This window comes from Dioscorea cayenensis, chromosome 20, assembly GCF_009730915.1.
Source record: "Dioscorea cayenensis subsp. rotundata cultivar TDr96_F1 chromosome 20, TDr96_F1_v2_PseudoChromosome.rev07_lg8_w22 25.fasta, whole genome shotgun sequence".
Taxonomy (NCBI): Eukaryota; Viridiplantae; Streptophyta; class Magnoliopsida; order Dioscoreales; family Dioscoreaceae; genus Dioscorea; species Dioscorea cayenensis.
Genome location: NC_052490.1, coordinates 17,209,197 through 17,281,285, shown reverse-complemented (window position 1 = coordinate 17,281,285; position 72,089 = coordinate 17,209,197). Strand labels below are relative to the sequence as shown.

The 72,089-nt window shown below is 35.7% G+C and overlaps 1 protein-coding gene, 1 long non-coding RNA gene and 2 pseudogenes across 3 annotated transcripts in view; all 4 read right to left on the bottom strand.

Moving 5' to 3' along the window:
- Nucleotides 1-5,655: 5,655 nt before the first annotated feature.
- On the bottom strand, nucleotides 5,656-6,232 carry LOC120251935 (annotated as a pseudogene).
- A 15,425-nt stretch (nucleotides 6,233-21,657) lies between these two features.
- On the bottom strand, nucleotides 21,658-22,618 carry LOC120251936 (annotated as a pseudogene).
- A 20,081-nt stretch (nucleotides 22,619-42,699) lies between these two features.
- Nucleotides 42,700-49,141, bottom strand: LOC120251903 (uncharacterized protein OsI_027940). The gene is made up of 6 exons (XM_039260552.1): nucleotides 49,050-49,141; nucleotides 45,871-46,057; nucleotides 45,629-45,779; nucleotides 44,993-45,030; nucleotides 44,744-44,909; nucleotides 42,700-43,072 (listed from the first exon to the last, which is right to left on the bottom strand). Exons 1-6 carry the CDS (start codon nucleotides 49,052-49,054, stop codon nucleotides 42,984-42,986), a joined length of 636 nt encoding a protein of 211 aa, XP_039116486.1. The 5' UTR covers nucleotides 49,055-49,141; the 3' UTR covers nucleotides 42,700-42,983.
- A 22,738-nt stretch (nucleotides 49,142-71,879) lies between these two features.
- LOC120251875 overlaps nucleotides 71,880-72,089 on the bottom strand; it is a 2,174-nt gene continuing 1,964 nt past the window's right edge. For both annotated transcript variants that reach the window (XR_005533513.1, XR_005533512.1), the window contains exon 4: nucleotides 71,880-72,089. This exon is cut by the window's right edge and continues 51 nt beyond it. This is a non-coding gene — a long non-coding RNA (uncharacterized LOC120251875).

Sequence of the window (72,089 nt, the reverse complement as noted above, 5' to 3'; positions counted from 1 at the left end):
ATGAAAGAAAACCCCCTTCTAATGTGAGCCAATATCATTGCCAAGGATCGTCATTCTGGCGACTCTCTCGGCCTCCCTCTTCTTCTTTATCCTCACACCAACACCCTAGCTGTCATTCTATTCCAAGAGATCTCCTAAATTCAACATCCTTTTCTCCTTTTTCAGCTTTCCTTTTACATCCCCAAAAATCAAGTACACAGGCAACTACATGAGCGTGTACTTTGCCCATGTACTTCTTTGGAAGCTTCAAATCATCAACTTTGGAGTTACACAGGTGTATAAAATGGCAACTTTTGGTGTACTTCTCTAGAAAATTTCACTATTCAACTTTGTGAGTCACACGGGTAAGTACATGGGCGTGTACTTTGCCATAATAGTTTTCTAAAATCTTATTGTGCTTGAACTAGGAAGGTTTACATGATCAAGTACATGGCCATGTACTTTGCCAGTGTATTTCTTTAGAAATTCCACATTGCCAATACTTGGGAGATACATGGGTGAGTACATGGGTGTGTACTTGGCTACGGATGCAACCCTCACCATTAAAGAAAAAGAAGGGGAACCACTTGCTGGCAAAGAAGCCACGGATGCAACCCTCATAGTTTAATGCAAAAGAATGAATCCCACCGGCCTGAGCCCAAGAAACCAATGCATTTGGACTACCAAGGAGAGAGGAGGAGCCTTCAGATTACGGCTAGAGAGATACCCTAGTCTGGATATACTGGTCGGGCTGGGGACAAGGTGAAGAAGAGTGTGCTAAGCTGGAGATGATGAGGTGATGACATGTCCACTAATTAAGTTGAAGATGTGCTAGATTTCCACGTAAGATATGGATCCGAATTTAATATTTTGAGCTAGTAGCCACTTCAGCACTATCACCGAAAACAACCCAAAAAAAGGCCCTTGGGCCTCTCCTGTGTCCAGAACAAATTTTTGTGGCTGCCAGGTTATAAAAAAAAGACTTGTGCCATTGTGTTATAACTTAAAAACATTTGTGGCCACCAATGTAACTATCCCATCAAATCCCTGCCTAGGAATATGAAACATTGAGTAAGAGGACATGCATAATGCCTAGTGAAAGTTAGTATAAAAATTATCCAACCTTAGCTAGGCTCTAGCATAGTTAAGCTAATTGGTGCAAAATATAAATAAAGGGTAATGCAAATTTAGTTCATTACCACACCATAAGAAATAAAATATCAAAAGATTCTTGAATGAGGAAAGTAATTAGTAGCAAGAATAGCCTCACCTCCATCTAAGGGTAGAGCAATGCTAAAATTACCTAATACTAGCCATAGATTATTAAAAGCAAATAAAAATTAAAATTTAAACCAAGTTTTCTACATAAGTTGGATGATTAGTTGTTGTTCTTAACAAAGAGTATAAAAGGTCTCTTGTATCAAGAGAAGATCAGGAGATGAAGGACACAATTCAATTTCATAGTAGTAATGAGAAACCACTCCAATATTCTTCTTTAGTAAGACAATCATGCCACTAGATAATATTACTGAAGAGATAATTTCTCACTCCTTATAAATATGTATTTTCTTACATAAACCAAAAAAAAATATCATATTTATGATGTTACACAAGGTTAAAAGTTCTAGTTATAATATCTTAATTGGAAAGATCCCTATAATTCTAGTTTATGATATTTAGAATAAATATAAAAAATCTTATGCGTAAAACAAATTTGATATTTTATGGAAAAACAAGGTAAATTAAAGATGCAGCATAATAATTGGCCTTTTCCTTTTAAATATGATTAAGATAGTCAAGTGTTGAATTTATAGTATATTTGTTTTCTTGAGCTTCACCACAACAAAACACATTTTCATTATGGTAATAAAATAATCATATTTAACCTTTCCATAGGAGTGAACACCATATCTAAAATAAACTTATGCTCCAAGGAGTTGGAGGGAAGCTTTGTTAATTTCTGAGATTAGAACCATAGTTAAAGACTACAAAGAACACTATTGGGAAGAAGGTTGAATTATGTGTAAAAATTTAAAATTTTTTTAACAATACATATTGGGGAGGGAACTTAATCGTTGAAAGGTGGTGTAATGTTGATAATGGAAACTAAAATCCCATTAATGCTAGAAAACAAATAATTAATCATGGGAGGACCTAGTGTGTTGATGAGAAACAAGAGTCATGAGGATCATGCTCGATGTATCATAAAAATCATAAAGATCATGAAGGAGTCCAAGTAGAGATGAGATAGCATAATCACCTCAACCAAATCCCTCGCCAATTCCCTGCTGATGTTGGACACATTTCCTAATAGAGTGTGGGATAACCGTATGTCCCATCCATTTTTGAACAAGTTGCATGACCATATCCCAAGCTAGGTTGAGCTAGTATTGGGTCACTATGGATATTCAAGTCCAACTTTAGTTACTAAGATGTAAACAGTGGTAATTATCATGAAGGGTAAGCCCAGGGCATGATGGTTTCAATGCAAAGTTCTATCACTTTTTTTGGAAAGATTGTGGAATCTAGAATACCCGCCCTAGCGTTGTGTCAGTAAAGAGACACCATGCGATATATCAAATCACAAATATTATTTATTTTATTTTTGTAGACTCTTCCATTCCTAATGGAGGCAAGCCTCTATTATTAATTACCCTAGATTAAAATCTTGGGAACCTCCGATTAAGGGCTCGTGTACAAGTAAAGATAAGGAAATTGCAAATTATAAAATTTAATTATTTGTTTATTATATATATATATATATATATATTCTTTTTACATCATTTACATGTGAACATATAATTTATATATATATATATATATATATGTTGCTGCCACTGTCTGTGCCTTGTTATCATGCTGCCTGCCTCATTGTGTTATTGCTTTGAAATTTGCCATTGTCTGTACCTTATCACCGCATTGCTTTCCTCATTACCATTTTGAAATATCTATCCCATTAACACCTGACACACCCCTTGCGTGTGTGTACCGTAAGTGCACAGGTTATCAAAGTAATAAAGTACCCCGATGAGTGGGTAGTCGTATCCACAAGGATTAGTTGTTAAGAAGCAAGTAGTAATGCTATTTAGCTATAGAGTGAACCGATTTGTGATTTGAGTGAACAATATCAATGCAAATAAAAATAAACAAAAAAGAAAAAAAAGCAACAGAAATAAGGAGAGGTAATCGATGGAAAGATGGGATACCTGGACATTACTCACCCTAGGACTATTGTTTCAAGTGCAAGACTAATAATTATGCCTCCTAATTGAAGTTTAATGGGTCGTGGAAATCCAAAGACACGCTATCCCGAACCTAAGGTCAACCATGACTAATACTTACACTATGCCCTGGTGGAAAGAAATACTCTCGACGCTTCACACTGCGTAGGGTTGCTTGAAGCTCTAGGGATTCCAAGTAATAAACCCTATTTCCTAATATAGATCTAACCCTTTGGTCTAGGCAAAAGACCCATAGTCATGATTAAGCCCCAGCACTAAGGATTACTTCAACACTTCACTCTGTTGCTCGCGCAACTAAGCCCCAGTGGAGTTTGTCTCTTAGCACTTCACTCTATCGTGACCGCAAAAAACTTTTGGAATGTGGAGGTAGGATAAATCACATCGGAAGGGATATGGGATGTTTCGCTACCTCTCGACTCACCCTCTTGACCCTCTCCAACCTTGCTTTATCTAATCCTAATAGAGTGTCACCTATCCTCAAGGATGACCAAGATAGATTCTCAACCCCAGTGTTACTCTAAGAGAAAATCAATTCAACATGCATTCAAGGTTGAAACTCAATTAAAACATCAATTGAAGAAGCATAATAAGAGTCAATGAAACAAAATCGTCCTAGTGTTTACAAGTCCAAGCACTCACTAGGGTTTTATCTCTTTATCGAGCAATACAAAAGCAAATATGAAATCAAAGATAAGTGCAAGCAGTCCATACATAAAACCTCCTTGTGGTCCGTATGATTGTCTTGTGGAGCCGCCTCATCTTCTCCAAAGGTTTCCTTGTCAAACCTAAGGCACACTTCGCCGAATCGATGCCGATGAAAGCTTCCCCAATAGTTCTCCTCCAAAGGAACTCGATGTCGAATGATGTAGAACCACTCCAAAAACCTAACAAAAGCCTTTCCAAACCTTAGCCGCCTCTCCCTAGAAGATGGGCAAAAGATAGGAAGAAGATCCCCAAATAAAACTCTCAAAACGGTATTTATAGGGCTGGAATCAGGCATCCACATGGCTGTGTGGATTTCCAGAACTTCTTTTCCCGCGTGCTATGAATTGTAGCTATTATAGTGATTTTGCTACATTATTTTTGCTACAGTAATTGCTACTGTACTTCGCCAAAATACTCTCGAATTCATTCTTTTCATCAAGGCTGTATGAATGAGCACACTTCCATGTTGTAGATCACATCGCATCTTCAATGAAACTGCATTGATGAAGCTCTTGACAATATCACACAAGTCGGAACATATGAGTGTGACTGCCTTTGTGCCTCTCCGCTATGTGTATTCACTTGAGCACAACGGAGGTTGGCACACACCCAAATGTCTTTGAGCACAACTTGTGTTTTCACGTTTGTTCAATCCAAGAACTTCATCACCAATCGCGTCCACGATCTACTTTTGCTTCCTTTCTTCAAAACTTGTCTCCACAACCCTAATTGCACAAAAGAATACAAATTCACACGAATGAGTGATAAAATCTGATAAAAGTAATGCTTAATGTAAGAAAAGTATACTTTGCATTACTTATACACAAGCTTTTATCACCGCCTTGTTAAAAATCTACTTTTTGTCACCATCTCGAGATGAACACAATTTTTTTTTGTATGCCATGGCTACTTCTTGATTCTGTTGATGTTTGAGAAAAGGAAAATAGTTGAAGTTGAGAGTCTAAGTGCATTCAGTTATTCTGTGAAGCCTATTTAAATGTTTTAGGTGTAGTCAATTTGTCTAGTGTTGCAAATATAATAAAGGGGTAAGAATGTAATATAGCGTGGTTTGTACTTAAAGAGGAAGAATTGATGGATGGTGGATATGACTAGCATCTGTGTGATTGATTTAAATTTGAGGTAATATGGTGAATGGTTTAGATCAGGAGATAGGATTGGATGGCTATGATTTCATCATCAATCAGAAATATTTTAAGTTCAAGGCAATATAAGATGAATGGTTCTGATTTGATCATCAAGAGATCGAATTGGAGGACCATGCTTTCATCATCATGCAGAAATAACTTAAATTTGAGGCAACATGAATGATTCAGATTTGATCATCAGAAGATAGGTATTTGTATGATTGGAAGGCTGTGATTCCATCATCAAGCAAAAAGGGCAAGGCAATTTAAGATGGATGGTTTAGATTTGATTGGAGGGTTGAAATTTCATCATCAAGCAACAATGTCTTAAGTTAGAGGCAAGGTGAATAATTCAGATTTTATTAAAGGGCTGAAATTTCATCATCAAGCAACATTGTCTTAAGTTGGAGGCAAGGTGAATAATTCATATTTTATTGAAGAGCTGAGATTTCATCATCAATCAACATTGTCTTAAGTTTGGGGAAAGGTGAATGGCGATGATTTTAATGGATCGGAGAACAGATTTTCTTGCATGTGGAGGTTTGGATGAACAACAAAAATTAAGAACCAATTCAAGTTGGAGTTTATGCATCAATAAAAAGGATGTCGAAAGTGTTGGGATGAATCTATCACGGATTCAGTGCAACATATTTTCTAAGCACTCTTTCAGCTGAGCTTCACTATGACTATTTCTGGAGATCCAATTGAGTGCATGTTTCTAGTTGATATCCAATTTGTTTGTTCTTATTGCTTCAACTCGCAAAAGTTGACATTTAAACCAAATCTCTAGCGATCATTTGAGTACAATGAGAACTTTGACATCTGCATTAGACATAGGGCCTCATCAACATCACTTTGATGAATTGTTTCTGAAAACTATAGCCTTGATAATGCTATGGAGATCTGAAGAATACTAAGAAGAGTTCTCACAATTGTATAAGAGTGTGGTAGACTTGATTTGGCTTCATCTTGGCAAATTCTTGAGTACGCAGTGGAAACATACTCTTCAAGTTCCCTTGGTATAGAGGGACTTATTCTTTGAGTAGTAGAAATGTATGCACGAAGAATAGATGCCTCAATTGTTTAGAATCCAAGGGAAGGAGACTCAAGATGTTGGTGCACATGTACAACATGTCTTGCCATTTCAAGGTCACTATCCATGGTAAATTTCAAAGCCACATTCTTCACATGTATAAATAGCAACCTCCATTAAGGGTTTGACATTTGAGCATCATATTACTATGCTCGAAACCTTCACAAGCTGGGCAATATTGGATGCTTTAACCTATCTCAAGGTGAGTGGTGTTCCCTTTGAGAAAGCCTTAATGTAGAACTCAAATAATCCCTTGATCTTAGAAGGCATTCCATGGCGAGGGCCATTGTTATCTGTTCCTTCTGTCCTCTCTTCCACTCACTATGTCATCAGGATATCATGATCATCATCCACAATAATCGCCTCAGTAGGCTCTGGCAGTACAGGATTATAAGCAATAATATAATTCATAACATTGGATAGCACGAATCTGGCTTCAACATCAAGCATCAGCTTCTCCTTGGACTATCCCCGAACTAAGATTCACCTGGAGGAACCATCTGAATTTTTTACAGACACATGGCTTGAATTTTTTTTTATTTAATCATTGGAAATATGTGTTAGTCTTAATCATGGTGCATTACTTTAGTTCAGTTCATGTTCTTTTATTTTTTCTGCATGAGTTTGTGTGTGCATGAGTTTGTGTGCATACAAGTCAGGGGAGAAAGTTTGAATGAGTCAGTCTAAACCACGTTCGGTTGGTCATGGTATAGTGTGGCCAAAGCAAGACGCGGCACAAATGTAGGGCACGTTATTAGCCATGTAACTACTGATAGTTAATATATATAAATGAAGAAGAAAACCAAAAAAAACTATGAGTTTTGCAGCACAAAATATTATATTGTCTCTCACGTTGCTAATAATCAGAAGAACACTGAAAATTGGTTCCTACAAGTGGTATCAGAGCTAGGGTTTATATTTGACCCTAGTGAGATGTTAGAGCAGGGGCAAGATCTTCTTCAAGGTCTCCACCAGCACCTAAGATCCGCGGCCAAGATGATGGCAGTTGCGAAAGTGGTAGTGACCACCGTAACATTGTGGTGCAGCGGGTGGTAAAGGAGATGAGAGGCATAGTGGTTTATCCCATATTGACATGCACAAACTATGGTGACTGGACCCTCTTGATGAGGGTTAATTTACAAGCGTAGGGACTCTAGGTGCGATTGAGCCTAGGAATGCTGACTACCAGGATAACTGAATGGCATTATCTACCATCCTTCAGGTTGTGCCGTCCGAGATGCTAGCGACTCTTGCTATTAAGGACACGGCCAAACAATCATGTGACACTATAAAGACCATATGGATGGGTGTCGAGCGCGCACGAGATGCAAAAGCATAGGCATTGCGTTCAGAATTCAAATCCATCATGTTTGAGGATTGTGAGAAGGTCAATGACTTTTCCATGTGGTTAATTCGCATTGTTCGTCCGAGGTACACACAAATCGTGATCTCTATCGAGATACCCATCGATCTCAAGATGCTCATGGTGGAGGAACTCACAGGATGGCTCAAGGCTATTGAGGAGCGCTACGAGCTCAATAACGACACTGGTGGCATAAATAGTAAACTACTTTTCACTGAGGATGCGTACATAAAAATAAGAGAAAACTCGGCGAGGGCTCTTCTAGTGGCGAGAAAAAGAGCAACAATGGTGGTGACAACCGTTACTGTGGCAAGCAGTGTGGCCGTGTCCAGGGCACAATAGCAGGCAATTACAACATGACAAAGGTTAAGTGTTTCAATTGCAACATCTACAGGTACTAATCGAAGAAGTGTCACAAACCACGTCGTGAATGGAAGGAGGCAATAAACCTTACGCAAGTGCAGGACAATGCTCCGGCGCTGTTGTTAGCTGAACACTATGAGCTCAACCAGGTGGCTGTGAATGTGCCACAAACAGTGTTCCTTCATGAGGAGAAAGTATTCCTGGTTGATGATAGTAGTAATGTATAATATTTTGACACGGGTGCAAGCAACCATATGGCCGGAGTCAAGGAAATATTCACATCGCTAGATAACTCAGTTAAAGGCACGGTGAAGTTCGGAGATGGTTCGATTATGGAGATCTACGAAAAGGGCCCTGTTATTTTCCGGTGCCAAAATAAGGAACACAAGGTGCTTCCTGAAGTGTATTTTGTACCTCGGCTCTGTAACAACATCATCAGTTTGGGCCAACTCGATGAGAGCGGATGTAAGGTCATCATCGAGCATGGGGAGATGTCGATCTATGATCACGAGCGATAGTTACTTGCATGAGTGATATGTTCAAAGAATAGGTTGTACACCTTGTCTTTGAACCTAGCTGCACCTGTGTGCTTGTTGACAAAAGTAAACGACATGGCATGGCTTTGGCATGCATGCTATGATCATCTTAATTTTTGCGTGTTGCGTAACCTGGTGATAAGGGTATGTGTATAAGTAATACGAAGTATTCTTTTCTCACATTGAGCATTTTTTTTTCTCAAATTTTATCATTTATTCTTGTGTATATGTGTTCGTTTGTGCATTTAGGCTTATGGAGATAATTGTGGAAGAAAGGAACCAAAAGTAGATCGTGGTTGCCATTTTTGATGAAGTTCTTAGATTGAACAAATGTGAAGGCACAAGTTGTGCTCAAAGAAATTTGGGTGTGTGCCAACCTCCATTCTATTCAATGTGATACTCATGTATACTGACTTGTGCAATACTAGTAAGATCTTCATCAATGTGATTTCATTGAAGAATTAACATGATCTACCGCATGGATGAGTGCCCATTCATGTGGCCTCGATGAAAAGTGTGGATTCGGGAGTATTTTGGTGAAATATTATAGCAGTTTACCGCAGTAAATCAGCATAGAAAAGTACTGTAGCAGATACTGTTCACAGCTCGCAGTAAATCAACTTCTAGAAATTCACACAGGCGTGTGGAAATTCCACATGCCCGTGTGGATGCCCGATTCCAACCCTTATAAAAGCCACAATTTCAGGCGTTTTAAGGGATCTTTTTCTCATATTTTCCCCATCTTTGGAGGCGGTCACGGTTAGGGTTTGGAGAGGATTTAGCTAGGTCTTTGGAGTGGTTCTACGGACTTCGACAACGCATTACTTTGGAAGGTAGTTATTAGGGGAGCTTTCGTCAGCATCAATTCGGCGAGGTGTGCCCTAGGCTTGACGAGGGAACCCTTGGAGAAGACGAGGTAACTCCACAAGACCATCGATACACACTACGAGGGGGTTTTACTTATGGATTGTATGCTTTTAAATTTAATTTATTTATTGATTGTATCTTGCTCCATGGAGAACTAAACCCCTAGTGGGTGCTTGGACTTGTAAACCCTAGGATGATTTTGTTTTATTGATCTTTCATTATATTCCTTTAATTGATGATTTTAATTGAGTTCCAACCTTGAATGCTTGTTGAATTGATTTCCCCTTAGAGTGACACCAGGCTTGAGAATCTATCTTGGTAATCCTTGTGGATGAGTGATACACCATGAGGGTTAGACAAAGATAGGTTGGAGAGGATCGAGAGGGTGAGTCGAGAGGTAGCCGAACGCCCCTTTTTTCTTTCGATATGATTTATCTTACCTCTACATTCCAAGAGTTTTTTGCGGTGACAATAGAGTGAAGTGCTAAGAGATAAACTCCACTGGGGCTAGTTGCGCGAGCAACAGAGTGAAGTGTTGAAGTAATCCTTAGTGCTAGGGATTAATTGTGACTAGGGATGTTTTGCTTGGAGCAAAAGGTTAGATCTATATTAGGGAATAGGGTTTATCACTTGGAATCCCCAAATCTTCATGCGACTCCACACAGTGTGAGGCGTTGAGAGTATCCTTTTCCACTGGGGCATAGTGTGAGGGTTAGTCACGGTTGACCTTAGGTTTGGGACATTGTGTCTTAGGATTTCCACAATTCATTTGACATCAGTTAGGAGACATAATTATTGGTCCTACACTTGAAACAATAGTTCTAGGGTGAGCAATGTCCGGGTGGCCCATTTTCTATCGATTGCCTCTCCTGTTATTCTATTGCGTCTCTTTCTTCTTTACTTTATTTCTATTTATATTGATATTGTTCACACCACTCTTAAATCATCTTCACTATAGCTAAATAGCACTACTTTTGTTTCTGAGCACTATTCTCTATGGATATGACTACCCACTCACCAGGGTATTTTATTACTTTGATAACCTGTGCACTTGTGGTACGCACTTTCAAGGGGTGTATCACCTGGGCATCAATTAGATGGTAGAAGGCCTTCCCATCATTGATCGTGTTGAGTAGCTTTGTAGTGGGTGCATGCTTTGTAAGTAACATCGCAAGCCATTCCCTCATGCTACGACGTACCTCGTAGAGCGAGGACTAGAGCTGGTGTGCGGTGATCTCTGTTGACCAATCACACCGGCAACGCCAGGAGATAAATGTTTCTTTCTCTTGATTGTTGATGATCACAGCAAATTCATGTGGATCGAGCTGCTTAAATCTAAGAATGAGGCATTTGAGCTTTTCAAAAGGATTAAGGCTGCTATAGAGAATGAAAATGGGTGTCAAACTGAAGGTGTTCCACACAGACCGAGGGTGGTAAATTTAATTCCAACGAGTTCCGCGAATACTATGATGAACTGGGGAATAAGCGATACACTACCGCACCATACTCAATATAGCAAAAGGGAGTTTTGAGTGGTGAAATCAGACGGTAGTGGAGATGGCTCGAAGCTTACTAAAGAGCATGTGTGTGCCAGCTATGTTCTGCTGTGAGGCAATGAAGACCGTAGTGCATATTCTGAATCGAGCACCGACACGGAGTCTCAGTGGTAAAACACCTTACGAGGCATGGTACAGATGAAAACCACATGTGCATTACTTCTGAGTGTTTGGCTGTGTCACACACGTGAAGAAGATCAGTCCTTATATGACAAAGTTGTCGAACAGATCAACTCTGATGGTGTTCCTAAGCTATAAAGTGGGATGCAAGGCTTATCATGTCTATGACCCGAGAGGCAAAGAAGGTACACGTAACTCGAGATGTTATGTTTCAGGAGGAGAAAAAATGAGACTGGGTGTTAACCTTGTCTGACCCTATTCTCAGAGGCATAGATTTCTTCATTGTTGAATACATCACTGATGATGTGGGTGGTGCTCCGGTTAATGATATCTATGCAGCTCCGAGAACTGATGCAGTACCGATGGGACCACAAGTGGTTAACTCATAAGCAACTCCAGCACCAAGTATGGTTACACCACGTGGCATCAAGTGGGTGACACCACCTTCTCACGAATCACGAGATTCAGAGAATGCATCACTGTGGTACCAGATGGTGTTAGATATCTACAATACAACTCAGCCGGTGATGTATGAAGATGACAATGAGCCCAGCATTTTTTGTCTTCTTACTACTGTAGAACCCGCTAGTGTTGACCAAGCGCTTAGGGAAGAGTGCTGGTAGCAAGCCATGAATAACGAGATGCAGTCCATCCATACTAATGATACTTGGATTCTTGTTAACCTCCCTACCGGACATAGAGCCATCGAGCTCAAGTGGGTGTTCAAGGTGAAAAAGGACCCTGCAGGTAACATCATCAAATACAAAGCTTGTTTGGTTACGAAGGGATATGCCCAACTACAGTGGGTGGATTTTGACAAGGTATTCACGCCGGTGGCGCGTATGGAGACCATGCGGTTACTAAATATACTGGTTGTTCATGGCGGTTGGCAAGTTTATCATATGGACATTAAGTCTATGTTTTTGAATGGGAACTCGCCGAGATGGTGTACTTGCAGCAGCCTCCCGGTTACATTGAAGGCACGCACGAACACATGGTACTCAAGCTGCACAAGGCCCTGTATGGTCCGCGGCAGGCACTACGCACGTGGAATTCCAAGCTCGATAGCTCGTTAACCTTGCTCAGTTTCGAGAGAAGTCCCTTGTAGCATGCTGTGTACAGGAGAACAAAGGATAACACATTGTTGCTCATAGGGGTATACATTGATAATCTGATCATCACTAGTTTAAGCATCGGTGACATCATTGAATTCAAGGATCAGATGCAGAAGTTGTTCGACATGAATGATCTTGGTCTCTTAAGTTATGACTTAAGAATGAAGGTTAAGAAAAATGATGATACGATCACAATATGCCAAAGCAGCTATGCGCATAAAATATTGGAGCTTTCGGGCATGGTTGGCTGCAATCCATGCTTAACCCCAATGGAGAATAGATGGAAGCTAAGAAGAAAGGATGGTAGCTCCATAGTAGATGCCACTAAGTATCGCAGTATACCAGACCGGATATCACCTATGCCGTAGGTATTGTTAGTCGGTACGTGCAGACACCTATGATGCAGCACATGGCGGCCGTTAAGCACATCTTGAGATACGTGAGCGGCACAGTCGACTTTGGTTGTTGTTACAAGAAGCACGTCAAGCTAGGGCCTAAGCTGGTTAGGTGTAGTGACAACGACCAGGCTAGTGACTTAGATGACCGCAAGAGCAACACTAGAATGGTGTTCTTTCTTGGTGCAAGCCTCATCACATGGGCATCGCAAAAGCAGAAGATCATCGCGCTTTCATCGTGTGAGGCCGAATACATTTCAGTGGCAATGGCGGTGTGTCAAGGGGTGTGGGTCAGCAGAATGTTCAGAGATCTAAAAGGTATGGTGCCTAGTAAGGTCAAGCTACTGATAGACAACAAGTCGGTGATTGAACTGTGCAAGAACCCAGTACATCATGACAACAGCAAACATATCGCTACAAGGTTTCATTTAATTCATGAATGTGTCGAGAATGGCAAGATAGTTATGGCGTATGTCAGCTCCAACGGACAACTCGCAGACATCCTAACGAAGGTGCTCAGGCAGATCATGTTTATCAAGATACGACAAAAGCTGGGCGTGATTAATATGAAGTGAAGACAGCATGATTAAGGGGGTGATTTGTTAGATATAATCATGGTGCATTACTTTAGTTCAGTTAATGTTCTTTTATTTTTTCAGCATGAGTTTGTGTGCCAGCATGAGTTTGTGTGTGCATTAGTTTATGTGCATGCATGAGTTTGTATGTATCTAAGTCAGGGGAGAAAGTTTGAATGAATCAGTCTAAACCACATTTTGTTGGTTATAATATAGTGTGGTCAAAGCAAGACGTGGCACGAATGTAGGGCACATTATTAGCCATGTAACTACTGATAGTTAATATATATAAATGAAGAAGAAACCAAAAAAGGCTGTGAGCTTTCCAGCACAAAATATTACATTGTCTCTCACGTTACTAATAATCAGAAGAACACTAAAGATTATTTCCTACAATATGCTCTTTTGTCTCTCAAGTAGTAGCGATAACAATGACAAAGAGGCAACGAACGGTTTCAGTATTTTATTATATATATATTTATCCAAGTTGATTTTTTTATTATTTAAATTATATATATATATATATATATATATATATATATATTATCTTTATCTGATTTTGATTTTTAACATATCTATATATTTTATATTATCGTTATCTAATTTGATTTTTTTTTAATTATTTTACTTCATTACTTGTATTTATAGGGAATCTTGACATTTGTGTTTTGCACCACCTCGAGATTTGCGCTCTCGATTGATCTTGGAATTTATATATTTAGAATCGCATCAAAGTGTGTGTTCCAGGCTGATCTTGATATTTGAATATTTTTAGATTGCCTCGAGATCTTTGACTCTCAGTTGATCTTCAGATTTGTGTAATTTGATTGCCTCGAGATCTGTGCTCTCGGTTGATCTTGGGATTTGAATATTTAGGTCGCCTCGAGATCGGTGCTCTTGGCTAATCTTGAAATTTTAGATTTATTGAATCACCTCGAGATATGTGCTCTCGGTCGATCCAGAGATTTGAATATTAATTTCACCTCGGGATCTGTGTTCTCAGCTGATCTTGGGATTTTGGATATTCAGATCGCCTCGAGATCGATGTTTTTGGCTAATCTTGGGATTTTGGATATTTTAGATTGCCTTGAAATTTGTGTTTTTGGCTGATCTTGGGATTTTGATATTTTAGATCGCCTCGAGATCTGTGTTCTCGGCTGATCTTGAGATTTTGATATTTTAGATCGCCTCAAGATCTGTACTCTCTACTGATCTTGGAATTTGCATATTTAGATTACCTTGAAATATGTGCTCTTTGCTGATCTTGGGATTTTGATATTTTGGATCGCCTCAAGATTTGTGCTCTCAGCTGATCATGAGATTTGATTATTTATATCGCCTTAAGATCGGTGCTCTTGGTTGATTTTGAGATTTATCCTAATTCCATTGCGATTTGGTTGCATGTAATTAAGATAAACATATTTTATTATTTTGATTTAAATTAGGACATATATTTTTTTATTTAAACAAATGCCCCCTTCATACTTCTCTCACGAAAAAATTTAGTGAGATTGAGTGAGAGAAGTAGGAACTTCAAAATTTTTTATATGTCATGGCCAATCATGTTTTATGATTCCTGAAAATGAAACTTTGAGATAACATGCCATGCATTTCATTATAGACAAAAATAAATAAAAGTCAATGTTTTGCCTCAAGAAGTACGTACAATCGTACATGACTGGTCTACCTCTTTAAAAAACCACCATTGATAGGTGGCATGGGTCTTTCTCCATTTGCGTGAATGAGTTTGGTATGCACCTCCTTAGTAGACGATCTCCACGACATACTAAACCTTCCCAATTTGCTTTGAATTTTCCCCCGGCCCGCTTATTGGTGATGATAGGTCTTTTGAGGACAAGAACAATTTCTTCTTTTGTAAATGTGCAAAATCTGGCCAACTTATTATAGGCTTAGGACATCTTTGCTTTATAAACTTCAAGATTCTGTTGTACTTCTATTTTCTTTTCATCAAGAGAGTCTAACTCATCTAGGCAAAGTCGAACATTATCTTTATTTGATATTTCATTTTGTAACGCAATTTTTAATGAAGGTATTTGAATTTCAAGGGGTAGGACTGCTTCAGTTCCAAACACTAAAGAGTATGGCGTTCATTGTGTTGGAGTCCTATACTTGGTATTATAGGCCCAATAGCATTTGAGGGAGTCTATCATGCCAATCCTTTTTATTTTTGGACACAGCCTTTTTTAGCAATTATTTGAGAGAGTTTTGTTAAATGCTTCCACAACCCATTTGCTCTCGCATTATAGATGGATGTATACATCTAGTCTATATTGTGATGTTGTGTAAATCTCCCAATTTTAAAGCCTTTGAATGTGGGGACATTATCTGAGATAATTCTTCTTGGAGTTCCAAACCTGTATAGGATATTTTCCTTGAAGAATTTTATAATGTTCTCAGTCTTTACTTCTCTTAGATGAATAGCCTTTGCCCATCTAAAGAAATAGTTTGTTGCAACCAATATAAATCGATGCCGTAAAGATGATGGAGGATCAATGGGACAGATCACATCTGTTCCCCATATCGCGAAAGGTCATGAAGAGACTGTGGGATGCAATGGATTTGGATGTTGATGAATAAAATCCCCATGAATTTGACATAGATGGCATTTTTTTGGCTTATTCAATGCAATCTCTGACCGTGGTTGGCCAATAATATCCCATGTGCTTAATCTTAAGTTTAATCTTGGGTTAAGATTGGTGTGCACCACATATCCCAGAATGTACATCATACATGACTTCTTTTGCTTCTTCATATGAAAGACACCACAGGAGTAGCTGATCATATGATCTACAGTAAAACGTGTCACTAATGAGGGTGAATCTTAGAGCTCTTCGTTTTATTTGAAGGCTTTCTGATTCGTTCCCTGGTAATTTACCATATTTCAAATACTCTATAAATGGTTGCCTCCAACCTTCCTCTGGCATCTCGAGGTTGAAGACTTCTATATTCCCTTTAATATTTTTCTTTTCTGACATCGCTGAGGATTATGCTTATAGGTATTCTATTTTTTATAGTGATTTGAACTTCATCAGGATCTGGATTTGCCAGCTCCTTCGCTATTCTTGCCAAAGAATTAGCTTCTCCATTTTCTGATCTTGAAACCATACTCAACTGCACTTGAGGAATTTTCTTCATTAAAATTTTGACCTTCTTATAGTATTTAAAAGTTCATCTTTGTATACTTTGTATTCTCCTTCAATTTGCTTGATAATGAGTTGCGAGTCTCCAAATATATGGATATGTTGAATTTCTATTTTGATTGCCAATTCCAAACTAGCTATGAGAGCTTCATATTTTGCTTCATTGTTTGTGATGGCTTTGTAATGGAAAGTGCACATCTAAGGATTCCTCCTTCTGGTGTAACAAACACAAGTCTTATCCCAGCTTTGATTTGTGGAAGCTTAGACCTGAGTGCCAGCTTTATGGATGACGCTCCATCAAAGTACAGTCATCATTCTACTTCTTTTACTATAAGTGTCTCTTCATCAGGGAGATCATAGTTAAGGGGTGAATCATCAGAGAGAGGATGCGCTGCCAAGAAATCTGTTAGCGCATTGCCCTTGATAGCTTTATGCGGAGTGTATGTTATATCAAACTCCATTAAGATCAGTGCCCATTTTGTAAGTCTTCCAGTGTGTAACGGTCTTGTCATAAGATATTTGAGAGGATCAATTTCGGATATGAGAATAATTTTATGAGCTAATAAGTAATGTCTTAATTTCTTTACTGTAAACACTAAGGCTAAGCAATGTTTTTCAATGGCTGTATATTTACTCTCAGCTCCTATCAACATTTTGTTGAGGTAATATAATACATTTTCTTTGCCGTCTTCATTGTTTTGAGCTAGCATAGCTCCCAATGACCCTTCTAAGGCAACAGTATATAGAATTAGGGGTTTTCCTGAGATTGGGGCTGCTAATACTGCCGGATTCAGCAAATATTGCTTAATATCTTCAAAAAATTTCTGACATTCAGCATCCCACTTAAAGGGTGCATTTTTCTTAACCAACTTGGAAAAAGGCTTGCATCTTCCTGATAAGTTGGAAATGAATCTTCTGATATATGGTAAATGCCCTTGAATAGACCGCAACTGCTTCAATGTTTATGGAGGTGGCATTTCCAAAATTACTTTTATCTTAGAAGGATCTACTTCTATCGCTCGATGTCTCACAATGAAACCCAAAAACTTTCCTGATAGGACTTCAAAGGCGCATTTCATTGGGTTCATTTTCTATTTATATTCTCTATGGCATATGAAAATGGTCCTCAGATCTTCAAGATGATTGTCTTTTGAATTTGTTTTCACAACTAGATCATCTACATAGCACTCAACTACCTTATTAATCAAATCGTCGAATATTCTGGTCATAGCTCATTGATATGTTGCCCTTCATTTTTCAAGCCAAATGGCATTACCCTGTAACAATATATACCCATAGGTGTTTGGAAGGCAGTATGTTTCTCATCATCCGGGTGCATCTTGATTTGATTATATCCTGAGTATCTATCCATAAGAAGAACATCTCATATGCCAAGGTGTTGTCAATCATGATCCCATGACAGGTAAAGGAAAATCATCTTTGGGACAAGCTTTGTTCAAATCTCTGTAATTAATGCATATCCGTATCTAGCCATTCTTTTTCTTCATAGGCACTATATTGGCAACCCAATATGGGTATTTTTCTTCCCTGATAAAATTTGTTTCAATCAACTTCTTCATTTCTTCTATTACTTTCTCTTCTAAATCAAATTTCATCTTTCTTGGGGCCTGCTTAATTGGAGTAACATTGGGATCAATAGCCAATCTGTGAACAGCTACCTCATTCTCCAACCCTAGCATCTCATTGTAATTCCAAGCAAAACAGTCAATATATTCTTTCAAAAGAGCCTTGAAAGATTCTTTTTGTTCTTCAGTCAATTGTGCAATTAAGAAAGTTGACCTTGTGTCTTCATCACTTCCCAAGTTGATTTCAATTAACTCATCAATTGCTTCTTGACCACCATCCTCTAATTGAGGTGGTGTACTTTTCATCTTAACATCTTCTTCTTCTTTAGACTCCATCATGTAACACGAATGCTTGGAAGTTTCAGAATAACCTACCCCATTCTTGGCAGGATGGGAATGGTTCCATAATTGATGAAAAATTTGATATGATTTCTTTGACCAATTTATTTTGCCCCCAAACTCTTCAACTATCCTCCTGAGTTTATTAGACATACTAGCTTGGGAAGTTTATAGGTTGGACTTCACTATCCTCTTCTTGTTCAATGTGTACTCAATGTTCCCGACTAACAATCCCACTAGTTGAGGTTGATCTAGGGATTGTTCACATTTAATACTCAGGTTTCTCCATCTAATAATGTAATCAACTACTTTATCATCTTTGTTTTGGCAAGTGGCTGCAAGATCAGCTATTGTAATCTTATCACTGACACCTCCAAACCGTACTTGAAATGCATCTTTCAGTTGTTGCTAATTCTAAATCGAGTCAGGTTACAAACTCGCATACCACTCAAATGCAACTCCTGTGAGACTAGCAAAAAATTGTCTAAGGAGAAGTGATGGTTTTACACTTGTGTCTCCACATGCTGTTACAAAGTGAGCCAAGTGCTAATCAGGATTACCAAACCCATTGAGTTGTTTGAATTTAGGCACATTGTATCCTTTGGGATAGGGTACTAAATCATGATTGCCGGCATAAGGTTTGTCACTATCAACTCTTATCTCACTATTTTTAGCATGTTTAAGTTCGGTAGCCACCATCTGTTGTATCTCCTCCCGAATCATTACAATTGAATGTTCTTGGATAAGGATACTTGTTGTTCACCCTAGCCCCACTGCTTGAGCAGTATCTTTTGGTTGAGGGATTCGATTATTTGGCCTTTGTACCTATTCAGAGCCATTTGCCATCAAGGCTGCCATCTGCTTTTGCATCTGGAACACTATATCCATTAACACCATCATATTTTCATTCATCTTCTTGTATTATGCTTCCCTATTTTCTATTTCTTGGAATTTCTTCATGATGTTGTTCTGGTTTAAACCAAAAACTGGTTCATCTTCATAATCTTCGTTTTGAGGGTTTGCCCCCTTGTAATCTTTTGGTGTATCATGTGGAATATGGCTTGAACCTTCCTCTCTAACCATGCTTTGAGAATCTAGTGCCCTTCTATGAGATCTTGTGACTGGTCCTAGTTGTTCCTGTTTAGTTGTCAAATCTCCTCGAGCTTCGGTAATCAAAAGGACAGTGTGTATTTTGATATCACCATCGGACATATATTCATCTTCACTCCTCTTCTTTCGGTCAAACTTTGAGTAAGAAACTGAAGCTTGACCCTATGAGGCCTGGAGTTGTGAAACTTGATCATTTGGCAAAATAATTCGATCAAAAATAGTTTTACGTGCTTTCAGCACTAACTACTTCTTCTTTTGCTAAAATTCCCTGGGCTTCATTTTGTCTGATTGCAATTTCTTTGATTTTGCTTATATCCTATAAAGATTTTTATGGAAAGAAGTTTTATGAGATTTTGGGGGTCTACCTCCTTTCTTTTCATTTAGCTGGTAACACAGCTCAGTAGTGGTTGCGTTTTTTTTAACCATATTAAGTGGCCCAAATGAGTTTTTGAAAGAACCCACTCGATTATCTTTTTAATTTTGAAATGACACAATATTTAATTTGTGATTCTGGATCTTCACTTTCCTAGGCGTCAGCCTTGAAAACACACTTTTTCTCGGCTTGGCTTCTTCGGATCAAAAAAATCCTATTTTCCTTCCGTTTGACAGTAATAGTGAAAGTTGGTTCATCATCTTCATCATCTGCAGGAACTATCTTTTTTGGACATGGAAGCTTCTGAAAGACAGAGGTTCTTGTTTTCTCATCAATAATATTTTCCTCAAATGCAGGAACAATGATATTTGGGTGATGACCCCTAGATGGTAGACATGGAACCATCAGGTTTTCCTCCAGATATGAAGTTCTTTTCACGAACTGTACAGATTCGGAAATTGTGCCGAACCTTATCTCAGCTCCAGTAACTCCAGTGTTGAAAACACAGTTGGGAAGTTGGACTTCAGATTCTTCTCCAAGGAAAATAGTCAGCTTTGGGCTTCCGGGTGCAATTGAACTCTTAAACACCATTTTTACCTGCAATCACAATATCAATATTAATTTTCTTATACATGAGTTATAAGAAACAATGTCTTTACTTGTACTTGAGCCTCAAAAATGGGAAGAGGAATTAAAAGGTCCCATTGGGCATGCTAGATTTTGTCGGATCGAGAATATCCACCCTAGCGTTGTGTCGGTGAAGAGACACCAGGCTATATATCAAATCACAAATATTATTTATTTTATTTTTGTGGACTCTTCCATTCCTACTAGAGGCAAGCCCCTATTATTAATTACCCCAAATTAAAATCTTGGGAACCTCTGATTAAGGGCTCGAGTACAAGTAAACATAAGGAAATTGCAAATTATAAATTTCATTATTTGTTTATTATATATATATATATTCTTATTACATCATTTACATGTGAACATATAATTTATATATATATATATATGTTGTTGCCACTGCCTGTGCCTTATGATCATGCTGCCTGCCGCATTGCGTTATTGCCTTGAAATTCGCCGCTGCCTGTGCCTTATAACTGCATTGCATGCCTCATTGCCATTTTGAAATATCTATCCTATTACCGCCTTGTTAAAAAATCAACTTTTTGTCACCATCTCAAGATGAACACATTTTTTTTTGTGTCATGGCTACTTGATTCTGTCGGTGTTTGAGAAAAGGAAAATAGTTGAAGTTGAGAGTCTAAGTGTGTTCATTTGTTCTGTGAGGCCTGTTTAAATGCTTTAGGTGTAGTCTATTTGTCTAGTGTTGCAAATATAATAAAGGGGTAAGAATGTAATATGGCATGGTTTGTACTTAAGAGGGAGAATTGATGGACGATGGATATGACTAGCATCTGTGTGATTGATTTAAATTTGAGGTAATATGGTGAACGGTTTAGATCAAGAGATGAGATTGGATGTCTAGGATTTCATCATCAAGCAAAAATATTTTAAGTTCAAGGAAATATAAGTTGAATGGTTCTGATTTGATCATCAGGAGATAGAATTGGAGGACCATGATTTCATCATCAAGCAGAAATAGCTTAAATTCGAGGCAACATGAATGATTCCGATTTGATTAGCAGAAGATAGGTATTTGTATGATTGGAAGGCTATGATTCCATCATCAAGCAAAAATGGCAAGGCAATTTAAGATGGATGGTTTAGATTTGATTAGAGGGCTGAGAGTTTCATCATCAAGCAACAATGTCTTAAGTTTAAGGCAAGGTGAATAATTCAGATTTTATTGAAGGGCTGAGATTTCATCATCAAGCAACATTGTCTTAAGTTCGAGGCAAGGTGAATAATTCATATTTATTAAAGAGCTGAGATTTCATCATCAATCAACATTGTCTTAAGTTTGGAGCAAGGTGAATGGCGATGATTTTAATGGATTGGAGAACAAAATTGCTTGCATGTGGAGGTTTGGATGAACAACAAAATTTAAGAACCAATTAAGGTTGGAGTTTATGCATCGATAAAATGGATGTCGAAAGTATTGGGATGAATCTATCATGCATTCAGTGTAGCATATTTTCTAAGCACTCTTTCAGCTGAGCTTCACTATAGCCCTTTCTGGAGATCCAGTTGAGAGCATGTGCCTAGTTGATATCCAATTTGTTTGTTCTTACTGCTTCATCTCGCAAAAATTACCATTTAAACCAAATATCTGGCGATCATTTAAGTATAACAAGAACTTTGACATCTGCATTAGATGTAGGGCCTCATCAACATCACTTTGATGAACTGTTTCTGAAAACCGAAGTCTTGCTAATGCTGTGGAGATCTGAAGAATACTAAGAAGAGTTCTAACAGTTGTATAAGAGTGTACTACACATGATTTGGCTTCATCTTGGCGAATGCTTGAGTACGCTATGGAAACATACTCTTCAAGTTCCCTTGGTATAGAGGGACTTATTCTTCGAGTAGTAGAAATGTATGCATGAAGAATAGATGCCTCAAGTGTTTGGAAACCAAGGGAAGGAGACTCGAGATGTTGGTGCACATGTACAACATGTCTCACCATTTCAAGGTCACTATCCATGTCTGCACGATCCAGAACAAGCCATAATATAATAGATCAATCTGAGATAGAATAGCTAGAGGAAGATTAATGCTCTCAGTTGGTGTTCTTCGAAGATCATATATTCCCGAATCAGGATTCACAGCAGTTCTTGCATTGAGAGAAGTTGTTACTCCAGCCTTTGCAATGTTGACGTACAGTTTGCTGCTCCATCACTTCATGAATTGAAGTTCTATCTGATTCATTTATCTTGTCAAAGTCATCAATTGTACATATACCCATGTCTGCCAGCACTAGCGACCTACCCTCAAGAACCATTTTATTTGTTACATGATCTCCTATCAAACAAGGAGCACCAACTAGTAGTAGAAGAGCTTTCTTAACATCTTCATCGCCAAAAATTTCAGGTGCCTGTAAATGTCACCATCCTCAATTAATCTTGCAAGGCACTTCCTGGTAAATTTCAAAGCCAAATTCTTCACATGTATAAACAGCAACCTGCATCAAGGGTTTAATATCCGAGCATCATGTTACTATGCTCAAAACCTTCACAAGCTGGGCAATATTGGATGCTTTAACTTGTCTCAAGGTGAGTGGTGTTCCCTTTGAGAAAGCCTTAGTGTAGACCTCAAAAAAATCTCTTGATCTCAGAAGGCATTTGTTATCCATTCCCTCTGTCTTCTCCTCCACTCACAGTGTCATCAGGATATCATGATCATCATCCACAGTAAACACTTCAGTGGGATTTGGCACTACAGGATTATTAGTAGCAATATAATTCATAACATTGGATAGCACGAATCTGGATTCAACATCAAGCATCAGCTTCTCCTTGGACTTCCCCGAACTAAGGTTCACTTGGAGGAACCATATGATTTTTTTACAGATACATGGCTTGTTTTCATTTTTATTTCATCATTGGAAAATATGCTCTTTGGTCTCTCAAGCAGTAGTGACAATAATGACAAAAAGGCAACGACCTATTTCAGTGTTTTTATTGGCAATAGCGATTATTTTTGGTGACAATGACCACAAGCGGGCAACGACGGAAATAACAACTTCTTCTTCTTCTTCTTCTTCTTCTTCTTCTTCTTCTTCTTCTTCTTCTTTTTTCTTCTTCTTCTTCTTTAGAATTTTTATCTTCTAGTTCTTTTCCCTCCTTCATCTTCTTCTTCATTCCTTTATCCATCTTCTCCTCAAGATATGAACTTTCCATCACCAAACACTCCAACCGAGTAGACATTTTCTTTAAGTCATCATGAGCTTGTCTTCTATACTATTCACTTCAGCAACATAGTCCAAGATCCCGGAGAGATTGACACCCTGGAGAGTAAGGATTTGAATATCATCTTTGAGGGCTTCTTCGGGATCCATGAAGGGATTAGATATGTTGGGACAACCACCAGCACGTCAAATGCTTCATGCGAGATTGGCCTACCAAAAGAACCCAAACCTATAGCTATTGTTGCTACCAGCCCAACTCATGCTTGTTTTTCTCCATGCCTTCTTCCTGCTCTAGGTTTATGAGGTAGCTCCCATAGCGGTAAGTCATATATGGCTTTGTGATCATTGTCATCAACGGCCATGGTGGCGGTGGAAAGGGATCTTATGAACGATGCCATCACTTTCATCAACATCATCATAAACTTCATCATTTTTCTGCATTGTTATTTGTGTCATCTTCATCTATCTCCTCTTCAGTTGGTAGCGATTACGTTGATGGCGGCATCCTCGGCAGGCAGCAATGGCAGCAACAACAGCGGCTTCAATATTTTTTTTTCGGTGACAAAGATGAGCAATAATGACAGAAATAATAGGCGAGAACAACGGTGAGTGAAAGGTGGCAACAACGGAAAGGCGTGACAACTTTTCCTTCTTATGTGTATACATATATATATATATATATATAGATGTTTGGAAAGGGGAGAAAATGAGTTGGTGGTGTTGTCGAAGGCTTCCGCTAAAAATTGATCTTAGCTTGGGTATGAGGAAGTATCATGTGCTAATCACTGAGGATAAAGGAAATTTTTCTAAATTCTATCGGGAGTTAGGCGGGTACATGCTACCATAGTCTGAGCTTTTGGTGATTGGTGTCTTCCTGGGAGTGCGTCGTTTCATCCATGGGGGTGTCACTAGTGGAGAAAGGGAAGCACCACATTCAGTTTCCTGTAGATGGGATGGATAGTAAAGGGGTTAGTATGCGTGGCTCGCTTCCCATTGGTGATGTTCTACGTCCGGTGGCGGTCAAGCGTTGCTCACACTCAGAAATTAGACATTCGGCCCCTGTGACGATTGAGAGTCGCTCCCGTCTCTTTGAAAGGGCATCTCGGGTACCAGTGTCTGTTGAGAAGCTGGAGGTGGTTTATCCTTACTTCCACTATGGCGTTGTTGCAACCTTACCTCTGCCGAGGATTGGGGTTCTTCGGATCAATGGTCAAGCCGGGGTCAAGTGTAGAACTGATGGTCAGGGCTAGGCTCGGTCACCCGGGAGAGATCGAGCTACATATCCTGACGCATCTGATTCTCGAGGCTTGAGGGCATCATCGTGTCACTTATTGGAGGGCTCGGATGCTGAGCGCGTAGGATGGCAAGCTAGGGTTAGTCGAGGTCGATGTATTCAAGGTCGCTAAGTCAAAGGTGGAAGCTGTCCATGTGGTCGACCATGCATACGTCCAAGGTTCTCTCGCCCATAATTTGCAGCTGACGAGCATGTTAGCCAACCCTGTGGAATTAGTTGATGGGCTGAATTTGAACTTGGGCCATGACTTGCGCTTGGGCAACAATGACATGCTTGCTGGTAACCTTTTATTGATTTGTGTGGAGGGACAGGGCCAAGGCCCAATTTTGGGTGGGACTAGCACCTAGAGCAAGGACAAGTCGGTGGATGTTAGGCCAGATCAAATTTCAATGTGGGGGTCTAACTCATGTCCTAACTCTGGATCTCTTCTAGGGCCAAAACTTGGGCCATATTTAGAACTAATTGTTGAGAATGACACCATATCTTTATAGGAGGAGAACCAACTTGGGCCTGATCGTGCATCTGTCATAGACTTCTTTGAATTAGATTTCGGAGATGGTTCAATTTCTCCTTCTATTGCTCCACCGTTGGGTTTTAAATGGTATTTTACTTGAGGTTTATTGGGCCTTGATCCCGACAATGTTTAATACCACTACAGAGGTTGTGATGTGCTCCATGCAAGTGTACGGGATCGCCAAATAATACCTCATGTAAAGACACGAGGATTGTATTCCTCGGGGCTAAGGATCTACTATTACTCCTTTATCGCCTACTATCTAGCCTAACATTTTAAACAAGAGAATTTACTCTACTAAATGCAAGAAAATAAATACAATACGGCTATACGAATTAAAGAACAAAGCAAGAGATTGCAAGAGCTACAGTGAAATACAAAGGCCTATGGATGTGGATCCTCTTGAGGGGTCATCATAACACATGGATGAAGAACAATAGATACAAAGGGTGATTTGGACCTGAGGGATCTCTAGATTAGATGAACCCTAATTTCTCAGAGATTGAACCCTAATCCCATATGAATGTTGGACGGAATCTCTTCCTAACCAACACCCCTACGATTGCATTAAGGACAAGAAGATCCCAAGACAAGGATACACTTAACCTAAGTTTACCTTTGAAGAATGGTGGGCTATCGACATCCAATTTCTCAGCATATCGATACAATCAATCACTTTTAGTTCATCAATGATCTAATACATGTGAGTTAGGTCACATCTACGTGTATAAGTCAAGAATGAACTACAAATTTGTCCTTTGAGTAGTTCTTGACATGAAGAATAATGAACTAAACCATAAATCAACCCAAGCTTGCAATTAAGTAAAAATCATCCAAGATACATGATGAACCCCACAAGGTTCACCGTCATCCGGTGGCCTTAGGGGTCTAGTGTGCCATCATACAAATGTGAGTAAGAATGTAAAGAAAAACACAATGAAAGTTTATGAATGACACTCCCTAGCCAAATGATGAAGAAGGAGGTGGAGATTGGGTCGTAGGACGCTTCCCCCATCCAAGAAACGCCGAATGACGCTTTCCCTTGTTGAAGGCCGCTTCCCAGTCCTTGATCCTTCCTTCCTTTGTTATGAATATCTCCCCTTGAATGATAAAATCCTTGCCTCCTTCTTTAGCCCTAAAATGTCATCTTCAAAGATATCTTCGTTCTTCCTCTTCTCCTCTCCAAATGGTGGCCAAAGGATCCCCCTTGAAACCCTAGAAACCTGTTTTTATACCCCTAGGGTATACGGGGCCATATGGGGGTCGTATGGATAGCGTAAAGTGCCCAAAACATTGATAAATCATGGCATACCAAGGTCCATACGGCTTTCATGCTGCCCCGTATTGAGGCCGCATAAGCTAGGCAAAAAATCTCTGTCCAGAAAAACCTGCATGTGCTACAGTAGCTACTACAGTGAACCTGCTACAATACTCCAACTACAGTAATATGCTATAGTGAAGATGGTACAGTACTGCGATACATGGTTTTCTTTATTTTCTGCCCTAATCGTATCCTCGTGTTCTTTGTGGCTTCTCCATGCCCTACAAAGCAAATAACACGCGATTAAGCACAAAACGGTCATTAATTCCTAGCAAAATACATGCTAAGCGTATAAAATAGATATAATAAAATACATATATTTTGATATTTATCAGGTTGCTAATGTTGTTCCAGACTAAAAGGAGTGGAAAGGGCGTTGATTCTCATTTTTCTGATAAAGCGTCTACTGATCACATTTCTGAGTCTGATGACTCGATGTCTGAATTTGAAAGAAACTTGAGGGAACTTTTGCCTTAACTACATGGTGGGAATGATGAGCCATCCGCTGAGCAACCAAGGGGCACTAGACGTAGTGAGAGACCGAAAAAGCCCCACTCAAGGATCACCAAGGAGGTGGAGCCACCAAAGTCGGTTAAGAGGAAAGCATCTCATGGGGATAATCTAGAAGAGGTCTCCAAAGAGAATTTGAGCGGTTCCATGGCAACCATTCGTAGAAGCCTGGAGTTTCTTGGACCGCAGGTTGTAAACTCTGTTGAGGCTCTACCTGCTGGGAAGGATCAGGATCTGGGCACGGGCTAGGATTAGCTGGGGATTGGAGGATGCTTGCTATCCTCTTCTTACTTGTCTGAGTTTTCTTTTCTTGTTGTTTCTAGACTGGTTGTACCACAGCTAGTGGTTTGTGACATCTCCTTTTGTCTTCCCTTTAGGGTTTGGTGGAGTGTTTGTGTTGTTCCTTTTGATTAATGAATGTGGTTTACCCACCTTTTTAAAATATATATATATATATATATATATATATATATTTAAATACAAGTATAGGTATAGCTGATGCGACACCTAAGGTTTTTCCATTAGAATTCATCATGTCATTTGTCTATTTTTCCCCCAAAGTGGATAACTCACAAACGTTACAAAAGTTCAGAGATATTTTTGTGATGCAGAAGTTGGCTACCTTTAGTGAAAGTAATAAAAGTTCAAGTTCAAAAGAAAATAACCAGTTAGTAACCTATTACATCTTGAATTGCTCTCTTAAGCATACATTAGATATAATTAAGTAGTTAGTTTTGGATTACAAAATTTTTAAGGCTGTGCAAACACTAAGAAATCATAATCTTTAATAATAATAATATTAAATTTGATGGATATTCTCTGTCTACTCATGAAATAGATGCATATGGGAAAAATAGAAGGTAAAGCACACACCATCTTCAATTTGCTAAATTGTAGCCCAACATTGACCTTCCACCAATCAAGTGTTATGGAATTGCTTTTCAGACATGTTTGCTTTGACACTTTGTTTGCTTCGTTAGATTCAATAGTTTAGAGATTTCTAATTTGCTCAGAACAATGGGATGTTAATTCTTTTGTAAAAATCAGAGTGAATAGTTTCTAAGAATAAATTATGAAACCATCCAACAGGGACAAACATTGAATTGTAAAGGTGATTCATGATAATGAATTATGATGCACAACACGTATGGAGAAATAAATAATCTAGAGGTTTTGCTTGTATCTAATGCAATTTTTATGGTCCCTATTCCATATATAATCCAAAGGCTTTGCTTGTATGCCCCCCAAAAAATGGGTTATTATTAAATTGCATTTCATTGTATACTTCTCCAATCATTTTTATAGGCTTGTATTTCTCCTTGTCATTAGAGAATAGAAAGAACAAGGTAAATCTAGCTTTCCATGCATTTTTTACTTGATTTTTAATCATAGATATAAAAGTACTGTAATATTTGCAAAGATATAATGCCAATTCCAAATATGCATGTTTTTTATTGTTTCTTTTTTCCTGCACTTGAAAATGGCATTGCAACAAGGACATAGTAAGTTAATGGTGGGCTTTTTCTTATAGATTAATAGCACGCAAGACTATTTATACTATTCTTAAGAATGACTACAGACCCATTTCCAAATCTTCTTATCATTTATGCAATATCCTCTGTCTCTATGTGTCTGTATATATTGTATTGTGTCATTAGATAAAAATTATATCTAAATACAAGAAAAAAATTTAATTATAAGTTCTACTTAAATCATGATAGAATGGTTTTTCTTTGTAGGTGAGCATCATCCTTTTTATTGCCAATTGGTATGATGCCCAATTATGTTCCCAAATTTGTTTTAGGTAAGAGAGATCTTGATTTATTTATGTAGAGCTTAGCTATTGCTAGAACTAGACATGGCCACGGTTCAGGAACCGCCGGTTACGGTTCCTGAACCGCCGGTTCCGGTTCAAGGAAACCTTGAATCAGAACCAAACCGCCTAGGCAAGGTTCTTGGCGGTTCGGTTTCGGTTCCGGTTCTGGCGGTTTGGTTCAACGGTTCCGGTTTGACGGTTCATACGGTTCGGTTTTTTATTAACTAAATAATTCAATAATTCAAATTAATTAACACAAAAATACAAGAATTAATTTAATACTAATATAAGCCCTTTGCAATCATAGATTTAACTAAACACTTTGCATTTAATGATAGTAGGTTAAGTTAGTAGGTATACGGTATACCCAAGGTTTCAATGTTTTATTTATTTTGTTGTTATTATTTTTAATGTTCATGTATGTTATTTGTTTTTCTTTAGGAATTGTTTTTAATTTTTTTCCTTTTTCTTTTTGATTTCTAGTATACTTATATAAGTTGCATAGTTTACAAATTGAAAATCTTGGGAGTTTTATCTATATATTGGAATATATATATATATATATATATATATATATATATAAATGATCAACAAAATCAGGAAAATTGATATATATACACATATATATTCATGTTTATTTTATTTTATTTATTTAAATATTTTTTTAATGATTCAAATGTTTTACATGAGAGCATTTTACTCAGTATATTTTCATTTATATAAAATAAATATAATTTAATATGAACTACGTTAATTTTGTAAGTTTCAAAACGGAAGATATATAAAGTCTGGTCTTTGTTTTTTATATTAAATTATAAAAATAATATGGAAATCTATTAAAGAATTGAATATTTAAGTACTTCTCATTAATTAAATTGTTTTAATAAATCCATATTTAATTTGTAACTAATAATTTGTGGCATAATCAATTAATTATAACTTATCCTCTTGCATGAGTAACAAAGTTTCGCATGGCACAGTACATATAAGTTGGACGAATGTCACAATTCAGACCTAATCGGCTAATAAAGTATTCAGAATTAGACCTAATCAATAACCAATTTGGTTAATATCTTTGATTAATTATTTAAAATATCTTTAAACATGCAATTACTTAATTAATTACTAATTAATGATATTAACAAAATAAAAACCTAATCATAAATGACGTTATTTATATAGTATGACATTATTCATATTATATTTATATAATATAATATGAACTTTTGTTTTGAACCTTTGGTTGAACCGTATGTGGAATTGCCGGTTGAACCGCATATGGAACCGTCTGTTGGAACCGCCGGTTGAACCGCCGGTTCCACGGTTTTTAAATTTTGAAACCGGAACCGAACCTTATATGAAGGTTCCGGTTCCGGTTTTAGGACGATTACGGTTTTTCCGGTTCCGGTTCCGGTTTTTGGCGGTTTGGTTCCGGTTCGGTTCCACGGTTTCGGTTCAAAATGGCCACGTCTAGCTAGAACCGACTATGCCTGTATTGGTGTATGTTTAAATGATCTATTGTTATATTTTATTTATCTTTTTCCTTTTTTGGTAGTAATTGTGCTATGATATTGATTTCAATATTATTATATTTTAAACACTCACTCAATCTGTTTTGTGAGCATTTCAATAGTTGATGAACATGGATTACATGGCTCAACTTATTCATTGGATCTAATGGACAACCCTGTGATGTCATGAGGGAGACATTATTTTTTAAAATGTACGCTAAAATTTTACAATATTTATTCATCCTACTATGTCATGCATTTTAAAATTTTTGTCTTAATTAAATATAGATCACTAATGGCTAATGACAATTTCAATAATCTCATTTATACCAAAACAATAACATTTATAGCTGTGGTAGTCATTTTAGTCATATTGGCTAACAGACAACAATAATGTGTACTACCTCAAGCCTTCCCTAATTAGGAATATTGATTGAAGTGCATACATAACTTGAGAATTAGATGAAGGAATCCAAAATTATGTTAAATACATACGAATGACAAGGACATTTTTCATAGGCTTTACATGATATTAAGAGAATGTGGTTATTTGAGAGATACCATCTAAGTCCTAATAAAGGAATGGGCACCATGCAAAAAAATACGACAATGAAATTTGATTTTATTAGATCAAGTGTGACTACGAGCAAGTATTTTAATGACGTGCTTGGAGCTATATGTAGTAGCCGTTATTTGTTAGTTAAACAGTTAGACGGATCATTACATCCTTAAATTGCTGTCTTTTCTTTAATGTATTGAATATCTTTCCCTGTAACTAAGAAGAAGGCATGGAAAGAGAAATGAGCAGATGCTTTATGGTAATGTGGACATGGATAGTCTTTGAAACATTGCGGTTAACAAGATCTCACTGAGGCTTTTTACTTGGGGAAGCCATCTCTGCCCAAGATGTGGCTGGATAACTTTATTGCTTTTATGAGAGATTCCGGCCCCGTGAGGATGCTATCGAAGTCTACATGTATTTGCTTTGTTTTTAATAGTATTTAGTAGAACTATTTTTGTTTGCATTTAAACTTGTGAATAACTTTGTTCTTTTTGACATGGATTTGAGGATGTCCTGCCACAAGGATAATCATCCAAGGTACATATCTCTTCTATGCAAGAAATTGAATACTGAGAAGCAGGTTGCTGTCACACCAAGAAGTGATAGAGTTTGGATTTGAGATGAGATCGCCGGTTGAGTTATTTTCATTGAAGATATGCCGCACAACCAGATGGTTATCAAGAGCAACAAGGAGCGCAGTTTCCAACACAAGGAGGTTATTAGCAACAATATTATCAATGTGTTGAGAGCAGCAGCCTGCGAATGAAACAGAGTAATTAGATTTGGAGAAAAAGAAACCAAATGCACTCACCTTGATGTTCTGGTTGAGATGGGTGTGGATGAAGAGAAATTGACCATTAGCGTCCGAGAAATTGTTCAATAATAGGCCCTGACCCAAAAGGCTCTTATGACAATTAATATGACCCTGAACATGGGCAAGCGCCTCGAGAACAATGGTATGAACAATGTTACCCTTAGCACATGTGTCAATGGATTTCTTTCCAGGTTATTCCCAAGTTCTTCTTGGGTATACTAATACAAGTCAATCTTGAAGGTGGAACCAAAACAATCTTAATAGAGGAACAACACAAATATAGTAAAAAATAGTTGTTATTTCTTTATGTAATAATCATGTGAAGCAAAAGTTTGTATGGATTCTTTTCTTGTTCTGAAGTTACTTGGACATGAACCTTGAAACTTTGTTATTTTGTTTTAATTTTTAGTTATTATTAGAGTATGTGAGTTTCTTAATGAAATCAGTCTTGAAAGAGGAATTAAATAAAGTTTTCCGTGTGATGTTTCAGGTCATTGCAACCACATTGGAAAGTTTTTGTGTATTGTTTCAATGTGAGTATTTTCATTCTGCAGCCATTTTTGCAGCATAGATTCAAATATTGTATGTACCTATCAATGATGTGATATTTAAAGTTTTTTGGTTCTTTATTTATGTAATACAATCAAAAGAATCAAATATAAATCTCCAATTGGGCATCTTCTTGCATATCCACGAGCTAACTCATAGAGTCAAATTATTGTTCCAAGTAATATTACCATATTAACTTAAGTACTAATGATTTAAGTTATATTTTCCTAATTTTATAAAAAAAAGTGGAAATTGCCAAAAAAACCTCTAAGTTTGTAAAATTGCCAAAAACACCCCGTTAGTTTTGCAATCCCTAAAAACCCCCTCCTTTTAAACTCTATGTTTTTCAAACACCCCAAAGCCCCAGTAATGGATGTGAGCGGAATGAGTTTCAAATTTTATGGACGAAAAATGCCTTGCATGGGGGAGTCGTGGGCTGCAGACCCATCTCGGCGGTTTGAGAGGAAGTGGGGTGGGTTTCCGTAGGGTAACCCCAAAGAGGCGAATTTATTGGAGCCGTTTACTTGCTTTTTCTCAACTCGCGTCTTCAGCTTTTCCATTTCCGAAGTTGTCTCCAAAGTTGTCTCTACCGGCGAAGCCTCTGTAATTGCAGCTTTTCCCTTTCCACCGGTATCTCGAAGGAGAAGTTCCCTGCGCAACTAGTTGGCATTTCATCAGTTTGCAATCTAAGGTATTGAGTATGGTTTTATGTTAAGCTGCTCATTACAAAGAAAGATTTTTTTTCGGTTTTTGTTTTGTGCTCCTGCTTTTTGTTGGAAGATATTGAAGTCTCGAGGGGATTTCTCACTGGGGTTTTGTTAGTCCGAAGGGAGATTTCTGGCTAGGGTTTTTGTTTTTGTTTTGCATTTTCGTATGTATACACTATCAAAATAGTTTTTTTGATTGTTATGATTTGTGTAATATTTATAATGTACATTTCCCCTTTCAGTTGATATGGTTGCATTTTTACAAATGAGGTTGACGTTTAAGAAATGAGATGTTACAGTTTAAAATTTGTTGTCTCGGTTTAAGTATTCTTGTCTCTGTTTAATAAAATGGGTCTCTGCTTTAACATTTGATATCTCTCGTTTAATAACCGAGAGGTTACCGCTTAAAAACCTTATATTTCCGCTTAAACTTTTTGTCAATCTGCATGTTGAATGTGTTGTTATTGTCGCGAGCTTGTGATTATGGCGGTCAACCTAGTTAATGGGCGATGCTATTTGACACCCGAGTAGTGGAGACCTTAGTCGAATTGAAATATAACATGACCCCTCGACATCGGGAGATTATTCGAAAGGACACCATTTTGCGGCGTTCATCGAGTTGGAAGCTATATACCAAGAGAGGGCCCTTCTTGATTCTCTTTTGCAAAGGTACGATGGTTGCACCAATAAATTCAGGATCGGGGAAAGCCTGCTGAGTTTCAGACCTCAAGATGTGGCCCTCGTTCTTGGTCTGCGTTGCGATGGTGACATAGTCGTCTCTCAAAAGAAGAAAACCCGGTCAGCGTTCGGAGGGATGTATCTATCAAAAACCTACGAGAGACACAGAGACTCCATCAAGAGCATTCTGGTGCAACTTGTTCGACAGAGGGGAGAAGAAGATAATTTTGTCAAACTCCTGATGGTGTACCTCATGGGTACAGTCCTCTTCCCAAATACATCATACATGGTTCCGAACTGGATCACTGATTATGTCGATGATCTACCAGCCATGGGGCGATACGCATGGGCGTAGGCGACGTACAAGTGGCTTATGGAGGATATTCCACAAGCGGTACTCGAGTGCAAGATAGATCGCCGGGAAGAAGACCAACACGAGGGTACATTAAGGGTTGCTCGGTCGCGCTTAACGTCCCGGTTTTACTGAGTGACCGGAGCAGGGGAAGAAAGTCCATTTCGGCAAGATCCTAAGGATGTTGTGCTATGGTGAAAGTACTTACCAGAAGCAAGCGACGGTAGAAACCAGCTTGTCATCGCTCGATGGAAAAGAGGTAATAAATCATAGACAATGTTTAACACAAGTCTTTAATGTTTAAACATATTATTTAGCGTTTAACTTTTGTATTTACTGTTTAAAAATTATTCATACTGGTTTAAATATTTTGTTCTCCGTTTAAATATATTCTATAACGTTTAAATATATAAACACTCTGTTTAAATATAGTTTTTTTATAGTTTAAAAATGAATGATTTTTGCTGAAATTGTTTGGTTTACATATGTTAGTTTCTGAAATGGTTCCAGTGAATCTTTGAAGAAGAAATATTTATTGGGGCCAACCGACGGATGGATGCTATTGCTCCGGGAACCACTTGCTCGTCGGCGGGGATGAGAAGGCGACCTCTATCGTGCGCGCTCGACGCCTGCTCTCCTACTTCCGACCCCACCACGCACACGCATTCCTCGAGCCCGGAGAAGCCCTCCCCTACCCCGTAGATTTGCAACAATCCCCCTACCACGACAACGACAGTCCCCCCGATTGTGGCAAGCCCCTGACCATGGCAACTCCTTCGACCGTGGCAGCCCCACCGGCGACATTAGGCGAAGATGTCACCGCAACTCTTATGCAGGCGTGCCAGATATTGATGACCGAGTTTCCTCGGCTTGTCACTCGTGTTGAGGCACTGGAAGGACGTTCATAACCGACTGGGCCATCCCTCCAAAGAACTGAAGCACCCGGGACGAACGAGGCGTCGAAATTTGACGGCGACGACATCATCGGGAAGGTCATTCCAAGACGGCCACATTCGAAGAGACTTGAGAAAAAGAGGAGAACAATACTGCCTCTGTCTCCACCGCCGGCTGACGATGAAACAATAGCAACACCATCGGCGGCTAATGCTGTTACTGAGTTTGTCGCCGTTGATGACATGGCCATGACGGTGGAGGACATCGTAGATGATGTGGCCGTTGCCACGGTTGAGAAGGTCGTTAACTCTCTTCTTAATGAAATCCCCGACCCGGTGGAACCGGCTGCCGAGATTGCGGCATCAATGATGGACACAATCCCTGAAGATCAAGAACAAGCTAAGGGTGTATCTCCCAATGATGTTGTTGTCGTGGCCACGGTTGAGAAGATCGTTGAATCTGTTGCCGTGGCCGACAGTACCGCATCGAAGCAGGACACAATCCCACCACAACTAGAACCATATAAGGATGTGTGTGCGGTTGATGCTGTCGCCGTCGTCCCCGCATCGAAGCCAGACACAATCCCACAACAAGAACAACCATGTAAGGATATGTCTGCAGTTAATGCTGTCGCCGTCGTCCCCGCATCGAAGGAAGATGTTGCTGGTGCTGAACACCGTGAAGGCTCAACGGCAGTGCCCCATAAAGACCCCGACCGAGCAACGAGAGAGATGATCAAGGCCAATCAACAATGGGACCAGACGGCTCGAAAAGCTTTTATTCCCAAAAAAAAAAATGGGTTGGCCTATCTCGTCTTAACAAATACGAGCAGGAGTTGATGAGGATCTTCCTCAACTGCTCTATGGACGGGTAAGTCTAAAGTTTTTATGATAGTGTTTAAAGTTCTTATTATAGTGTTTAACGATTTTCTAATAGTGTTTAATTGTCTACTTAACGTTTAATTATATATAATATCATTTAAATATTTACAATATGGTCTTATTATATCTGTTATTGTTTAACCTCGGCACTGTCGTGTGGAAGAATGACGCTGTCAGCACCACACAGGACAAATTATACACGCTGCTTGAGGGGAAGGAGATGGTCACAGATGATGTGATGGACGCTTTCGTATGCATAATACAAAAGTCGCTGAGCAAAGAGCCATATCCTTACAAGAAGCGCGCCTCCATCACTAGACCGCTTGCGCTGTTTATGTCAAAACAGGACGATGCACATGAAACAATTATGGCTATGGTCGGGGATGTTGTGCGCAACCTACATGAAGTTCAAATTGTCATCCTCCCGATAATCATGAATGGCCACTTCCATGTCGTCGTCCTTGACAATGATAAACAAGAATACAGGCATTATTCTTCATGTCCGGGGTACGATAAAGACGCGTTGGACATGGTAAGTTCTTTAATTATGTCCGATTAATAGTGTTTGGTATTTAATCGGTATTCTAATCTCAACTTGCATATCTCGACAGCGGAATCTATTCGACAATTGTGTCGATATGGAGTTCGGCGAGTCGGCGACGGCAAAGTACCCACTCGTGCACGACATGGAAACCCCACGCCAAAAACAAGGAAGCGTCGATTGCGCCCGCTCTACGCTCATGCGGTTTATCGAGCAATTATTTTGGGGTGAGAAGTTACTGCTACCGCAGACGGGACGTTCCTTACCTCGGATTAAGGTATGTTACCCGCATACTTAAGGAGGGAGGGTAGCTGGCGTCCATGAGAAAGAGGGTCGTCACAAGTCGGGTTAAATTTTTGTTTTTGAAGAACATGTCTTGTATATCTCAATGTCAATTTTGTTTTCGAATGTAAACTCGACAAATTCAATTCATTGTTTTTTTGTTTTCGAAGAACATGACTTGTATATCTCAATGTAAATTTTGTTTGTTTTCAATTGTAAAGCGTGTTAAATTCCATTCGGGCTTTCATTTCATTGTTTAATTTACGTTGTAATTGTGTACATTTCAGTTTCATTGTTTAAATATACCATATATCGCTTTAAACATCGGTTTGAAATATTTCAAATTACGATGTATCCGTTTAAAAATAACACTCTGCTCTGCTTTAAATAAATGCATTCATTGTAAAGAGTAAGAGTTTAAATATAGAAAGTTGGCCATCAATACACAATGTTTCTCTTTAGAAGTCGGCTTATTTACAATGCCTAGTCGACGACAGCTTTCATCTGCAAGATCTACGATTGTGACCGGATCCATGGCAGGGTACGTAATGTAACTCGCATGGACATCAAACGCTTGCGACTCGATCCTCTTTCGCCTAGGCCGCCCAGTCGCCTTCTCGTCACAGCGGTCGCAAACGAAGCTTACGATTTCCGTCTGAAGGCCTGTCATCGTCGGGTATGGGGAATATAGCTTCCTTATACGCCAGTTTGTAATTGTCGATGACCTTGTACAAGGGCTGGTCCTTGAGCTTCTGAATCACTCGTGCGCTAACCCATTTTTTGGACACTTTCGGATGTGACGCCGAACCTATACCACCACCACAAGTGTGTGACGGGTTGATTGTCTTGATTCTGAAAGTATTTTTGTTATACTCTTTTGATGCATGAAGGCGCCAACGACAACCATCGGCAGCGCATTCCACAGTCACCTGATGTTTAAGTGATAATATAATGTTTAAGTGATAATGACAATATTTAAACGTTAAATTAAATACTTAAGCAGTTACCGAATAACGTAAACGACTAGTACAAGATGTTAACCAGTGACGGACATATTTAAACACTAATGAACCCATACAACTGGAACAAATAAAAGAGAAGGAACTTACAACGAGTAAAACTCGTTTTCATTAGGATTCGACAATGGCACATCTTCTGTCTCGACAACAAGATCAACTACAGCACATTTGAAGATGGAGTGCACGTGACACATCCTCTGGAAGTCAACATCGTTTTCTATTGGACAAACCGTTTTATATCCATATGGTGTGATAAACTTAACCCTGACAAGAGAAACTTTGAGACCCCATCGCTCACATATCTCAGCTAACACCAACTCCCAAGAAGTCTGAGCCGTGAACATTAGCACTCTTCCCTCCCCGTTGAATCTAGCAATACCACAAAAACTCTCCATAATATATCGGTCGAAAACCAAATCGTACAAACCAAATGAAATGAAGAACAAAAATAAGACGAAGAAGAAGAAAAAGAAGATGTAAACAACAAATAGCAGTCAGATAGGCAAACAAAAAAGTGCATATATGTCACTGTCACGATGAAGACAAAAAAGTGCATAGAGGTTAGACTAGACGTGATGTGATTGGGCGGTATTTTTCCCTCCATCCCAACGGCAAAAAGGGAAATATATGTCACTGTCACAATGAAGACATATTGTCATCGCTCGACATGAGTATCTGTTTAAATGTCAAGCTTTTTTTTATGTTTAAAACGGATACATATAGTGTTTAAAAATAATGGTTACCCTGTTTAAATAAAAGTCTATATCATGTAAATAATACGTAAAACCGCTTTTAAATATAGTGATTTAACTGCTTAAAAATATATGTTATTGTTTAAATTGAATGCTTTTCACCGACATCCCATTGAAGATGGGTACCTCTCGGGTCACTCGTTTAAAACATCTTTATGTATTTTCTTAAACACCGTTGTCATTGTTTAAAGAGTAAATTGATTATTGTTTAATTTTTTGTATTGTTTACAATGCCGTTCTTTGTTTCCCAAATTGTTTTTACTAGGTCTCTGTTTAAATTTCACAAGTTATCACAAGGAGACACTCAAATAGGTTAGTTTGTTTAAAATATTTAAACATTTACAATGGAGAATATGATTAAATATCATAAGTTCACATTCAAATAAGCTTGTTTCATTTAAAATAAAACATTTACAACATTTACAACGTCTTCTCGGACCTTGGACACTCACGACTCGACCCTCGTAGAACGAAACAAGTGTCTGTACATTCGAATGCTCACGGCGGTTGCATAACATGCGCATCAACTTGAACCTGCACAACGTAGAACATTAAAAAAGGTTAAACAAACACATTCATGAAAACGTCTATTAATCAATGTGCCATGTTCTGACTTAAGCGAAGATCCTAATAGTTAAACACAGAAAGTAATAGTTGTACACTGACGTAAGGCTCTTAAACGGTAACAAAAAGTCTCAAGTGATAAATATCAACTCCGTCTTAAAAGATGTTTCCTGATCTCCCTCCTCTAGAGAATCCTCCGCAATCATGCAATAAGTGAAAACTTTCTTTTCTTACCCAAGTCGAAATGCCCGCTTAATTGCTTGCCCGTCATCCACCGCTGGAGAATCCTCTGCATTCAGGCAATTATGCGAGTATTTCGACTTGGGCAGGAAAAGATAGTTTAACTTGTCGCGTGATTACGGCTGATTGATTCTCAAGATAAGAAGGATCACGAGACATCCTTTCAGATAGAGTTGATCTTCGAACTTTCGTCTGACTCCAGCGAATATCATACACAGGAAGCAGATGACGAGGAGGAAGAGGAGGAGGAGGAGGAGGATGATGAGGACGACGAGGAGTGGTTGTCCATGGGAAGGGTTCTTCCTTGTTATTTATGGTGTGAAGTCCACAAGTAGGCTGACGCTTCATATCCGAGAAAAAAGTTAAACGCACAGTGGACCGACATTGACTGATGACAACGAACGGGTGTTCGGATATTTATAGTTCACGTGCATAAGAATTAATGCGTCATTAATTCTTATGCGTGGGATACTCATAACCTTGCCACCGCCACGTGCCACCTGCCAACAATTCAGATCAAACGAAAAAGATCACCGTTTTACGCAGAGACTTTGAGAATTTACACGTTAATATGAATAGTTATACATGTAAAGATAAAGTTAAACGGAGATGACAATTATTAAACATATTGGTAATATATTTAAACAGATAATAGCAAATAGTTAAACAGTATTTAAAATATACAAATAGATAACTATAAACAAGAAGAACTTTACAACGAAATGAATTCGTTTTCAAACGGAGACGACAATGGCACATGCTCTGTCTCGACAATAAAATCGACTACAGCTCATTTGAAGATGGAGTGCACTTGACCAATCCGATGGAAATCAACTTCATTTTTTGTTGGAGAAACCGATTTATATATTTCGGGTATGATAAACTTCACCCGATGACTACCAAAATGAGTCGCCATAATAAACACCTACGGAATGGTCAAACTGATAGAACGAAGAGATTCTCACCGTATTACGAAACCGACAGAACTGAAGTCGAACAAATCAAATGAGGAGAAATGAGGAGAAGAACAAGATGTAATGCAACTTCTAGGCATTGTCTATCGAAACCAAGCGAAAAGCCCTTGAAAAGGTTGAGACATGATGTGATTTTGGCGCTTTCTTTTTCCCACCATTTTCAAGGGCAAAAATGGGAATTCACAACATGGACCCATTTGAAGTAAACGGTAGGGAGTAAAAGAGAAGTTAAACACTAACGGAAGGGATGTCCGGGGTGTGTAAAAGTAGGAGGGGGTTTTTTTGAGAAGTTTTGAAAAATTACGATGGGTGAATAGTAATTTTTCCCTAAAAATAACAAGTTGTCAATTTATAAATTTAAATTCAAAAAAATTAAATTTGTGATTTAAAAAAAGTTAATAAATTCTAATTGACCTTTTATAAATTTGACCACATTTAAAAAAACCACAATTACCTTGCAAATTGAAAATAAAATGTTATTCAAATTTTAAAAATTTGAATTTGAAAAAAAATCTACTCAAACTAAAATTTTCTAAATGTCATTCTATTTAATTATTTCCCACGCTATTATAGAAATAAGTATGATATAAAACTTGGTGTCGAGATAACATCATGTTATGTCAAATGAACACCATAAGTGAAAGAGCAGTCACATCAAAAAAGTGACATTTCCTCCTAAATGAACAAATGTGCGTTTGAATTACTTTGATGAAATAAACGGGAATGGGGTAACGAAGGAAGGGGGAAAGACATAAGTAGTGAATGATAACGAAAAAGGTGTTTAATTGGAGAATTAGTTTATCAGGAATGAGAAAAGTAAAAAATTAATTTATTAGAAATTGAAAAGTAATGAAAAAATATGATGTAAAATTACTTTTATGTCTTTAATGTAAAGAAATAAATATTGTTGTTTATAGAATATTTTAAATAAATTTTAATTATATAATTATTTATTAAAATTATTTATTAATTATTAATTAATTTATGACTTATAATTGAAATAATATTTATTTAATATAATTATTATATGATTATTATAATTAAATATTAATTATTTTTAATATAAATATATTTATATTAAATATAAATATTTATTTAATATAATTATTATAAGATTTTTTTAAGATTAAATATTGATTATTTTGACATTAATATATTTATATTAAATATTAATATTTATTTAACATAATTATTATATGATTATTATAAATAAATATTAATTATTTTAATATTAATATATTTATATTTATTTAATATATTAATATATTGTGAGGGGTAAAATAGATAATTTATACTCATTCACCCTGCATCTTTTTTTTTTAAAAAGGCGACAAGCACCAGAGCCTTTGGACATGCACGTGTGGTGAGCAAGACTCAACGCCGACCCACGTGCCCTCACATTGCGGAGGACATGAAGTTCGATCCCGGGTCCTCCCCGAAACGAGCGTTCTACGTAAGGAACCCGAAACCAATTTAACCAAAAGCCGTTGGTCCCTCCATCCTTCTTTATTCTCTCCAATATGGGGATAATGCTTCATTACCTTGTGTGGATTAATGGTGACCCCCACAGGTAATGATAACCTCCACAAAAAATATTTCCAAACAAGGATACAGGAATGTGTAAGTAATGGCCCTGAAGGAGGAACCATTACTTCCATCCAAACATGCACTTAAAAACTTATAAAAGTCATCACTTCTCTCACTACATAGTAGTGGTATTTCCACCCATTTTATCACTTCAAATCACTTCTCTTGAACTGAATACTTCCTCACTCCATGCTACGTTGCACCACAACTTAGTATGAATTGCCAATTGATGCTATTTTTAGATTTAGATTGACTTGGTAAGTGAACATGAGAGTATCAATGACTCGAGCTTAACCTTTTTCGAATGTTAAGATCAGGGAGAGCTACAAAGTCGACTGTTAGAGCTAAGATATTTGAAAAGAATTGAACAAGAAGACACCCAAATTTGGAGCTGAAGTAGACCTTCAGCAGACAAACCAGTCTTCATACCCTTGGGCAAAGAAAGATCAACAAAGATTTTACCATTGCTCCCCACCATCCTACGTTACTGTTTAGATTTACAATGGAATTTAAATTTATAAATACTTTTATTACTATATTATATTATATTATTTCAAGGTAAATTCGAATATATCAGCTTATGTTAAAGCTTAGCTCAAAAATGATTTGGATTGTATTCAACCCAAACAGATCAGTTGCTTCACCAATCTAACTGTGAAAATATGTCTAATCTTTAAATCCTTCAATAATAGTAATAGTACAAAAGGGGCACAAATTTATGACAAATCAATTCATTGGGTAATTTTAAAAGAATCAAAATCAAAACAGTGAATACTTACCGTATGTAAGCAAGAAATTCTTAGTACTTGCAAGTTCATGAAACTCTCAATGGGGTATACATGAAACAGAAAATTTCTGAAGACTATCAGCGCAAATACTTTGGCATCTCTAAACAGACAATGAAATCAATTCTTCTAATATGAAAAGCAACAGTAAATTCATTCATAATTATGGCAAGCCGATATCTTTTCCACACAATCTAAAAATACATTAATCTCAAACAAGAGGTTAGATGTGTAAAGAACCTCCAAAGAGAGAATGTAAAGGATCACTCATGATAATAAATGCTACTGCAGGATAATCAAACGTCAACACATCAATGGGCACCATAATTGGAATCAGTCTGTTTTACCAGCAACCAATAATGGTCATAGAAAGTGAGAACATGGTCTAATGGGCCTGTCTCAACTGCTTGGAGCTGTTTCGGGTTTGGCCTCTGATGAGGTCTCAGCTTGTGCATGCTCATTCTCTCCTGTCTTTTCTGCTTCTTGTCCTACCAAAAAATAAGAAAGCAATTGAAATAAAAACACTAAAAAAAAGAAAAGTTCTGTTTTATAATATGTTGTACTTTCACAAGTTGTAATTAGGTTTTTCTTTTCCAACCTATTTGATATCATTATGCTTTTATGAAAAGTTTACCCAATTTTGTTACAGTTCTGCTATATTAAAACTAAACTAAAGTTGAACAAATGATAACAGTGTCCATTTGCGTGTGGTACATGGAAAGGCAAGGAATTAGAAACATTTATGAGGGCCAAATATTTTAACCTAACTTAAGCATATACAAAGTTGTGATAACTCAGTTATGTTTGTCAAAAGAAAAGGTATTGAACAGAAATAACAACAACTACCTGTTCAAAATGCTAGTAATTATGACAAAGATCTGCAGAATTTTGAATTTTCTTTTACAGAACTGAGAAATTTCCAATAAAATGTCTAACCAGACTTATAAATAGAATTCAGCAATTTCAGCAGGCAGGAAGGAGGCAGAGGCAACCATTTAATAAAGGTAACACCATGCAATGCAATCTGATATCTTGAAGTCAGCTTTGGGAAATTAGGTCATTTTAAGGTCTAGAGAAGGCACTTTGGTACCATGAGTTTGAAGTTAATATCCATTATTTTTTAAGAGAAATTAAAGTAAAAAGTAAACAGCAAAAGCTTTTGCAGCTTGCACCAAAGATAGAGGTGTTACCATAATCCCAAAAGAAAATATTGTAGATAATGCGGGACCAAACATGCTAAACAAATCAAGCAACCATGTTCACATGTACTGGCATTAAGGAGGGAACATTGTAACAGTTTCTAGGGTGTCTAGGAATTATTGAAGAGAATGAAGAAATAAATATGATTACAAACTTGCCAATCTAGAATATTTTACATAGCAGCAAGGCAACTAAACTTCCAATCTGCAATAAGTCAAACGAAATGCTCCGAAACTCAGCTATGTTGACTAAGGCAAATATAACTCAAGCTAGAAATTGCACAATCAAAAATGATTGATTAGAATATTGAATAGGCCACTATAACTCTGGCTTTGATGCCTTTTGCAGTTCCAACTCTAGGCTGCTTTTGAGAAAAAGCTACACTAAAGCATAAAAAATATACTGAAATACGTAAACAATTCAAACTACATCATGCCCTGAGCACTCTATAGAGAAACTGTATATTGAACATTTGAAATAAAAATTCAATCTCTTCAATAGGCTATAAGCACAAAGTATAACAGCAGTTACCAAGTTAAGGGTGAAACCACAAATATATGATGCATTGTTGCAATGCTTTTGAATCATAACCAAATGACAGAACCATTAATACAACACAACAAAACTTTGTCAACTGGAAAGTTAACTTGATTTTGAGGCAGCAGGGATTAAATATTTTACAGGAATTATGGATCATCTATTCTAGCATAATCTTGTCTTTAAAAAGTTTTTTTTTTAAATACTGGAAGATAAAATGATGACATGAATAGAATAATTCTTCCAGAGACAATAAACACAAGCATAAGACATATACCATCATAAGCAGATTAACAAGTTATTTGAATTAATTTTGAAGGTACATTGATAACAAACAAACGCACCATAATTGAAGATGGTTTTTAAGTCTTCATTATGTTTAATAATGTAACAATAACATTTCTATGCTTCTAGACCATTACCTTCTTCATCACTATCATCAAACTCATCATCCATACCGTCTCCCATGCCGCCCATGCCACCCAAGCCGCCCATGCCGCCCATGCCACCCAAGCCGCCCATGCCGCCCAAGCCGCCCATGCCGCCCAAGCCGCCCATGCCGTCCAAGCCATCCATGCCAGCAAAATTCTGTGCAAGTTAATATAAAAGGTTATCAGAAAAGATTTTAAAAATATTAAAAAAAAAAATAGAGAGATTATGATGGAATTTACTGAGAAATCCATTCCTCCCAAGTTAACTTTATCCTGACCTGATAAGCTCAAAGAGTCAATAACACAGAAATAAACATAAATCAAAATCAGTAACTTATCATGGAGTTTAATATGGCAGTACCCATCAATAAATATCAGACAGGGGACTAACCACTGGCTCCACAAAATCATGTGTGAACAGAACAGGTGCTTGATATCGTCAATAAGAACTGATTATTGTTGGTATAGACTTATAGTTGATATAAATTTCACATACATAAACAACAAATTTAAGATAATGCATAAATGGATATGATAATGTTCTTCTAATCCATCTCTAAGTAGATTACTTCATAACTTAAAAAAGGTAATAGGATACGAATGCTTTATTTTTACTAATTCAATCATTCCAATTTCTGCTAGTATGCATGCAAATTCATGTTTACACATCAAACATGCATTAAAAACAAATAGTGCATTTTAAGTTTTTTCCCCCTAAAACTAACTAAACAGAAATATTATTTTTAGTACCCAAATTATAATGCTCAAAGATATGATAATTTTGTGAAAATATGGTTTTGAAGGCTTCTCAATCTCTTCTTAATCATGTAAAACAAGAAATACCATTATTAAATAATCATATGGGAAAATACAGACCATCATCATCTTCATCCATCCATTTATCCCAGTCAACCTTCACATAATGAGGTGCTTTGCCATCACCAGACAATAACTTATTCCACCACTTCTGCTCTGCTTTTTCTAGCACACAGAAGATACTCCTGACCCCTGTGTTTATTTTGCTTTCCTGATAATCAAAGATGCATGACATCACAAGGGCAGAGTAGAAAACTTCTGATGTAATTATTGGTCAATGTGTAACTAAGAAAAGTGCATACCTCCACATTTACTTTGTCATGAAGATCCAATTTCAACTCATATAAGCTATTCTCTGTGCCAGCAGTTGCGGAAAAAGTAAAAGTACCTTCAGGTTCAAGATTAACTTTCACATTTTTTGCATCAGGCAACAACACGGTAAGGTAGACTTTGTCAGATCTTTCAGCCCACTTCACTTCGGGATGACGACTGAAATTATTAAAGACCACTTTTAGATAATATCCAAAGGATGCATATTTTGTGTTAGCAACTATAGTCTTGAAATTCAGTTAATATGACAAGGAACAACTTTTAAGGAAGTATTATTGCCAAAATATGAATGCAAAGCATAGAACCATAAAAAGGATTACAAAAATGTCAATATGCAATTAATATCATGCATATCATAAGCTTTCAAGCCCTGACTCCACAAATGAGTTCTGTGACATTATTCACTTGTGCATAACTTTCAAAGAGAAGTATAAACATACAAATACATTGAGGCATGCAATCCATGAAGTATGACGGTTACCAACAAGTCAACAACTTAAACCAAATAAGCAATAAATCTTATCACAACAATTTGATAAATAGTTGAATCAAATTCAACCTCAACTATGATAGATAAAACCTAACACAACACCAAGACCCAATCCAACCCAGAAGGTTACACTAATAGGATGAATTGAGCCTATGTGATATGTTGTCTTATTTTGCATTTGATATGGTATTGAAGCTTGGCTAATTGATTTGTTGCAACATGACTAACAATAGCACCTATATCAAAGTGGTAATAAATATTCTTACATCAGTTATATAGTAAATATAGATATGAATATATCTCGGTCTCTCAACTTTTTCATAAACAATGCAGAATTATTAGTTATTATTATAATATACCCACTCAACGCTTAGCTAGTCATGTTGTAAACAAGGTAATTAACAAAACACTAATCAATGTTGTCAAGGGTGCAAGGCACACCCTAGGTGATGGGACCCTTATATTGCCCAAGACACACAAATATATATAAATATATACATATAAGATTTAACTTTGATGTAAGACAATATTGATATTAATTACATGAAATAATTGTCTTAAGATTAATGACTTTTAAGCTTTACCCATTCTTCCCAAAATCTATTCCAAATATAACAAATTAAAAATCATCATTAGATTCAAATTCTAAATCTATGTCTCTATCTTCACTTCCAATTTCTTCATAATTATAGCCATCTAGATCTTGCTCTTCTTCATAGACAACTTCATAATGAGGGAAGATTAATCCGACAAACTTCTTTTCATACTTAATAACAAGCTAGCTTTCAAATTACCTAAGAAATAGTCATGGGCTTCATTTATAAGATACTACTTTGAAAGTCAGCTTGGACAATAAATATTTGAACACACCTTTACACTCATGCTAGCTTGGTTTGGTTCTTGATAGATCCCATGCTTATCTTATTTTTGTAATAAATCATATTATCCTTCAACTCACTAATATGTTCTATTAAAGCAAGTCAATGCAGACACCTCTACAATGATCATTGATATAATCTGGATACCTAATAATACAAGGATATATTGTCAATGGTGCTGCAACCAAAGTTTAAAGATCATGTGCTCGTGATACATCAGCCACACTTAGGACTTTGTCCCAAGACAAGGGACCTAGAGTTACAAGAACCAACCTTCATGAGCTGATTTACATTATTTTCCTGATTACTTCTATAAATTCTTTGGTAACATCTAGGAGGATTAAATGTTATATAAAGATGAATATAATTTTGATTTTCATCTGATTTTTGCCTTTTGCCATTTTCCTCAAGAACTTGGCCTTAATTGCATGGGCCCTGCATGTAACTAATTTTTTTTGCTGGACTTCTATTTCCAACATGTTGCCCTATGTTTAGCCCTTCTACCTTTTTTTTTATTATTTTCCTGTCATTTTCACCCACTTTATTCATTTCTCTTCATCATTGCTACTACCAGTGACTGTTAGTAATGAGTCAAAAATAGTAAGCAGATGTTATACTATTATCATTCTTAAACAATGCAGGCGACAGTAGAGGTGAAATGCCGTAAATAACTCAACAAGAAAGTTTTCTCAATGAGAAAAAAAGAAGTTTAGTGGAGAGATGTAAAATAAACTTCCACTGATATTCTAACTGATTGAAGATATTGTGGGCCTTGTCGTATCTATAATTGACCTTTTAACCTCGTTAAGAGAGACTTGTTTTTGATGTTAACAATCAGAGCTAATACAATTATCCCCACATGATAAAAACTTGAAATAAGCACCAAGAGTGGGCAGTTAATATCTACATAAATCAGTGACGCTGTAAATGTGGAAGTTATGTGTACACTCTCACTTTCTTATATGTCTCCAGAAAATACAAGTTCGCGGATTGGAATTAGCCGTTAACCTAACCGAGAAGGCAATGTATTACTTACAAAAAAAAACGTCTACACACACTTGAAAGCAATAATGTATACCTCATTTATTTTTGTGATAGTCAAGAAAAGAATAGTGTGAATTGAGGAATTGAGATACAATTTTAGGCAAAAAATAAAGTACTAAGGGAAAACAGCCAGTAATAATTGCTAAAGAACAAGCATACTTCAAAAGGGATTAAAAGGTTAAAAAAAAATATGCAGTTAAAGGCATACCAATCTGATATTCGTATAAAATATTAAAATGTAATATGAGAAAATTATATTTATATATATATATGGCATAAATTCCCAGTGAAACTTGCACAGAACATTGGAGGATAAACCATTAACTGATGTTGCTGAAGAAACATATCTAAATACAATTAAAAAAAATAAAAATAAAGGAGTTCACAATATTCTCTGATGAAGAGCGCATTAGATTTATAGTTTCACAATCAAACAATAAAACAAAACTAATATTTTCCAGATAATGATAATTTCCATTATACCTAGAACTAGCAAGGACACTAACCAAGACTGCTGTAAAAATGGAAGACCTTCTAATACTTTAGTTAAATATAAAAGATCAAAATACATTCAAGATCATCATGAAAACAAGGCGGAGAAAATTCCAAATCGCGGTCAAGGGAGGGCAGTATTAGAATCAAAAGAAACAATAACTTCAGCATCAATCAAATGGAGCTAAGGAACCTAAGAACGTTACAAAGATCAGCGAGAAAGGAGACGAGGGGAAAAGAAGCTCACCTCATCTCGCAAAAACCCTAGAATGAATTTCTTGCCGCGGAGATGATTTCTGCAATGGGCTGCTGTCCAGCCGCTCTTTTGTCCACAGGTAATCAGTGATCTGACATTGTATGAAATTACAAGAGTGCCCTTAGGGTGTCGCAAGGGCAGAGCCATGGATTTTTTTTTACCTATTTACCCTTGTATCATTTGAAAAATTACATATACATCTTTATTATTCTTAAGACAAAATTATACTTGTGATAGTTGAGATTTGTGATATGTCAAATAGTTAATTTTTGAATAATAATGACTATATGTTTCCTTAATATTTTCATGTTTTATTTTTAAAATTTAAAATATTTTTTTAATGTGGATTTAAGTTTAATAATAAAGATTTGGGTTACCATCCATGTAAATATATAATAGGAAAGATATTTTTGCATTTTTATATGGGAGAGTAATAGGCATAAGTGTGACCATATGAACTAGCGTTCTAATTATTGATCAATGTCCGTGCAATTTTTACTTGTTCAGGGCTCACGGACATATATATTTATCTTCACCTCTTTTGTCCTTGATTATTAGTTTAATTAATCATGATGAATTACAAATTATTATATATTTCATTTTAATATTTTTGTATGTATACTCCTTTATAAAAATTTGAAATTATAATAGTAAATTTTGTACTCATATGCATCACAAGGGAAGCGATATTTGTAGAAATAGTGTTTAGGCTTTTCGATGGGTCTATAATAATGGTTTTTTTTTTCACTATTATAGCTAATAAAATAAGTTATAAAAATAGTCGCTAAATTATAAGTCGCAATTGGCATGACAATGAATTGTGGTAAAATCCACACACCCAAAAAAATAATAATAATAAATATTATAAATATCTAGAAATTAAAAATAGCTCCCCTCTTTGAACAATGCAATATTTATTTTATTGATATTTTAAAAATCTTATTGGTTGTCTCACCTAGACGAGATCCCCATTTAAAACATTGGCTTCAGATGGCATGTCAACATCCATGTAGACTAATAATATATTTCATCTTATCTCTTTTTAAGATGGTTAATTTTATTTAATAAAATTTACTATTATTACTGATTTTCCCATCCCTTAGTTTTATGTGGCCAATTAGTGTGTTACTATATTTATTTTTTTTTTGTTTGCCGATAATAATGGCACCCTTCTCTTTAGAACTTGTTTTTCACTTTCTCTCTCTCAAATGAATAATAGGAAGTCGATATTTATAATTATTTATTTCATAATATTTTCTGAAACAAGTCTCTATTATTGAAAAGTCACACTCAATAATATGTAACACGTATTCAATTAACAAGAACTAATATATGATAACCGATTCTCATTCATACAACGGAGTCAACCCCTAGGGATTAGAAAATATATAAAGAGAGATTTAAACATTGAATATATATATATATATATATATATATATATATATATATATATATATATATATATATATATATATATATATATTAGTGTGTATGAGAGAATGAGTATAAAAATCATTATAAAAACCAATAAAACAAGCACATTTTCTCAAATAAATTGTGTAGATGGTACACTTACATGATTTTTTTATTGAGATTTTATAAATTATGTTAATCAGTTATAAAATAAATTTAATAATTCCATATAAAATTTTTAGTGGAGTTTATGTTTAACAATATATATTATTTAATAAATAATTTATAAATTAATTAATAAAATTGTTATTAACAAGCATTTTATACTTACAAATAGGAATATTCATACAATTTTATATTTTTCTATGAAAATAACACAGACACTCATACTTGAATATATTATATTAAAAGCAAAAACAATCCACTTTCAAATCCACACATGCTATAGATGCACTATATATAATAATCATGTGAAATCATAAAAAAAATATTTTTTTCCCCTAAACAATTACTAGTACATGAGGTTTTCTTCCAAAAGAGGTTGATTTTACTTCTTTCTATTTCTCTTCAAATATAGGCAAAAGTCAATTTAGACGAATTGCATACACATTTTACATTAGTTAAAAACATTTTGGGAATTAAGATTTATTGAAATAAAGGCTAAGAAATTCTTCAACAATATCCATTACTGAAAGTTAACTACTGTAAATGAATATGTAGTTTCATTATTGTTTCTCATTCTTTCTACTGCTCTTAAGTATTCTAATCTATGATTTCATTTACTAATTTTATTTGCTAATTCTTTTAATGCGTGATCATTTCTCATCATATTTTGTAAATGTAATTTTTCAAAATGATTATTTAGGGCTATGTTTAAGCTATTTTCTATATATTCTATTTCTGTCTTTAAAGTATATACTAGTATATTAAATCCATGAAGAGTCATCAGGTATTATCTCATATGATTCTATATTGTTTATATAATTATTGTGTTCAATTTTCTTTTTTATTTCTTCTAATTTTTCCAAATGATTCCTAAGTTTATGAGCTAAACCTCTTAATCTTCTATCTTCCATAGATTTTCTAGGCATATGTTGCAGATATCTTTTTTCCCAATGTTCATTTTCTACTTTGATAAGTTATGTATTTATAATTTCTATTTCTTTTTCTAAGGTTAAGCCTGGCATGTTTATTCTTCTATTATCTTCTTTATATGTTTTGTTAATTCTACTTCTATTTTATTTTTTTTTCTACCATAGTTTTAGTTGACTAAGTTCTCTGTTGATAACTTCTAATGTTTTAAGAGTTACTTGCCTTGTAATCCGATTTTCTAATCTAGTTTTGATATAATCTAATTTAGTTAATATTGCTAAGATATTGTAATGGTTTTGTTTTAATATATTAGTTGCTAATGCATTTCTTTCTAATAAATGTACTCTAATTTCTTCTAAGATTTTAAATTGTTGTTCTATTTTATTATTAGTTATTTCTATGGAATCTACTAGTTTTAAAATACTTAATTCTTTCATGTTCATGGTTATAGTTTATTTTGATGGATTATTTTATTAAGTATTACTATGATTGTGAGCATTTTTGCTATACTTTTGCTAATAGTTATTGCTAAAAGATTTAAGTATTATTACTAAGATTAATAAACATTGATAAGTATTGCTAAACATCATGCTAATAATGTTTTGATAAAAGTAATAAGCATTACTAAAGTATTTGATAATAATTATTACTACTTTTGATAGTTATACTTGCTAAATAAAAATACTACTTAGTAATAATTATTGCTACTATAAAAGAAATACTACCTGATAGGAAATATTACTACTTTAAAATTAATTATTGCTAAAAACTTGTAAATAATTATTGCTATAAAGAATGATATTATAATAAATATTATTTCTTACTACTATTAACAACTTTTGTAATATAATTTTTTTTTAAGGACCTCTCTTTCTTCTCCAATACAGTTTTTGATATTAAGTTTTAAGATTATTTCCAATTACACAAGAAAAGAACACACACTTAGTTTTCTTTTTATTCATTATTTCAATAAATCTTAATTCCCATTATCTTGATATAAGATCAGCAGTATTTTAGTTATCTTAGGGACCAAGTATAACAAAAATTTATCTCCATTATCTTGATATAAGATCAACAGTATTTCAGCTGTTTTAGGGACCAAGCATCACAGAGATTCACTTTAAAAAAAACAAGACTAGTAAATAATTATTCTTTCTTACTTAAGGTCACAGGGCCTTAACACGGGTCCTTGGCCTTCAAGCAGCCACTCACTACCTATCCTCAGAGAGAGAAATAATCAACACCTCATCTTGTCTTAAAAAGAGGCAAAAATAAAGAAAGCCTGGTTAGTTAATAAAAGATTATTTGGCTAATACAAAATTGTTACAAGTAATTAGTATTAACACAGCTCATCCCATGCTTAGAAACGTTAATGATCCTGCTGGCTTCGCAGTCACTGCTCTAAATATTCAGAGATATAAGCCAAGGGTGTAATAGTAAACAGGCTTCTTGATTTCCACAGTAACAAAAACTCAGAGGAACTTACTAGGTTTGTAATCCCTGTTTTTATTAATGCATATTGACAAATCAAGTGGGTTCTCTAATTATTCTTGATAATTTATCTGCTAAAAAATTATGATTTCCTTTTATATATTCTATTATGACTTGGAATCCCATTACCTATTATGTAATCTATAAATTTTAGCCATCTATTTTTTGATAATTTACTTTCTGATTTTTTATTATAAAATGCTACTATTTCTTGGTAGTATGTTCTTAATGTAAAACTTTTTTCAGAGATAATAAATAATTAAAATTTCTCCATTGCTTTTATTGCTGCTATAATTTCAGCATCTGTTGTAGTTACTTTTGTTTGATACGTTCCACTATCATATCTACTTATTTTTTATTTTATACTAGAAAATATAGTAGGTCTATATTTTAGTAAAGCTCCTCATCCGCCTATTCATCTATCTGATTCGATAAACTAGGGGGAGGTAATTTTAATTGTTTTAAGTTCCTTATCTTGTCCTTAATTTGCTGAATTAATTTTACGTCTTCATTATTGAAATGTTTTTCTCCTATTTGTCTAGTCTTATTATATAATGGCCTGCTAATTGACTTAAATTTGGTATAACATTTCTATCATAATTTAATTTTCCTAAGAATGATTGAATTTGTTTCAAATTTTCTAATTTATCTAGAATTTCTAAAATACTAGATCCTATATGTTTTTGGAGATAGATTTCTCCTTGTCCTATTATTACACTAAGAAATTCAATCTTTCTACTTCCCATTTTGATTTTCTTTTCATATAGTACTAAACCATTCTCTTAGCATTCTTTAAAGAATATAATTAAATATTGCACATGATCTTTTACAGATTTGCTAAACACCAATATGTCATCTATATAAGTTATAATAAAATCTACATATTTTCTAAATATGTCATCCATTTTTCTTTGGAATACTTGTGGAGGATTTTTTGAGCCAAAAGGCATAACAACCCATTCATAATGTCCATTATGAGTAATAAAGCCAGTCCACGGTTTACTTTCACTACAAGAAATTATATTTTTAGTGATAACCAAAATCGTTACTAAAAGCAATAATTTTTGTCAATATTATTAATAGTGGCCAATTTTTGAGGTCGTCACCTCTCGTCACAAGTACCTCCGTAACAAATACAATAGTGGCCACTTTAGAAATTTGGTCACAATTATACAAAAAATTTGTGACAAAATTATTGTCACTAAAAACTTCAATATTCGTGATAAAATTATGTGGCCACAAATACTCAATTTTGTAGCTAAATTGTTGTCACTATAAACATTGGTATTTGTGATAAACTATATTGTCACAAGAACCTTACTATTTGTGATATTTTTTGTTGGCACAAAAAATACAAAATAGTGACTGATACTTCGTCACAAATGTTGTTTAGAGAAAGTGTCATATGTTTATATTGTCACAAATAAAATATAAAGTTACATCTTAAACAATTTTGTCACAAAAAATAAATTTTTAGTAGCAAAATATTGTCACCAAAGAAAATAAAAGTATTTAATATTATATAAAAATATATAAATATCACAAAAACAAGCAAAAATCTTATTTCAAATATATAAAATTGGAAATTTATATATATATATATATATATATATATATATATATATCCAAAAATACAATACAATTATAAAATTATACTAAACTATTCTCTAATGTAAATTTGGAGATAAAGTACTCCACTAAGCATTTGAATCTTTCTTTTCTTCTTTACCTCCTCAGCTTCGGCTAGAATTTCAATCCTTTTTTTGGGACTTTAATGTTATTCCCTCTTCTTGTTGCATATTTTAAAAAGCATAAGAATCTTGTAAAATAATTTAAAATTTTCAAAAAATTCTAATTTATTTACAACTTTCATACTATTATTTTCATATCAGTTGAGAAAAGATATATTCCATGTTGCATTTGGCTTTTTGTTGTTTTAAATAGATAAAAAAACATTAAAAACCAAAATAAAAAGTATACAATAAAAATCTAAACAACATATTCTTATTACGAATCTAAGATTCAAATTGCCGACAATGAAAACACTAACAAACAACTATCATTGAAAAGATTTAATAAACCTGACTTTGAAGATGAAAAAATAAAGCAAAACAACAATGATTTCTTATTCAATACATAAACTAAGCAAAAGAATTTAAGAAAAGGAAAAGAAGCAAATCTTGTGACCATCAGTGATGTACATCTCTCTAGCCCTTGTGGCAATTCCACAGGCCTGTGTAGCAGATCCACAGGGGCGTGTGGATTCCCGATTCCAGCCCTATTTAAGCCACGATTCAGCCCCGATTTTAGGGATCTTTTTCCTCTCTTCTCTTCCACTTTTCTCCATTGTTTGGGAAGCCATCGGCTAGGGTTTGGAGAGGCTTTTGGTAAGTCTTTGGAGTGGTTTGAGGGATTTGACACCGTGATTCACTTGGAAGAAGGTTATTGGGGGAGCTTTCGTCGGCATAGATCCGGTGAGGTGTGCCCTAGGCCGGACAAGGGGACCTTTGGAGAAGACTTGGCTACTCCACAAGAACATCGACACGACTACCGAGGGGGTTTTCTTATGGAACACTTGTTTTTACTTTCAATTTCATTGTTGATTGTATTGTGCTCTATGGAGAGCTAAACCCCCTAGTGGGTACTTGGATTTTGTAAACCCTAGGATGTTATTGTTTGATTGATCTTTTATTATGCTTTCCTTAATTGATGTTTCAATTGAGTTCCAATATTGAGTGCTTGAGGAATGATTTCTCCTCTAGAGTGACATTAGGATTGAGAGTTCATCTTGGTAACCATTGTAAATGAGTGACACGCTACGAGAATTAGACATTGCTTGATTGGAGAGGGTTGAAAGGGTGAGTTGAGAGGTAGTGTAACTTCCTCTTTCCCCTCCGATGTGATTTATCCTACCTCCATTTTCTTGAGTCCTTGGCGGTCACAATAGAGTGAAGTTCTAGAGGATGAACTCCGCTGGGGCTTAGTTACGCGAGCAACAGAGTGAAGCGTTTAAGGGACTCTAGTGTCTGGGGCTTAGATGTGACTAGGGGCCTTTCCCCTGGACCAAAGGGTTAGGTCTATACATAGGAAGAGGGTTTATCACTTGGATTCCCTAGAACTCCATGCAACTTTACACAGTGTGAGGTATTGAGACTGAGCGATTTCTCTGCCGGGACATAGTGTAGAGTTAGTCACGGATGACCTTAGATTTGGGACCGTGTGCTTAAGAATATCCACGACTCATTGAGCATTGATTAGGAAGTACAATAGTTGGTCTTGCACTTGAAACATTAATCCTAAGAGGAGCATTGCCCGAGTACCCCACTTCTATCGATTGCTTTACCTCTCACTTACACTTGCCTTTCATTCTTGTTTCTTTTTATCTTTGTTTTCATTATATTTTATCAACACTATCATTATTTAATTTCGCGTGGTTAAGTAGCAATTTAAGTATTTTTACTCCCTACTCCGTGTGGATACGATAGCCCACTCACCTGAGATTTATTACTCAACAACCCCGTGCACTTGCTGGTCACATGCAAAAGGGCGTTGTCAACAGACAACATGGGGATTTTCTCTATGGATTACTTGCATTTACTTTTGATTTCATTGTTGATTTTGTATTACTCCATGGAGAGCTAAACCCCTAATGGTTGCTTGGACTTGTAAACCCTAGGATGATCTTGTTTCATTGACTCTTATTATGTTTACTTTAATTGATGTTTTAATTGAGTTTCAATCTTGTGTGTTTATTGATTTGATTTTCCCTTAGAGTGACACTAGGGTTGAGAATCTATCTAGGTAATCCTATGAAGAGTGACAACTTCATTAGGGTTAGACTTAGCAAGGTTGAAGAGGGTTGAGAGGGTGAGTCAAGAGGTAGCGGAATGTCTCCTTTTCCTTCCGACATGATTTATCCTACCTCTATGTTCCAAGAAATCTTTGCAGTCACGATAGAGTAAACTGCTAAGAGACAAACTCCACTGAGGCTTAGTTGCTCTAGCAACAGAGTGAAATGCTGAAGTAATCCTTAGTGATGGGGCTTAATCGTGACTAGGGGTTTTTCACCTGGACCAAAGGGTTAGATCTATATTAGGGAATATGGGTTTATCACTTAGAACCCCTAGAGCTTCAAGTAGTCCTACACAGTGTGAGGCATCAAGAGTATCCCTTTTCGCTAGGTATAGTGTAAAGGACTAGTCATGGTTGACCTTAGGTTTGGGACCGTGTGTCTTTGGATCTCCAAGACTAATTAAACTTCAATTAGGAGGCATAATATTAGTATTGCACTTGAAACAATAGTCCTAGGGTGAGCATTGTCCGAGTACCCCATCTTATCATCGATTACCTATCCCTATTTCTCTTAATTTCTCTTTTCTCTTTTACTTTTATTTGCATTAACATTTCGAAGCAACATCACAAATTGGTTTTCACTCTAGCTAGATAACAATACTTTGTGCTTCTGAACAACTATTCCCTGTGGATTCGACTACCCACTCACTGGGGTATTTTATTACTTCGACGACCCGTGCACTTGCAGTACACACACGCAAGGGGTGTATCAGTTTTAAAACACAAACCTATAATAAAAATGTTAAAATTAAAGAGATTATTGATGAAGAATATGACCAATTAAATCTATACTAATGGAAAACTTAATAGAACAGTTCTATCCTAATTATGATTGGGAAGAAGATTTCTTAGAAATACCAACAAATATAGATGATGTGCATTTTCTAATAGAATGTAGATATGAATATAATGAATACCTTATAAAAGTAGAAATAGAAGAATATCTTTTGGCTGAAGAAGAAGAAATTGTTAGGTAATTAGAGGATATAGATATAGATGAATTAATTAAAAAAATTCAGAGATAGTTAATAACTATGATGAAATACACATGAATGTGCAAAGTGTAGGAAGTAATAATCAAGCAAGTTTTAGTAATAATCAATCAAGTACCAGTTCATCTAGCCCAGCAAGGTTAATAACTACTGAAAGTGGCTCAAGAACAACACAACCTCTTAGACAACAAGGAAGTCATGAGTTTTATAATGATCCTGAACAATCTTATAGAACTTTTCACAAAAGAGGAAGGCCGAATCCCTTAGAAGTAATAAGAAACATGCCACAACAAAATTATCATGGTAGTATGCTAGTAATAAGTACAGTACATCCTCAAAAATGGCCTGAATTATTAGATAGATGGGAATAAAATGCTATTAATGCATTAGAAATTTTACCACATGTATTAGACAATGTACCACTCATACATATCTTAAGGCATACACTCTTACATACATACCTATCACCCACACACAAAAAACCCTTAATAAGTCAAAGTTTAGACATACTCGATTGCATTCCATTATTCAAATCAATGGTGAAGGTGGCACTCGTCTATCTTCAAGGTAATGAAAATGTTACAAGAATAAGGCCACCTATTTTGTTTACCTTTAATTATTTGAAAGAAAAATGTTTAGAAAATGAAGTGAATAGACAAATAGCAAGTCCCTACCTAGAGTAGGGTTTAACTAACCATAACCTTAAGTTCTAACGGTTGATACATAAAATGTAAATGCTTTATTCTGGAGAGACTGGATACTATGCAAGAAATTATACTAGAGATAGAGTTAAAAAGACTTGGTGTTAGTTATTTCTCTCTGAGGATAGGTAGTGAGTGGTCATTTAAAGGGTAGGGACCTGTGTTAAGGCCAGATGACCGAAAGTAAGAGGAAATAATTAATTACTAATTTCTCTTTGAACAATCAAGGGATGCAAAAGCCCACAGTACCTCTTGGTTTTCAGCATCAACCCTGTCACGCTCCAACCCGCAAGCCTAGCACACAACAACCATCATGACAACCCGAGGTGATACGTACACAACACCCTAACCTCAAGTTATCGCAAAGTGTTAAGGAGAGGACTTGTTCACTTTTTCCAAGAGAATAAAAGATCACACCAACGATTCAAGAAATATTCAACAAAGGAATACAAGGAAAGAAATATTATACAAGGAAATATACTCAATAACTCATGCAACCTTCAAATACAAGTATAGAAAATAATAGATAATAAATAACAAGTAAAACTCTATAACAGTCTAGTGGATCCACTAAATATGCTTAAAAAAAATAGTAAGGCCCAAACGGACCATTACCCCAAATGCACACTACCCTGCACAGCTCCTAATGCACCACCACTGTGTTATTCTAGACCTGGGAAAAGAGTTAAGCATTTTGGTACTTTTTTTTGCAAATGGTTAAAACTATAGAGTACTAAAGTGTTACAATTCAAACCACAAGTCCAAAATTGATAAAGAGGCAAACCACAGGATAGTTTAGCAAAATTTTCCCCTAAATTTTTACATAAACTTATTCCATCAGGAAAGAGATGGATTCTTTATAGTCATCAACTTTCTTCAATTAAATCACAAAAAAGATAAAATTAAATAAAAAAATAAATAAATAAATAAATAAATATTGAGAATATTTGGTGGTTTTCCATCACTCTACAGAACATCACTATGGATCATCCCCTACACAACCATCAAAGTAGAAAATTGGAATTTTACTTGATTTTCAATAATTCTCAAGGATGTACATTTGAAAAAGTTTTTCACCTTTTATTATATATATAGTTATTTATTTATTTATTTATTATATAAAATGATATATGCTATGGTTTTGTTCTCTTTTCTATACCAATCAAGTAAGTTCCATCTAGATTCTCACTTGAAAATGTATAAAAATAAATTAAAAAAGTAAAGGCAAAAGATATGGGGTAAAAAAGTTGTTTTATTTTAGGAAAAGGACTTGCAGTTCTTCTTGATTAATTTTAAAAATACCTACCAAAAACCAAAAACTAAAAACTAAAAAGAACCTATGCATCTCAAGAAAACTAAAAACTATTTATACCTTTTAAAAATTGATTCGTTGGTTATTAAATGATTTTTGCCCCATATATTAAATGACCAAAAGAACCTATGCATCTATACCTGTAAAAATTAAAAAAGAAAATCCAAAGGAGCCTTCATATTTTTCTCAAAGCACCTCACCATTCTTCCATGCCCTAATACCCACTCCCCCAAAACCCGCACTAGTTCTCGATCTCCACATCCTCAAATCTGGCAACCTTGCGAGCATTGATAGCAACCTCTTGCTTTCTGCAAGTACAAGAGTTGTACAAGGACTAAAGTGTACCCAAATAGGTCGAGTAATCGAATCTATAGGGACCGAAAAAGCTTTAATACTTGTTGATATTATAATATTTAGCTGAATCAAAGAGACGGTTAAATGATATTGTACTAAGAATCTAAAAGAGAAAAGTGAGGACTCGAAGGCGATTGGGTGAAAATCACAGATATAGAGTAGTGCCCCGGACTACTCTCCTTGAGGAACTTGATTGATTCCTACGTTGGTTATAAAGTACATTTTTCTTGGACCAAGTGATACTGAAAGTAGTCGATCCCTTTGGTCTAGGAGATCAACCCTATTACCATACATTGTTCTAATGAAGTCCTATGATCACATTACACTTTAAGGATCCCTCCATGGGATTAACCCTAATTCTAAAAGTTTGACACTATACTCCCTATCTCTAGGTACACACTCGATATCAATCCTATATGTGTGCCCTAACAAGATGGATTTCTCAATCATCATCAAGATAAGCTAAGATGCAACTATGGCACCATGCACATCGCAATTGCAATTCAACATAAAATATAGAAGGAATCCAAGAAAACTCCATAGCCAATGTAAATAAGAAAATCAAACACAAAGAATCTTAAGGTTAATAATCCGGGGCACAGGAAGCACCAAAGTCCCTCATGGTTTTGTAGAACAATGAACAAGTAAATAAAACAACCAAGTAAGAATCCATACGACTCCCTTTTGCTTCCCAAAATCTCTTTGATGATGTTCTAATAAAGTTCCCACTAGCGTTGCTTCACTACACTTGACAACCCTAGCACCTCTGCTCTCTTCCCTTCTGAAGTTGCAGATGAAGCCCCCCACAAAAAAAAGATACAAATAAAAACCCAACTTTGGGCTTAAAAAGGCATCTCCCGTACAAGCATGGCCGCATTTTTGCCATGCTTGTGCCTATACACATTACGAGAAAGTTTGGGAATATGTGTTGACACAAAAATCAGCCAACCTGTAAATTGCACGACTGGAACATTACCGTGTTTTGAGATGCGCAGTGGTTATTTAAGGATGGTATACGTGCTTCTCTTCTTATGAAGAATTCTCTAAGTTTTGAGATCAGCACGGCTTGGACACGAGCGTGTTAAGGCCATGCTTCTCCAAGTCTAGTTATACTTTTGCATGCAGAATTTGTTCTTTCACCCCAAGACCTGTTCACTTGCACATTTAAGCACAAATACCCAAAGTAGCATCAAATTATAACAAATGAACGTTAAAAGACAAGCTGAATACATGAAAAGGGTAGATAAAATGTTTATATGAAATGAGCTAATCAAGCACGACTATGGTTGGATCTCATCTGGTAAACCCTAACACCAATCTCTTGTTTCTATTCAAATCTACTTTGTTTCTTAAAACAACGATGTGATTTTTGTGAAAATTGGGGAGGGTTTCATGTGAATTTTGAGGATGAATGTTGCAATGAACATTGAGAAGAAAAAGGAACTCAAGAAGCTTGTTCTCAATCATCAGCTCTATTAATCATTAGTATCTTTCCTGATCTTCTTCTCCACAGTCACGCACTCGGAATACTTCGCATAGTTGTTTTATTGCCCTAGTTGTTTCCTTGTGTTTTTTTGATCCATTGTCTAAGATATTATGAGAATTATTCTTGCTTTTATGGTATTTTTTAATATTTTGATTCATCTTGTTGGCCTCCAAACATGGTACAACTGTTTCATGATTTGGTAAGGTCATTGTTGTCTTTGATTTTCGTTGTGTAAATCTTGGATACTTCAATTTTTAATTTGAATGAATATATATATATATATATATATATATATTATTTTTTATTATATAATATTTTGACCTGCATTACTGTTGTGTTAATTTAGATGGTTTCTCTTGTGTTTGATTTGTTTGTAGACTGATAGGGATGAGTGCGAGTGTACGTACCGATCATGTAATAAAGTGCTAAGAAGCAAGGTTGAATCCATACGGACCAAATACTACTAGTACTAGCTCTATCCTCGTTATTTAGCTAACAATCAAATGATCAAGAGTAGAACTCAAATAGTAATCAATGATGAAATAAACTAAGGTCAAGGGTAATAAGAAGCATTAGACAATGGGAGAAGACGGTGCCCGGATATGATTTCACTTGGGAATCATGAATTAAAGTAATTGCAATTGACATAGATTAAACCATAGTGTTGCTGGATTGAGGGATTTCAAAAATATAGCGGGTGCTCTCTCGAGATGCCCCAATGCCTAATCCTATGCTATGGTAAGAATGCATCTCTTCTAATCCTACTTTCACATGATTGCAAAGTGCTCTAGAAAATCCCAAACTAGAAATCGGAGCTATCGCTACTTGATTCTAATCGGAAGAATCACAAGTAGCATATCTCTAATGAACACTCTTGATTTCTTCATCTATGGGTGATCTCACATGGTGAATCTCTCCATCTTGATCATGAAATCAAAATGAAATAGCCACTCTCGTTACGCTAGATCAATAGTATAGAGACATAGATGAACCCAATAAACCGAAAGAAATCTATGTTAAAAGCAAAGCAAAGCAATAGAAATAAAGCCCTAGAACACTAATCATAGAAAAATAAACCCCCTCTCAATGTCTTCAAAGTCGGAATAGATATGGGCCGATATCATCGCCTTGGATTGTCACTCCTGTGAATCCTTTGATATCCTTTTTCTTCCTTTGATTAGCCTCCAAACACTAGTTGTTGTCCCAAAAGTCACTTTCCCAAAACCTAGATGATGAATACATATTTCAACTTTTTTATACCCCCAAGAATCAAGTAAGTACATAGGCAAGTACACACTCATGTACTTTGCCCTTGTAGATCTCTGGATGAATTGAAACCACAATCCCTGGGGTATAAGACTGAGTGCACACAGCGGTGTAGATCTCTGGATGCTCTTCTCTCTAGCTCTTGAGATGCATGAGCATGTGCTTCACTTCAGCCCGCATTCTCCTTTGGATCATGCTCTATAGCTTCTTGGATGTACACGATCATGTACATCATATAAATAACTGTGTTCTTCTCGGTAGGACTTTGGGATGGATGTACATGGTCATGTACACGGCCATGTGCATGGTCATATACTTTTTTGGATTCTCATCTTGTTGATAGTCAAAGGATACACAGACATGTACAGGGTGTGTACCTTGCCAGTGTATTTCTATGTTTGTTGTTTTCAACCTTGTTTACTCCCGATTATATTCCTTTTGCTTCTGTTGTGCTTATTTTGTCTTGCAAGTATAAATGGAACAAACGAAGTATAAATTATCCATAAAAATACTCTTAAAGACCACTTAAGTGCAAAAGATAATCAATAGGATATGTATAATATATCTGATGGACACTTATGTCTGGTTTTAAATATGTGCAAATGTAAACATGCGAATGTGCAAATAATTGGTCTGTTAATATCGCAAGTGTACTTGTCATCAAGTAATACCTCATGACTGAGTAGAGAGTCGTATTTCCCTAGGTACAATAAGAGGCTCTTATTACTTCCTTTTCACTTAATCAATAGCCTAAACATTTAGGTTCTTTCCTTAATCTACTTCTACAATATATTACACAATACAATTGGAAAATCATTAAGAATAATTGAGTGGAGTTGAGAGATTGTATGATAGTTATATTGATTATTACTTATGATAGGTGTTGAGTGTGACAATCATGGTTTAGAATTGGACCGAGGGAATTCAAGGGCCTACTAATCCCAATCTCTTGGCAACTAGGTCTAAATCACTAAGAACCTAAGATGGAATCTCTTCCACCCCAGCCTTCTATGTTTGCCTTAAGTTTGAGAGCTCCACTAGAAGAGACAAATCAAAGCCCTAAGCCTAAGGGTCAATCAATCCCTAATCCAGAGATCTAGTAATACCCAATCTCTTAGAGCATGCATAGATCTAACATAGCATGTGTCTCCTAATATGGGAGAATATCTTCCTTATCCACATTAACGAGAATAAGATTCAATCACACATGCAATGATTCATAAAAGACTAGAAAGATTTATTAAATTATCAATCAATATTCAAAAATAATAATCAAGGGACTTAGACATACAATTCCCCTCGAATTAGGTTCTTATGGAACATAGAATAATCAATTAAAGCAAGAAAGAACCATAAAACCAAAGAATAAATAAGCATTCAAAAGAATTACTAAACTAACTCCCTCCAATAGGTCTGACAAGGTTGAGGATGATAGATTCCCAAGGTTGACAAGATGACGCCGAACGCCTATGCGCACCCTCCTTTAATAATATGATCATTGGAATGTCCTCGAGAAACTCACTGGAATTTGTTGGAATATGGAAAAAACTCATCTCCAGCCACTCAGATCTCTAGAACTCTAGCCGCCCTACCTTATTTAGCAAAAGAATCTCCTAGATTTTAGAGAAACCTGGGTTTTTATAGTGGTCGAGTCTGCCACGGCCTCACCACGGGTGTTGTGATGCCCGTGGTGAGTAATTTATTACTTGGGCTCCAAGTTGCATCCTAGCACGACTCTCTCGGCATAATCTGATAAGATCACGGTCGTGATGGTTACCACAACTGTCTCAGTCGTTGTGGGCTCTGTGTTGCCTTCAGTGATTCCATGCTGCACGGCTTGATAGCAGCAGTGGTAAGTGTACACAATGGGTGTGGTGAATTGCCATCACGCCTGTTGTGAGCCATGGTGAATTCTTGATTTAACAACTTGGTTCATTTTGCTTCAAAATGCCCTTGAATTGGAATATCTTTTCCTAAAATAGAAATAAAGGTCGTGGTGAAAAAAAGAATGAAATTTCATCCTAATGAGGTGCTAACAATGTCAATTTCCATGCTGAATACAGTGTAAATGATATAGAAAATATGATCTTTCTATCACTTATCATAGTTCAAGTATCTAAGTCGGATAGATTTAACTTTTTATTCTTTTTTTGTTTATTTATTTATTTATTTATTTATTTATCATGGAAATACATTTTGGTTCATGAATGAATTCCAATTTCTTGGTTGCTGTGATTTATGTAAATTGTAAAGAAATGATATGTGTGTATACATATATTTGTAAAGTTTGCTTCTAGAGTTTTCAATTGTTCTATTATGTGCTTGGTGTAATTCTGAAGCCTCACATTGTGTTGATATTTTTACGCTCTTGTATTTTGATTTGTTTATTTATTTTTTCTTTCTTGTGAGTTAGTGTGTGGCTTGTAGTTTATTAGAAGAATGTTTTCAAACCTTTATAATTATCTGTTTTAATTTCTATATGTGATGGTTATTGAAATGAGATTTGAATTGCCACATTTGAGGTCTAAAATGTTGGTTCTTTATCGGATTTTTCGATTTCTTACCAATTTTTATTTTTATAGGGGATAAATATGAGGTTAAAACTTTTGGAGGTAGCAAAATATTTTTCTGGTGTTATGTTTTCTAGAGTTATCTCAATTGTTGCTGCAACTTACTACTGGTGCTAGTGGTCTCTCAATTTATGTACTATTTAATTTGGAACTCATTTATATTATCTTGAATATGTTACCATTTTGAATCAATCCAACTCTATTGTTTAGGATCTTTGAATTCACCTTTTTGATACAAAATTCAAACATTTGTTCTGGTCGGTATTTGTGCTGATTCAATTAGGGTATGTTTGTATGCAAAATTTGTATCTAGTGTTAAAGTATTATTGAATTTATGAATTACAAATTTTATTTAGCATGCAAGGTTTTCCAAATGATGCTCCAAACAAAATAATCAATGTTATGGGTGCGCATTTGCTTTCTATAGAACTCCAAATCTAGTAATAAATGTGATTATGCTCAAAATCAAACATTAATTTTTTTTAATACTGAAACTTATTTCTCTATCTTCCTCTAAGCTCCATGTATTCTTATGCATGTCCCTCTCTTCTATTTCTATTCATGCACTCATTTATTTATCTATTAATTGTTACACTTGTAATAAACATTGTTTTGGTTTATTGGTTATTCACATTGTTGTAAGAATATTGGAAGAGATGGAAAAGATTGAAAGGGAGAGCTTTTAATCCAAAGTGGAAGATGGAAATTATCTCAAAAAAGGTAGCGTATTTACTAGCCTTGAGGAACTAAAAGGGGATTGACTCTTCAATGACAAAGTTCACAGGTTCCCTATAGAAAGTGATATTATCATTCATAGATGAGAGGTGCATATAAGGGTTAGCATATGTAGAATCCTGGGAAGGAAAGGTGGGTACACCCATACCCCCCAAAAGTGAGAATTGAGATGAGAATTCGGACACAAAAGGTGGTGCTTATAGGAAAGGCTTTGACCTCCTGTCTTCTTTCCCCTTGCCAAGTCAAGCCTTAGGAGCCTTCCCAGCCCTAATCAAAAGGAATGTTATCCAAGATTTATGTGTCATGGCCTTTTATTAACTAAAACACTCAAATTATTATTATTATTTTCCTTAGTTAGCATCCTCGTTTTCAAGTAAAATATTCGGTTTAATATTATTTTCATTAGTCAACAACCACATTGACACTTGCATATAATACAATGACAAATGGAGAAATAAACAAAATATATATATATATATACATATATAACAAGTTGTCAAAGACTATCACCTTCGTGTTGCTTTAAGGTGACAAATACAAGCGAAAATGTGTAATATTGGTTCATAATATGAGGCATTAATAGTAAGAATAGCTCCAGTTCAATTTTTATGACATATATAAATATGTGCTAAATAAAAGTTCTTTATAGGCATGGACAAATCATGGATTACAATGCTGCATATAACCAAGGCGTTAAGAATTTCATTGAATTTGCTTTACAACACAGTTTTGTTAATAATATGATACTATGTCCATGTCCTATGTGTGGATTTAGTAAACGCCAAAATCGTGTTTAGGTATTCGATCATTTAATTTGCAAGCAATTTCTGAAAGGGCATATAGTTTGGTATCTTCATGGAGAATCCTTTCCACAAGTAATGACTTATGTTTCGAACAGTGTGGAAGTAGCTACACAAAGGAATGCCGTTGACCAAGATCCTATTAGAGATATGGTGAATGATGTTTTTGGAGTACATGTACATTCAAGAGAACCCTTTGATTGATTAAATGAAGAGGTTAGACAAAGTGATGATGTGTCACCTAATGTATATGAACATAGAAATATAGCTGATGAGTTTTATGAATTATCAAATGATGGCCAACAACCTTGGTATGATGGGTGTGGAAATTATTCAAAACTATCTTTATATTGAAATTGTATCACATCAAAGTGTCTTTATGGAATGAGTGACAAAGTGATGATGATGATATTGGAGTTGTTAAATGATGCATTTCTGAACATAAAAATTCCACATTGTTTCTATGATGCAAAGAAAACCATCAAAAAGCTTGGATTGAACCATGAAAAATACATGCATGCCAGAACAATTGTATGCTTTATTGGGGAAATACAAAAGATGAAGAGAGACAGATTTGTAGAGTATGTAACACTTCTAGATGGAAAGGGAAAAAGGATATCTTGAATGAGTTATCTAGTGGTAATAGAGGAAGAAGAAAGATTCTTGCAAAAGTGGTTAAATATATTCCATTGAAACCTTGATTGCAATGGTTATTTTTGTCTTCAAAAACAACTAAAGATATGGAATGACACTACTTAGATACTAATAATGATGGGTTGATGAGACATCCAAGAGATTCTGAAGAATGGAACAAATTTGATTCGACATACAGTAGGTTTGTAGTAGACCACTGAAATGTGTGCCTTGCATTAGCTACATATGAATTTAATCCTCATGGCAATATGAGTCAAAGTTATAGCATTTGACCGATTGTTCTTATCCCATACAACATTCCACCATAGGTGTGCATAAAGCATACATCTTTTATCATTTCAACAACAGTTCTTGGTAAACGTATGCCTAGAAATGATATAGATGTATACTTACAGTCTTTGATAAGCGAGTTGAAATAATTATGGTGTAATGGAGCTAATACATATGATTCTTTCAACCATGAAATGTTTAAGATGCATGTAGCTCTAATGTAGACGATTAGTGACTATCGTGGCCTAGGAAATCTATCTGGGTGGAACATATATATAGTGTGTGCCTATGTGTATTGCAACTATGACTCTGAACCTTGTCGTTTACCTCGTAGTAGGAAATGAGTTTTCATGGGCCATCGTCACTTTCTTAACAGTGGCCATAAATTCAGAATGAACAAGATTAGATTTAATGGAGACCAAGGACTACGTAGTCCTCCGCAATTACTATTAGGCAGAGAAACATTTCAGGATATTATAGATATTAATGTCACATTCGGTCGGTCTGTGGATAATCAATATAAAGGGAAAAGAAGATGTGCAAATACTTCTCGAGATGAGGCACAACAATGGAAGAAGAAAGGCATATTATTTAAGCTTATGCATTGGGAATATAACTTATTGCATCATAATCTAGATGTGATGCATATAGAGAAGAATGTATGTGATAATCTACTCTTCACATTGTTAAAATGATAGTTCTTACTCAAAAGATCATCTTAATGCACGCAAGGATTTGAAAGATATGTATTGTAAACTGGATTTATGGTCAGATGATAATGGAAAGTTTGCTCCAGCAGTCTACACTATGAACAAGGAAGGAAGCAAGTTATTTTTAGATACTTAAAAGAATATTTGTGTGCTAGATGGTTGTGCAAGTAACATTTCATGATGCATTGATGCTGATAGTCTTAAAATTGCGGGGACATTGAAAAGTTATGATAGTTATATACTAGTATAGTAGTTTCTTCCACTGGAGATGTGTGTAAGGCTTGATAATAATGTATCTACAATATTGATTGAATTATGTACATTTTTTTGACAAATATGCAACAAAGCAATGAGTGTTACTGAATTGGATAAATTGCAAAGTCAAACTGTACTGATGTTATGCCACATGGATATGGTTTTTCCACCATCATTTTTCACATTGATGATGCATTTGGTCGTTCATTTGTTTGATGAAGCTAAACTCAGAGGTCCAGTTTATTATCATTGGATGTATCCAATAGAAAGGTAACTAAAGATTAATTAGTTTATTTGTAATTAATAATATATAAATGTTTTATACCTATTAACCATATGATTTAGCAAGTACTTGGGATTGTTAAAGTCATACATGCGCAAAAAAAGCATGACCAGAAGATCTATTGCAGAGGGTTATATTGCACAAGAAGTTATTACATTTTGGTTAAGATATTTAGACAATATCGAGACGATATAGAATTAACCTAGATGTGTTGACGATGAACCTATCATTCCTCAACATCCAAATGCTCTTATTGCAGAATTATTTCTGTATGTTGGAAAACCAGTTGGTGCTTTTACATGGTTTGGTTTGACATTCATTGAGAGAATGCAAGTCCATCAGCATGTACTAATAAATTTCCCTACAATTGATTCTTATCTTCAATGAGTATTATTAAACATGTGTTTATACACTACTAAAATTGAATTGGTGATTAAACTATCAAGTTAAAAATCATAGGGAATTTAGGATTGTTGGAAAAAGATAATTAAGGACTCAAAGCAGGAATTCTATTGAGGTAGATAAGATGGTTCATAGAGAGTTCAATCAATGTTTGCAAATCAACTATGTAAGATCTTTATTGCTATAATGAATTTTATTTGAGATTATACATCCAAGTAATTTAAATTTGTTTTTAGATCAACCGAGATTGTGATAGGTTTCAAGATCCTAATAAAAGTTTGCTAATAACTCTTACAACATGCAATGTTAATGGGTACAAGTTTCATACTTTGGAATGCAAGAGAGGATTACACACACAAAATAGTGGAGTTTTCGACACATTTAGAACAATGAGGTACTCAAGCACTAGTGATGTTAATACGGTATGGAGGTGTACCATATTATGGAAAATTGGTTGACATCATTGAGTTTAATTACAAAGAAATATTTATGGTGATATTGTTCAAATGTGTATGGGCTATCATGACTCACCATAGAGGTATAAAAACAGACAGATTAGGTTTCACTTCGATCAATTTTACATGACCTATACATAGTTGGTAACATGAGGATGACGAGCTATACATTAAATCTTTTGAGGCACAAATGATATTTTATGTTAATGATCAAAATAAAGGTGGATGGTGTATACTAGTATATTTGAAACCTCTTATATGATATGGGTAAGAGTGATGAAGATACCATGGATTTTATTGAAGCTTATTCATCGCAAAATTTGGATGTGTTATTTTTTGATGAAGATACGCATCTACGGCTGAGTCAAGATGATGTAGATGATCTGAATGATACATAATTTTTAGATATTGGTGAACATTACAGTCGCAGATGAGTCTTTACTAAAAAGCTGATATGAGCAATTAAATAATCATATGATCTAAATTGGTAATTGTTGATTTATTTACATTTATTGTGATATTTTATTGCCTTTAAATGTTATTAAACTAATCTTCAGTTAATCGATTTATTTACAGGTATGCCGAGGAAAAAATGACACATCACTTATAGCCATTTAGTGCATCCTAATGAGGACGCCAGCCATTCTACGGGCCCATATAGACCTATGTTAGGAAATATCACAAAATTAAATAACATTATCAGAGGCATGTGGAAGCAAGAATAAATATGCTATATGATCTAATTGTTTTTATGAACACCCTAATTTAATTAAAAGACCTAGATGTTCCAAAACCTTTCCTTTGATATGCTGAATTTGTCCTCAGATTGTCTTAGATCTTATAGCGCTGAATGAAAGAGCTATTCTTATAGACCACACATCAGAATTGAGAAACAATCTCCTCTACTCCTCCAAATAGTGGCTAGGGTTAGAAAGGAAGAGAGAGATTGGGGATTTTCTCACCAGAGAATTAATTGATATCCACTAGGGTTAGGGAGGAATCATAATTATAAATACTTCATAAAACATGATAAACAATATTCAATTATGAAATATGAAACTTTATAACATGATAAATATTATCATATGAAGTTCTATTAGTAATATGAATCTGAATGTGACTAAAATCAATTTTGTTTTTAAGTCCTTATAATTTTGGTTAATTATTCGACTCCATCAAATTTTAATCAAAATTTAAACTTAAGACAAAAACCCTAGACCAATTTACAATTTCTCCCATCCCATGAAATGAAATTGTAAATAGACAATTTTATCCCTACACTCAAAACGAGACCGATTCTTAATCTTTTAAGCATGACACCCTAAGTTCATTTCGATTGGCAATGAGAGGATACCAAAGGATGAGGGTGACACCTAGTCAGCTACGTGGCCCCACGTCATAGCCCAATTGAACACAAATCAGTAGATCATTACGAACCTTTCAAATTATGATTACCATATGTGTATAAACCCTTCGTTCTTGTATCCTAATTGAGTGAGATCTATGGTAATTGTCAAACTCACTGAACTTAATTGTCACGCCCCAACCCACGGGCCCACAGGACGCGACAACCGCCGTGAAGATCCCGAGGAGGGACACTCTGCCACTCAACTCTCAGGGCGCCGTAAGGCTAACCAACAACCTAGAAACACCAACATCTATCACAGATAAAGAGCGAAGAAGCACAATGATATAGAGCGGAAGTAATAACAGTAACAATGACCGCAATGTATTGAAAAATATAGAGGTTTACAAATGCACAGGTAATCAACATTAACAACAGCAGTAAATGCTGATACACATGAGTTTAAGAGTTATTTAGAAACAAAACCATGCAACAAGGTTTGCTACACCCTAGTGGATCCATAAGTTAAACAACCTGTCCATGACAAAAAGAAACATACATTAACTAAAAAGATACATAGAAGATAGAACAGT

Bases quoted from the DNA above. Each gene is read 5' to 3' on its own strand.
- LOC120251903 (XM_039260552.1), bottom strand. The intron at 45,780-45,870 runs GTATGCACTTTT...TTTGATTATCAG, and splicing joins ATGACAAAGTAAATGTGGAG to GAAAGCAAAATAAACACAGG. The intron at 44,910-44,992 runs GTAAATTCCATC...TAACTTGCACAG, and splicing joins TGGGAGGAATGGATTTCTCA to AATTTTGCTGGCATGGATGG.